Source organism: Salvelinus namaycush, chromosome 42, assembly GCF_016432855.1.
Source record: "Salvelinus namaycush isolate Seneca chromosome 42, SaNama_1.0, whole genome shotgun sequence".
Lineage (NCBI taxonomy): Eukaryota > Metazoa > Chordata > Actinopteri > Salmoniformes > Salmonidae > Salvelinus > Salvelinus namaycush.
The window spans coordinates 21,710,295-21,771,242 of record NC_052348.1 but is presented as its reverse complement, the minus strand read 5'-3'; the positions used below and the strand labels follow the sequence as shown (position 1 = coordinate 21,771,242).

Here is a 60,948-nt window from a genome sequence, read left to right as displayed (position 1 = left end):
CTGTATCTGTGAGGTCAGAGTGAGATGGGAGGGAGAACAGTAGCAGGGTTAGTAGTTTTCTGTATCTGTGAGGTCAGAGTGAGATGGGAGGGAGAACAGTAGCAGGGTTAGTAGTTTCCTGTATCTGTGAGGTCAGAGTGAGATGGGAGGGAGAACAGTAGCAGGGTTATTAGTTTCCTGTATCTGTGAGGTCAGAGTGAGATGGGAGGGAGAACAGTAGCAGGGTTAGTAGTTTCCAATGTCTGTGAGGTCAGAGCTTAGTACCACTCAATCTATCAACTACAACGAGGAGAGAATGGTCTCGTTCCAGGCCGACTATATTGAAAACAGGCTGCAGCCATTAACTAATGGCTGCTGGCCAAGTCATCGACCGCGTAATCGGGAATCAGTTTCCTATATTATATGATGTGGTTAACTGATACGTTGAACACCTATCCAGGCATTGTGAGATTATTCCTGCAATCTAAAGCCATAATCATTGCTCTTAATTCTATGTAAAAATAATAATAACTTGATTCATAGGCTGAAATGGCTTCTTGGTAGCTAGTTACAGTATGAGGTTTTTAATTTAACTAGGCAAGTCAGTTACGAACAAATTCTTATTTACGATGACAGCCTACACCGGCCAAACCCGGACAACACTGGCCAATTGTGCGCTGCCTGGTTGTGATACAGCTTGGATTTGAAGCAGGGTGTCTGTAGTGATGCCTCTAGCACTAATATACAATGATTCAGACCGCTGCGCCACTCGGGAGCCCTACCTATCTGGGCTAGCTAAAGCCAACTTCTTAAATTGTTGTTGGTAGTTTTACAGAGAGAAAAAACAAATATATACAGTGCCTTCGCAAAGTATTCAGACCCTTGACTTTTTCCTAATTTTGTTACGATACAGCCTTATTCTAAAATGGATTTAAAAAAAATCCTCATCAATCTACACACAATGCCCCATAATGACAAAGTGAAAACAGGCTTTTAGAAATGTTTGCAAATGTATTACAAGTAAAAAACTGAAATATCTTATTTATATAAGAATCCAGACCCCTTCTATGAGACTTGAAATTGAGCTCAGGTGCATCCTGTTTCCATTGATCATCCTTGAGATGTTTCTACAACGTGATTGGAGTCCACCTGTGGTAAATTTAATTGATTGGACATGATTTGGAAAGGCACACACCTGTCTATATAAGGCCCCTCAGTTGACAGTGCATGTCAGAGCAAAAACCAAGCCACGAGGTCAAAGGAATTGTCCGTAGAGCTCAGAGACAGGATTGTGTCGAGGCACAAATCTGGGGAAGGGTACCAAAAAATGTCTGGACCATTGAATGTCCCCAAGAACACAGTGGCCTCCATCATAGAAGTTTGGAACCACCAAGACTCTTCCTAGAGCTAGTTGCCTGGCCAAACTGAGCAATCGGGGAGAATGGCCTTGGTCAGGGAGGTGACCAAGAACCCGATGGTCACTCTGACAGAGCTCTAGAGTTCCTCGGTGGAGATGGGAGAACCTTCCAAAAGCACAACCATCTCTTCAGCACTCCACCAGTCAGACCAGATGGAAGCCACTCCTCAGTAAAAGGCACATGGTAGCCCGCTTGGAGTTTGCCAAAAGGCACCTAAAGGACTCTCAGACCATGCGAAAAAAGATTCTCTGGTATGATGAAACCAAGATTGAACTCTTTGGCTTGAATGCCAACCATCACGTCTGGAGGAAACCTGGCACCACCCCTACGGTGATGCATGGTGGTGGCAGCATCATGCTGTGGAGATATTTTTCAGCGGCAGGGACTGGGAGACTAGTCAGGGTTGAGGGAAAGATGAACGGAGCAAAGTACAGAGAGATCCTTGATGAAAACCCGCTCCTGAGTGCTCTGGACCTCAGACTGGGGAGAAGGTTCACCTTCCAACAGGAAAACAGGTTAGTAGTTTCCTGTATCTGTGAGGTCAGAGTGAGATGGGAGGGAGAACAGTAGCAGTGTTAGTACTTTCCAGTGTCTGTGAGGTCAGAGTGAGATGGGAGGGAGAACAGTAGCAGGGTTAGTAGTTTCCTGTGTCCCTCCCAGAGTGAACAGTAGCAGGGTTAGTAGTTTCCTGTGTCCCTCCCAGAGTGAGATGGGAGGGAGAGCAGTAGCAGGGTTAGTAGTTTCCTGTATCTGTGAGGTCAGAGTGAGATGGGAGGGAGAACAGTAAGAGGGTTAGTAGTTTCCTGTATCTGTGAGGTCAGAGTGAGATGGGAGGGAGAACAGTAGCAGGGTTAGTAGTTTCCTGTATCTGTGAGGTCAGAGTGAGATGGGAGGGAGAACAGTAGCAGGGTTAGTAGTTTCCTGTGTCTGTGAGGTCAGAGTGAGATGGGAGGGAGAACAGTAGCAGTGTTAGTAGTTTCCTGTATCTGTGAGGTCAGAGATGGGAGGGAGAACAGTAGCAGAGTTAGTAGTTTCCTGTATCTGTGAGGTCAGAGATGGGAGGGAGAACAGTAGCAGGGTTAGTAGTTTCCTGTGTCTGTGAGGTCAGAGTGAGATGGGAGGGAGAACAGTAGCAGGGTTAGTAGTTTCCTGTGTCTGTGAGGTCAGAGTGATATGGGAGGGAGAACAGTAGCAGGGTTAGTAGTTTACTGTGTCTGTGAGGTCAGAGTGAGATGGGAGGGAGAACAGTAGCAGGGTTAGTAGTTTCCTGTGTCTGTGAGGTCAGAGTGAGATGGGAGGGAGAACAGTAGCAGGGTTAGTAGTTTCCTGTATCTGTGAGGTCAGAGATGGGAGGGAGAACAGTAGCAGAGTTAGTAGTTTCCTGTATCTGTGAGGTCAGAGATGGGAGGGAGAACAGTAGCAGGGTTAGTAGTTTCCTGTGTCTGTGAGGTCAGAGTGAGATGGGAGGGAGAACAGTAGCAGGGTTAGTAGTTTCCTGTGTCCCTCCCAGAGTGAGATGGGAGGGAGAACAGTAGCAGGGTTAGTAGTTTCCTGTGTCTGTGAGGTCAGAGTGAGATGGGAGGGAGAACAGCAGCAGGGTTAGTAGTTTCCTGTATCTGTGAGGTCAGAGTGAGATGGGAGGGAGAACAGTAGCAGGGTTAGTAGTTTCCTGTATCTGTGAGGTCAGAGTGAGATGGGAGGGAGAACAGTAGCAGGGTTAGTAGTTTCCTGTGTCTGTGAGGTCAGAGTGAGATGGGAGGGAGAACAGCAGCAGGGTAAGTAGTTTCCTGTATCTGTGAGGTCAGAGTGAGATGGGAGGGAGAACAGTAGCAGGGTTAGTAGTTTCCTGTGTCTGTGAGGTCAGAGTGAGATGGGATTGAGAACAGCAGCAGGGTTAGTAGTTTCCTGTATCTGTGAGGTCAGAGTGAGATGGGAGGGAGAACAGTAGCAGGGTTAGTAGTTTCCTGTGTCTGTGAGGTCAGAGTGAGATGGGAGGGAGAACAGTAGCAGGGTTAGTAGTTTCCTGTGTCTGTGAGGTCAGAGTGAGATGGGAGGGAGAACAGTAGCAGGGTTAGTAGTTTCCTGTGTCTGTGAGGTCAGAGTGAGATGGGAGGGAGAACAGTAGCAGGGTTAGTAGTTTCCTGTGTCTGTGAGGTCAGAGTGAGATGGGAGGGAGAACAGTAGCAGGGTTAGTAGTTTCCTGTATCTGTGAGGTCAGAGAGAGATGGGAGGGAGAACAGTAGCAGGGTTAGTAGTTTCCTGTGTCTGTGAGGTCAGAGTGAGATGGGAGGGAGAACAGTAGCAGGGTTAGTAGTTTCCTGTGTCTGTGAGGTCAGAGTGAGATGGGAGGGAGAACAGTAGCAGGGTTAGTAGTTTCCTGTGTCTGTGAGGTCAGAGTGAGATGGGAGGGAGAACAGTAGCAGGGTTAGTAGTTTTCTGTATCTGTGAGGTCAGAGTGAGATGGGAGGGAGAACAGTACCAGGGTTAGTAGTTTCCTGTATCTGTGAGGTCAGAACTCAATCTATCAACTACAATGAGGAGAGAGCTGTTTCGTTCCAGGCCAACTATATTGCAGATGGGCGTCATATTGTCTATCCACAGGTTAACTGTCATAACATCTACTGTCTATCCACAGGTTAACTGTCATAACATCTACTGTCTATCCACAGGTAACTGTCATAACATCTACTGTCTATCGACAGGCTAACTGTCATAACCTGTCGATAGACAGTAGATGTTATGACAGTTAGCCCGTAGATAGACAGTAGATGTTAACTGTCATAACATATACTGTCTATCCACAGGTTAACTGTCATAACATCTACTGTCTATCCACAGGTTAACTGTCATAACATCTACTGTCTATCCACAGGTTAACTGTTATAACATCTACTGTCTATCCACAGGTTAACTGTCATAACATCTACTGTCTATCCACAGGTTAACTGTCATAACATCTACTGTCTATCCACAGGTTAACTGTCATAACATCTACTGTCTATCCACAGGTTAACTGTCATAACATCTACTGTCTACCCACAGGTTAACTGTTATAACATCCACTGTCTACCCACAGGTTAACTGTCATAACAACTACTGTCTACCCACAGGTTAACTGTCATAACAACTACTGTCTACCCACAGGTTAACTGTCATATCATCTACTGTCTATCCACAGGTTAACTGTCATAACATCTACTGTCTATCCACAGGTTAACTGTCATATCATCTACTGTCTATCCACAGGTTAACTGTCATAACATCTACTGTCTATCCACAGGTTAACTGTCATAACATCTACTGTCTATCCACAGGTTAACTGTCATAACATCTACTGTCTATCCACAGTCTACCTGTCATAACATCTACTGTCTATCCACAGGTTAACTGTCATAACATCTACTGTCTATCCACAGGCTACCTGTCATAACATCTACTGTCTATCGACAGGCTAACTGTCATAACATCTACTGTCTATGCACAGGCTACCTGTCATTACATCTACTGTCTATCCACAGGTTAACTGTCATAGCATCTACTGTCTATCCACAGGCTACCTGTCATAACATATACTGTCTATCCACAGGTTAACTGTCATAACATCTACTGTCTATCCACAGGTTAACTGTTATAACATCTACTGTCTATCCACAGGTTAACTGTCATAACATCTACTGTCTATCCACAGGTTAACTGTCATAACATCTACTGTCTATCCACAGGTTAACTGTCATAACATCTACTGTCTATCCACAGGTTAACTGTCATAACATCTACTGTCTATCCACAGGTTAACTGTCATAACATCTACTGTCTACCCACAGGTTAACTGTTATAACATCCACTGTCTACCCACAGGTTAACTGTCATAACATCTACTGTCTATCCACAGGTTAACTGTCATAACATCTACTGTCTATCCACAGGTTAACTGTCATAACATCTACTGTCTATCCACAGGTTAACTGTCATAACAACTACTGTCTATCCACAGGTTAACTGTTATAACATCTACTGTCTATCCACAGGTTAACTGTCATAACAACTATTGTTTATCCACAGGTTAACTGTCATAACATCTACTGTCTAAAAATATCAGAAAAAGATACCTGTTAGAGGGAAACAGCTAGTCAACCCCTGCACCATGTGGTCAGTCAGTTGTCCATGACAACCATGACAACTGACTTACCGCACAAGGTCTGCATGACTTTGTTCACGTATCATCTTGGTGCTTCAGTGTGGGAACATGGTTTGTGGTTATGTCTGCTTGTCAAGTCATTTCCCTAACCTGGTATAAGTAGATCTTATCAGACAGTCTGCAAAACACAAGTCCTGAAGCTGAATAATACAAAACAACCTCTGTCGTGCTCCAGTCTGGTAAGTTCAACCATCAGATCATTATAAGATATTTTTATAATGAATATAATGATTGCCAGTATGTTTGCATTTACTATCAGCTCCTATATGGTGCTATTGCAATTAGTCCCATTTTGTTATTTGTTAAAAGTGAATAATATTAAAGCTATGTTGTATCATGTTGGGTATTGTTATGCTGAATGGTATGGACTCCTATATGTTGTTTTACTACAGGTGTTGTTAAAGTCATGAGGAGAGACAACATCCTAACCTTTGCTGTGCTGTGTGTCTTCCATGCTTGGACTCTGGGTGTGGACTCCAAGATGGTAAGATGATCTCTCAATCTGTAACATAGAACTAGAAGATTACTTCTGGAAGTGTTTTAGCACATAGGCCTTTTCAGCATTGCTCACAATCCAGCATCAACTTCTGTTTGTTCTATAGAACTATAGGATTTTGAGATGAGAACCTTGTTATGAAAGGGTATTACAAGCATATGGTCGTGCTATAGTTCATCTGTGAACAAGATCGCTGCAGTTAAACGTTTTCATAAACCATTCCTCTTGTTTTTGGGCTGTTTTTTCCCTCCGTATTCTCTGAAGGTTCATCTCTGTCAGCCTGGTCTCAATTCCCCCATACCCTTAGACATGGTCCCTTACTGTGTTGACGACATGTATACTTAGACATGTACAACGGCTGCACTGAACAAATGTACAACAAGGTGCAGAAGGAATATCTGGAACATGAAATTAGCAATGTAGCGATCTTCAAGCAAGCCTGGTTGAAGGCAGAAGGATGTGCAAAAAATGTGAAGCAACGATTCCAAATGGACAAGTCCAAGTCCAATTCTAAAGACAGACTTACACATGATCATATCAAGGCTATCTGTGCTTACTCAGGAGGTGAAACTAAGATATACCCAGTGTTCAACCAAGCAGTCCGGACCAACAGAGCAGAGTATACAACCTCCTTCCAGTTCCACTCCCTGCATTTCCTGCTGACTGACGCCATTCGCCTCCTGAAACTAAACCAAAAGACCTGTCACACCACGTATCGAAGAACCAACATGGAGTTTGACGGTAAAGTTAACACAACTATTAGATTTGGCTACTTTGCCTCGAGCTCTCTTGACAAGAGAATTAGTCAATCATTTGGAGAGAAGTCCTGCTTTGAGATAAAGACATGTGCAGGAGCTTATCTCAAGTCCTACCCAGTGTTGGGAGAACAGGAGAAGGAGGTGTTGATTCCACCTTTTGAGATGTTCAAAATTACCAAAAAGGAAAAAGGCCAGAATGTTCTTAACTGTAAATCGCTCTTCAAACTGGAGAGTGTAGGGTTCCAGTACAATCTGAATTGTAAAGCTGTATAGGAAAATACAGCAGTCGAACTGTATGTTAGTCAATGAAGCTCTCTCTCATTCAGAGAGTGAAACGAAACAGGCTGGGTTGCTTGTGCTTGGTTGTTCCCTGTGGATTCCCCCATCACTGTAGACCTGTGTTATATACTGTATGTTCACATTGTTCTTCTTCTGCCAGGTCCTTTGCTCCATAATGTAAGACAGGGAGACACAGGGAGAAATCTAATATAGAAATCCTGCTACCAACAACTTCATCACAGTTTATATACACACCTGGGTTCAAATACTATTTGGAATATTTTCAAATACTTTAGCTGCATTTAATTTAGCTTGCCTGTTGCAATGGAAGCAATATAACAGTCCCCAAAGTGCAAACTCTGCCCATCTAGCACTCCAGGCAGGTTAAATAAAACGCTCAAAGTATTTGAAAGATTTCAAATAGTATTTGAACCCAGGGCTGGTCATATATAGCATTTACTGTAACTATATTTACTGTAGCATTAACTGTAACTATATTTACTGTAACTATTTACTGTAACTATATTTACTGTAACTATATTTACTGTAACTATATTTACTGTAAGATTTACTGTAACTATATTTACTGTAACTATATGTACTGTAACTATATGTACTGTAACTATATGTACTGTAACATTTACTGTAACTATATTTACTGTAGCATTAACTGTAACTATATGTACTGTAGCATTAACTGTGACTATATTTACTGTAGCATTTACTGTGACTATATTTACTGTGACTATATTTACTGTAAGATTTACTGTAACTATATGTACTGTAACTATATGTACTGTAGCATTTACTGTAACTATATGTACTGTAGCATTTACTGTGACTATATTTACTGTAGCATTTACTGTAACTATATGTACTGTAGCATTTACTGTGACTATATGTACTGTAGCATTTACTGTAACTGTGCCTACATGGAAAAATGTATTATCTAATGTGGTGTAATTTAGAGTTAATTGTGTTTTTATCATACATTTTCAGCACTTGCCCTGTAGCATCATTGAGCATGATTAAAGCAGTTCAATGGGATTCAAAGACCACCGTCGACAAATGATTACACTGTGCATTCTCCACAACTACCAGAAGGGGGCAGCATTTCATGCATAAAACAGACCAACTTTTTTTAGCTAACTCTCTCAGTGGTCACCTCACCTGGTCCTGGAGAGCTACAGATGCAGGCTATTGTTCCAGCCCAGCAATAAAAACACTACATTCAGCATATCATCAACTTATCATCAAAGGTCTTAATACCACAGTCTTCTTTAAAAGTATATACCAGCTAAGATTGAATGGGCCACCAACAGTAATGTAAACCGTAGAGCAAATGCATCCTATGAGATTTTAGGATTTAAATAGTGAATAAGCCTGAAATTGTTCAAGTAGTGTGAAGGGGATCATGGTCTCATATGAATGAGTTAGAGAGAAGATACCCCAGTTAAACATGACTTTTTGTAATTGATCATAGTTGAGTGTCTAGAAGCAATGTAAGTTAAAACATAAGATTAATTTGTGTCAGCACTCAAAAACTAGATTTCAAAGTTATTTCATGCTGTTTTATTCATTTAGAGGCAACGAGCTAAAACAAACATTGAGTACTGACAACAGTAGAAGCTCAGCTACAATACAGTATCAAACTAGTCCTACTCAGTGTAGAGTTATAGAGTAAACATGATGTCAAGTGGCATGTAAATGTCAGTCTTCCATCTTCCTTGGGCAACTCTCAATTTCCACAAAAGGGCAGAGGAATAAGACCAACAGATTCAAAACTAACTATTAAAAACAGCCAATGGGAGACCGGCACGAGAGTTTGTATTGTATGAGTGAGACCTGTACTGAAGGGGCATTTTATCTATGCAAATAGCAGATATAGGATAAATGACTGTCCGGAGGGAGGGAGGTGCACCAAACTGAAGGCAACTTGGTAACATCACAGCCACAAGCACCAGAGAGCTGTAACCTGATGATAACTAGGATCATCTTTGAGTATACTCTAGATTGCAGTGAAGATGGTGACGTTTGTAGTGTGGGCTGTCTTCTCATTGACCTTCAGTATGGTCAATGGAATGGTATGTTTGTGTGTGTGTGCACGTGTCACATACCCTAACTGAATGTTAAACCTTTTAAATCCTAAAAAGGTGAAATAGCTAAATCCTTTTTCTCCTCTCCAAGGTGAGGCCTGACACCGTTCTGGACATGGCACTTTCATCTGTCGATGATGCATAAAAGGGCTGTGTTCCAGCTATGTTGACCAAGGTGAAAGTGTACCTGAAAGACAAGATTACAGCCAATACGACGACTTCGGGACTCGTTGGACACACCATTATGATGCTCCTGACAACAAAAAAGCTGATGGGGAATTTACAGTTAAACATATTGTTGCAATCAAGTTGTACTCTGGTATTTTTTACAAAACACTCAATGATGCAGTTCGTGTGGGAAAAGATAAATACAAAGCAAAAACATTTGAGTTCTATGCATGGCAATTTCTGCTGTCTGAGCCATACGTATTCTGAAAGAAAAAAATTATCCCAATGAATATTTGAAAACCGTATATCGTGGAACCAAACGTGTTTACAAGGGTTAATTAAATCAAGAAATTAGATTTGGCAAATTTCTCTCAACCTCTACTTCTCAGACTCTTGCTGCAGAATTTGGAACTGAAAATTGTTTTGAAATTGAAACATGCTATGGTGCCTCTGTGGAAAAATATACGATCGCGGGGTCACTTGAGGCAGAGGTTTTGATTCCCCCTTATGAGAAATTTAAAATTGAGGAAGTGAAAGATAGAAACACAGTCAAAGACCTGTGGTGCAAAGTTGTTTTCAAACTGAAAAGTGCAACATATTTAAGTGATGTGAACTGTGCTTTAGTGGAAATACAGATCAAGCCCCTGTTAGGAATCAGATAATGATTCTACTACTTTGCCGTATGTGGAGAAACAGATGAGCAATATCCGTACCTATTTGCATTGAGATTTAAATTATTAATATGACATTTTGCATTTACTGAAATCTGTCATCTAGATGGTTCCTCTGTCTACAACTTCTATCAATACCAACACTGTAAAATGTTTTAACCCACTGCCTTAAAATTGTAAGTTATGTCAACACGAGAAATGTAGTTAACATAACCTCATATTAGTATACAAGTTCATTCAACTCTAAATTGTACATCCAGGGTAAACTTATATTGTGTGAATACAGCAAACTATTGAGTCATGTGCGTGGTCCATATCTTTTTGAGAGATACATTCATCTTGGTTCATTTTCCGTCAAGATGTTTTAATCAAACAAGTCGACTTCTGCTTTCTTAAACTTTTTTTTAACAAATATATTTTGTTATACAAATATATTTTCAATATCTGTTAGTTATATTTTAATCAGTTAGTGGGTCACTGTTATTGTTACATTCTGACATCAGGACACAGATATTAAGATGTAAGTCAATAGACTTGTACTTCCCTGTGTAACGGACTCCATAGGGGATGCTTGCAGCTACTGCCAACATTAATAAAGAAAAACATTCTGCATTATTACATTTGCATGTCTTTGTTAAACTTCCACTGAAGCCTCCTCCACTTTTGAGAGACTTAGGCCATGACACACGATTAACTAATGAATGAGTCAATTAATTAGTTGTTCAGTAAAGAGATACTGGAAACTACCAGTTGGCATTGAAGGAACTTTTACTGTTTTTACTGCATTGTGTAGAAAAAATATATATATTTTTCAAACATTCAAAATAATGTAAAAACTTTCAGAATTTTGTAAACAAATATGTAAAAATTGCAACATAAGGCAACATGGCATATAATAATAATAATCATAATAATGTCCTAGAAATACTTTCAGCTGTCACATGACCTTTCACCATCGGCCAAATAAGGACTGTCTTGCTCCACAGTGCGCAGGCTACGTTACATCTTAAATCAGATTAACTGCTCAAATCAGATGTCTGGAACACTGGCTAGAGTTATTGACCGAGAGAGATAGAAATAGAGAGAGAGATTGACAGACAAAGAGAGAATCAGGGAGACAGACAGAGAGACAGACAGACAGACAGACAGGCAGACAGGCAGACAGAGAGACAGACAGGCAGACAGAGAGAGAGACAGACAGACAGGCAGGCAGGCAGGCAGGCAGACAGACAGGCAGGCAGAGAGACAGACAGGCAGACAGAGAGACAGACAGGCAGGCAGACAGAGAGACAGACAGGCAGACAGACAGACAGACAGGCAGGCAGACAGAGAGACAGACAGGCAGACAGAGAGACAGACAGACAGGCAGGCAGACAGAGAGACAGACAGGCAGACAGAGAGACAGACAGACAGGCAGAGAGACAGAGAGACAGACAGACAGGCAGGCAGACAGAGAGACAGACAGGCAGACAGAGAGCGATGGTGAATCCCAAATCACCCCCTTGCCCCTACCAACTCGCTCGGTGAGCCCTCTGTTGTCACGTGTTGCTGACGAAACTCAGAGGGTGACTTCTAGAGAATGGTGAGGGGAACAATAAACCCTTCAACTTTGGGATACTCTCATGACTTGAATGATGCAATTCATGTTCCAATTTGTTTTCCAGTGTTCCCATAGGAACACATCACTGGAAGATCCCCACCTTTCTTTCTTTTGTTTCTACAAATATGTACGAGGCTCCGTAATGTAATGCCCACATTGGGAGAAGCCTAATGCGAAACAACTGCTACAGTACCAACAACTTCACCATAGGTTGCATACAGACCTGGGTTCAAGTATCTTAGCTGTGCTTGATTGAGCATGTTTGCTGCAATGGAATAAAAAGAAAAGTCCCAAAAGTGCAAATCCTGCACACCTGGCACACCGGGCAGATTAAAGAAAACACTCAAAGTATTTGAAATATTTCAAATAGTATTTGAACCCAAGCCTGGTCATATATAGCATTTACTGTAACTATATGTACTGTAGCATTAAACTGTAACTATATTTACTGTAGTATTTACTGTAACTATATGTACTGTAGCATTTACTGTAACTATATGTACTGTAGCATTACCTGTAACTATATTTACTGTAACTATATTTACTGTAGCATTAAACTGTAACTATATTTACTGTAACTATATTTACTGTAGCATTAAACTGTAACTATATTTACTGTAACTATATTTACTGTAGCATTAAACTGTAACTATATTTACTGTAACTATATGTACTGTAGCATTTACTGTAACTATATTTACTGTAACTATATTTACTGTAGCATTAACTGTAACTATATGTACTGTAGCATTAACTGTAACTATATTTACTGTAACTATATGTACTGTAGCATTTACTGTAACTATATGTACTGTAGCATTAACTGTAACTATATTTACTGTAACTATGTTGTATACCATCTATGATTGAATGGGCCACCAATAACAATGCAAACAATGGAACAAATGCATGCTACGAGATTTTCACATAAAACTAGCACTTCAAATCAAACTGTATTGGTCGTGTACACAGATTTGCATATGTTATCGCAGGTGCGGTGAAATGCTTGTGTTTCTAGCTCCAAACGTGCAGTAATAATACCTAGAAAACAATATGCACATCATCCAAAGTAAAAATAAAGAAATGGTGAAATATCAGAACGACCACTTGATTTCTATGCTATACCTGTGGTGCTAAAGGAATGACATCCCATGACATTGATATGAGGCTCTAAATAAGTCTCAGATTACATAACAACAAGCACATTTGTAGAAACATGTACTACATTTATGGGGGTTATAATAAAGTAAGACAATTACATAAAGGTATTCAAAACGAGTCATATTATTCACAATTAAGGGGTATATTTCAGTATGTGATATTACTGGACACCTTGCAGACAGTGGCTTTAACTAGTGGTATGAGGTATTTTAGTGCTGGGCTGGAACAATAGCCTAAAACCTCAAGGTATAATTCAAATGATCTCATGGTATAATTTACATTATCTCATGGCAGAATTGACATGATCTCAAGGCAGAAATTGTTAGAGGCACTATTGAACACATGACAGTATTATGTAATGTTGTGGTTGAGGTTAATTCAAAGGGACAGAAAAAAGACCAGTATAGACAGAGCAAGGTATATTTACGTGTTATGGGATATTCAGCAACTGAGTGGTTAGCTGTAGCTATTGTCAGATCGATTGTTACAAAGGCCAAGCAGACAGAAAACCTTGTAATGGTGCAGGAACGTGTAGCAGACAAGGCTCTGACATTTAAAACAACACTGAATGATATAATAGCTAGTAGTGAGAGAGGAGACACCTCACTCAAACCCACATTAGGGACATTCATTAAGAATTTTTATTTTTACATTTGTTGAAGCCACTGTCTCAATATGACGTATTGTATTTGGCATTTAAGAAGGGAGGGTGGATGAGGGTGGTATTGACTTGGGAGGAGGGGGATGTTCAGTAAGAAGGACAGTAGACATGTCCAGACTTCAGAAAATGTATAACAACTCAACAGCATGTTACTAATTTACAGTGCATTGTGGGAATGGCTCCATTTCATCTGTAGCCTAATAAACTGCATGCTTTCCCCAGTTGGAGTGGGAGGACCACACAACATGTCATCGCATCGATATGATGGTTATTATATCAATATTTGTCTATAAAGGTGGTGTTTCCACCGCCATTTCTCACATAATTCATTTTACCAACACAAAACCATCCCACCTTGTCTAGCGTATTTTGTTTTGTCGACATTTGGAAAGTTGACCCAAAAATGTGCTGTTTCCATCAGGCCTGTCGTGACATGTTTTACTCGCGTAAAAAGGTTGGATGGAAACCTGGTTACAGAGAAGCAGAGAGAGAGAGACAGAGAGAGACATAGAGACACAGAGAGAGAGAGACAGATAGAGACAGAGAGACACATAGAGAGACAGAGAGAGCGACACAGAGACACATAGAGATACAGAGAGAGAGAGAGTCAGAGAGAAACACAGAGAGAGAGACACGGGAAGAGACAGAGAGAGAGAGACAGAGACACAGAAAGAAAGAAAGCATCAGAGAGAGCAGTCTATAAGCGGTACCTGGCAAACCACTTCCTTCAATTAAGTCAATTCTGGACATCGCTTCACAAAACGCACTCTCCCGATTGGCCGACCGGCGTGTCACTCATCACCAGCTTATTCTCATAGCAGGTGGGACCCTGCCCCTGCTGTCTTTGATTGACTCCCCTTCCATTTCTGTCCTCTAATGGGGTGTGCTGGGCTGCTCTCCAGCACAGCCTCTTCAGGAACACAGTGGCTCCTAAAGCTCCAACCAGCACCCCCAGCAGGACACAGGAGATGTACACCCATACCGGTGGTCTCCACAGCCCCGGGTCCACCTTGCCTTCGACACTGAGGTCCTCCATGGTGAGCTGGTAGGAGGCTGTGAGGCAGGGTTCGCTACCCCAGGAATAATCACCCTGGGCTGAGCAGCGGCAGGAGTAGAGGCCCAGGCTGGATCCAGAGACGGTGACTTCCAGGTGGGAGTGGTGCTGCAGGGTGTGGCGGCCCTGGGGGTGCTCCCAGACGCAGGGGAGAGGGGAGAGATGGGGGTGGTCACAGGGGAGGAGGACCACCAGGCCCTTCTTCACACGCAGCTCTTTCACCAAAGGGGAACAACGACCTGAGATGGGAAGGGGGTGGGAGGGAGGACAGAGAGAGGCAGAAGCAGAGATAGAAAGAGGAGTTGGAGGGAGAGGAGGAGTGAGAAGGAAGGATGGAGAGTAAAAGAGAGAGAAAGGGAGAGATAGGAAGTATGGGAGATGGGCAAGAGGAGGGAGTTACAAGATGAGAGAAAGAGCGAGAGCGAGAGATCGTCCTAATTCTGTTTGGAAATGTAGTAGATTTGGTGGATGTGTTTAATAGTGGAATAGATGTGGTATGAGGGCTGTATGCATGTTTAATAGTGGAACATGTGATAAGGGCTTTATACGTTTTTAAGAGTGGAATAGATGTGATATAATAACCTTATGCATGTTTAATAGTGGAATAGATGTTATATAAGGGCCTAAAACATGTTTAATAGTGGACTAGATGTTATATAAGGGCCTAAAACATGTTTAATAGTGACTAGATGTGATATAAGGGCTTAAAACATGTTTAATAGTGGAATAGATGTTATATAAGGGCTTAAAACATGTTTAATCGTGGAATAGATGTTATATAAGGGCCTAAAACATGTTTAATAGTGGAATAGATGTTATATAAGGGCCTAAAACATGTTTAATAGTGGACTAGATGTGATATAAGAACCTTATGCATGGTTAAAAGTGGAATAGATGTTATATAAGGGCCTTAAACATGTTTAATAGTGGACTAGATGTGATATAAGAACCTTATGCATGGGTAATAGTGGAATAGATGTTATATAAGGGCCTAAAACATGTTTAATAGTGGACTAGATGTGATATAAGAACCTTATGCATGGGTAATAGTGGAATAGATGTTATATAAGGGCCTAAAACATGTTTAATAGTGGACTAGATGTTATATAAGGGCCTAAAACATGTTTAATAGTGGACTAGATGTTATATAAGGGCCTAAAACATGTTTAATAGTGGACTAGATGTGATATAAGGGCCTAAAACATGTTTAATAGTGGACTAGATGTGATATAAGAACCTTATGCATGGGTAATAGTTGAATAGATGTTATATAAGGGCCTAAAACATGTTTAATAGTGAGATAGATGTTATATAAGAGCCTAAAACATGTTTAATAGTGGAATAGATGTTATATAAGGGCCTAAAACATGTTTAATAGTGGAATAGATGTTATATAAAGGCCTAAAACATGTTTAATAGTGGACTAGATGTGATATAAGAACCTTATGCATGGGTAATAGTGGAATAGATGTTATATAAGGGCCTAAAACATGTTTAGTAGTGGAATAGATGTTATATAAGGGCCTAAAACATGTTTAATAGTGGAATAGATATTATATAAGAACCTTATGCATGGGTAATAGTGGAATAGATGTTATATAAGGGCCTAAAAAATGTTTAATAGTGGAATAGATGTTATATAAGGGCCTAAAACATGTTTAATAGTGGAATAGATATTATATAAGGGCCTAAAACATGTTTAATAGTGGACTAGATGTGATATAAGAACCTTATGCATGGGTAATAGTGGAATATAATTGATATAATTATATAATATAAATATGATATACATTTTTTAAAACCTTTATTTAACTAGACAAGTCAGTTTAAGAACAAATTCTTATTGGCAATAACGGCCTACCCCGGCCAAACCCTACACCAGACGATGCTGGGCCAAATGTGCGTCGCCCTATGGGACTCTCAATCACGGGCGGTTGTGATACAGCCTGGAATCAAACAAGGGTCTGTAGGACGCCTCTAGCACTACAATTAAAATCCACCTGTTTAATAGTGGAATAGTGTTCATACTCACCCTCTCCAGTGCCACACACATTCAAAGGGTCCCCTGACTTCCTCTGCACTGGAGAGCTGAGGACAGAGAAAGAAGAAAGAGAGATGGTGAGATGTGATGGTGACAGTGAAACAACTAGTTTGAAAGGAAGGAAGATAAAGCAATGTTTTGGACAGCAGGAGAGAGAGCGAGAGAGCGAGAGAGCGAGAGCGAGAGAGAGAGAGAGAGAGAGAGAGAGAGAGAGAGAGAGAGAGAGAGAGAGAGAGCAAGAGAGAGAGAGCAAGAGAGAGAGAGAGAGAGAGAAAGAGACAGAGAGAGAGAGAGAGAAAGAGAAAGAGAGAGAGAAAGAGAGAGAGATACAACCTATATTTATGTTGATTTATTTTCCTTTTTGCACATCATTACAACACTGTATATTTAGACATAATATGACACATAAAATGTCTTTATTCTTTTGGAGTGTACTGTTAAATGTAAACTTTTTATTGTTTATTTCACTTTTGTTTATTATCTATTTGACTTCCTTTGGCAATGTAAACATATGTTTCCCATGCCAATAAAGCCCCTTAAATTGAAATTGAATTGACAGAGACAGAGAGTGGGAGACAGAGACAGAAATAGAGACAGAGAGATAGGCCTACCAAGGAGGGCCTTAACATATGTTTCCCATGCCAATAAAGCCCTTGAATTGAATTCAGAGAAAGAGAGAGAGAAAGAGAGAGAATCAAACCACCACAAAGAGAATGCTATGTAGACTCACTCCGCAACACAGGCTCTCTTGTTGACGTTCCACACACAACCCAGTCCTGCTGCCCGGGCACACACCTGACAGCTGGAGTACACCCTGCACCCCTCTACTGGCACACGGGACAGAGAGGAGGGTGAGCCTACCACCACATGGCCCTGGGAGGGAGAAAAGGGTTAAAGATGTCTGTGTGTCTGTCTGAGTGTGTCTGTATGTGTGTGTGTGTGTGTGTGTGTGTGTGTGTGTGTGTGTGTGTGTGTGTGTGTGTGTGTGTGTGTGTGTGTGTGTGTGTGTGTGATACCTGGTGTATGAGGATGTTGTTGACGGGCTCTACTGAGGTTGTCAGAGGGATCTCCTGCAGCAGAGTAGCAGTACGACCAACGATAGACACACTGTGCAACTCTCCCTTATCTGTGTGAAAACACACATCGATTCACACCACAGAACATAATCAACCACAAAATGAGAATATTTTCTGAAATGTTCAGCATAGTCAATTAACTGCCTGGTCTATTGATTACTTCATGTTTCTCTCTCTCACCTGTTCCCAGATGTAGTAGGGCAGCATCACTGTTGGAGATGTTGGTGGCTGTGATCCTGGTGTATATGGTTCCCCTCCTCACCAGAAGGGGCGCTGCGTTCACAGTGTCCGTCAACAGAGGGTGTTCCTTGACAAACTGCAGCACGCGGTCGGGCATGTCGAAGGAGGAGTTATAACCCTGGGCTCTCAGGACATCGTTGATACACTGAGGGGGAACAGAGAACACTTCAGCATGTTATGACGATGATGGACATACTAGGACACTATATGATAATAACCCTTAAATGGAAAATGACTACGTGGATTTGTCCAATAACAAAGAAACACTCATTTTCAAAAGAAGCACTAACTTTCGCTATCCGTTGCAAAACGTTTTAAAAATGTTTTCCATTGCATGCCCTAATAAATACAACCCAGGTGAGTCTGGTGAATACCTGTCCAGGTCGGGGGTCGGGTACAGACTCAGAGCTCCCACTGTTCACACAGTTCCTCTTCATATCTCTGAAGCCTCCCGTCGCAAACACCTTGGTGATGTCAGCCAGGCTGTACACACACACTGCTGACACGCGCTCTCCTTTCCTAAACACACACACACATTACCATGTTCATTACAGTAATGCCGTCTGTATGAGTCATTGTAACATAATATTCATATTTAGTGATTCTCCTCTCTCTTCCCCTCGCAATCTGTCCTCTCTCTCATTCTCTCTCCACCCCATTCCCCATCTCTAGTCCTCCTCTACCTCCCTCTCTCCCCATCTCTACTCCTCCTCTACCTCCCTCTCTCTCCATCTCTACTCCTCCTCTACCTCCCTCTCTCCCCATCTCTACTCCTCCTCTACCTCCCTCTCTCCCCATCTCTACTCCTCCTCTACCTCCCTCTCTACTCCTCCTCTACCTCCCTCTCTCCCATCTCTACTCTTCCTCTACCTCCCTCTCTCCCCATCTCTACTCCTCCTCTACCTCCCTCTCTCCCCATCTCTACTCCTCCTCTACCTCCCTCTACCTCCCTCTCTCCACTTCCTCTACCTCCCTCTCTCTCCCCATCTCTACTCCTCCTCTACCTCCCTCTCTCCCCATCTCTACTCCTCCTCTACCTCCCTCTCTCCCCATCTCTACTCCTCCTCTCTCTCCCTCTCTCTCTCCCCATCTCTACTCCTCCTCTACCTCCCTCTCTCCCCATCTCTACTCCTCCTCTACCTCCCTCTCTCCCCATCTCTACTCCTCCTCTACCTCTCTCTACTCCTCCTCTCTACTCCTCCTCTACCTCCCTCTCTCCCCATCTCTACTCCTTCTCTACCTCCCTCTCTCCCCATCTCTACTCCTCTACCTCCCTCTCTCTCTCCCCATCTCTACCTCTCCTCTACCTCCCTCTCTCTCCCCATCTCTACTCCTCCTCTACCTCCCTCTCTGCCCATCTCTACTCTTCCTCTACCTCCCTCTCTCCCCATCTCTACTCCTCCTCTACCTCCCTCCCCATCTCTACTCCTCCTCCACCTCCCTCTCTCCCCATCTCTACTCCTCCTCTACCTCCCTCTCTACTCCTTCTCTACCTCCCTCTCTCCCCATCTCTACTCCTCCTCTACCTCCCTCTCTCCCCATCTCTACTCCTCCTCTACCTCCCTCTCTACTCCTTCTCTACCTCCCTCTCTCCCCATCTCTACTCCTCCTCTACCTCCCTCTCTCTCTCTCCATCTCTACTCCTTCTCTACCTCCCTCTCTCCCCATCTCTACTCCCTCTCTCCCCATCTCTACTCCTCCTCTACCTCCCTCTCTCTCTCCCCATCTCTACTCCTCCTCTACCTCCCTCTCTCTCTCCCCATCTCTACTCCTCCTCTACCTCCCTCTCTCCCCATCTCTACTCCTCCTCTACCTCCCTCTCTACTCTTCCTCTACCTCCCTCTCTCCCCATCTCTACTCCTCCTCTACCTCCCTCTCTCCCCATCTCTACTCCTCCTCCCTCTCTCCCCATCTCTACTCCTCCTCTACCTCCCTCTCTACTCCTTCTCTACCTCCCTCTCTCCCCATCTCTACTCCTCCTCTACCTCCCTCTCTCCCCATCTCTACCTCCCTCTCTCCCCATCTCTACTCCTCCTCTACCTCCCTCTCTCTACTCCTCCTCTACCTCCCTCTCTCTCTCCCCATCTCTACTCCTCCTCTACCTCCCTCTCTCTCTCCCCATCTCTACTCCTCCTCTACCTCCCTCTCTCCCCATCTCTACTCCTCCTCCACCTCCCTCTCTCCCCATCTCTACTCCTCCTCTACCTCCCTCTCTACTCCTTCTCTACCTCCCTCTCTCCCCATCTCTACTCCTCCTCTACCTCCCTCTCTCCCCATCTCTACTCCTCCTCTACCTCCCTCTCTCTCTCCCCATCTCTACTCCTCCTCTACCTCCCTCTCTCCCCATCTCTACTCCTCCTCCACCTCCCTCTCTCCCCATCTCTACTCCTCCTCTACCTCCCTCTCTACTCCTTCTCTACCTCCCTCTCTCCCCATCTCTACTCCTCCTCTACCTCCCTCTATCCCCATCTCTACTCCTCCTCTACCTCCCTCTCTACTCTTCCTCTACCTCCCTCTCTCCCCATCTCTACCTCCCTCTCTCCCCATCTCTACTCCTCCTCCACCTCCCTCTCTCCCCATCTCTACTCCTCCTCTACCTTCCTCTCTCCCCATCTCTATCCCCCCCTCTCTCTTCCCCTCTCCACCCCCTTACCCCTGGGAGGTGAAGAGGGTGTAGAAGTGTGTGCTGCTGGGGTCTCCCAGGCGGTGTTCCAGGGGGTAGGTGTGGGTCAAGACGGTGTAGCGCTGGCCACTGTCCCGGTCCTGACACACCAGCTGAGCCTTCAGGAAACTGGTCCAGCGCTTCTGCAGGGTCTTAGAGCCCCCCACGTCTCCCTGGCAGACAGGGAAAGGGATGGGGGGAGAGGGGAATGAGAAGGATGGAGAGAGAGCACGAGAAAAAGCACACATGAGCAAAATAGAGGGAGAGAGAGAGAAAGAGAGGAAAGACAGACAGAGAGAGAGAGAGAGATGTATCTCACCTTGCAGACTCTGGCCACCCGTGTGACCCTGACCTTGGTATAAAGGTCGTACTCTCTGGCATTCTCCGTGAAGAAGAAGTAGATTTTATCATCGTCTCCAGGACTCTCCCTGACCAGGGCCGAACTCACAAACTCTGGATCTGGACTCGTAAGAGAATTACATATTAATGACATATTATATGTAGTGCTTCCCAACTCCAGTCCTCAACACCCCCGACGGTTCACATTTTCGTTGTAGCACCAGACAAACTTGTACATTTTCCCATTAGTGATGTTTCCACCAAACTGTCTTTTTGCGGATAAAAATCAATGTGTGATGACGTAGACACACAAAACATTATTTTTTGCTTAAGTTTTGATGTACCGAATAAAAATGTAAAGTTCAATGTGTTTCCATTTTCAACTGTACCGATAGTTATATCCCAAAAACTGTTGGGTTAAATAGCAAATGTAGATATTCTGGTCTTGGCACGAGCGCTCCAGCCAACAGCTCACAGATACAGTGTGGGAAGGCTAGTCTACATGATGACATTACTATGGATAAGAGCAAGAATATTTTTACTTGTCAAACTGCAGTCATCATGTCACCAGAATAAGACCCTCGATATTTATTGGAAAAGAGCATCAAAATCACCTTGAACTTTCAGTTATTTCATCTGTAGCCTAATAACCTGCATGATTTCCCGAGTCATAGTGGGAGGACCACACAACATGTCATCGCATGACTCCAAGTTTACTTCCATATGATAGTTGTTACATCAATACTAGCACATAAAGGCGTTTCCATCGCCACGTCTCACATAATTCATTCTACCGCCACAAAAAGATCCCACCATGTCGAACGGACAAGTTATCTGTTGGCATTTATAAAACTGTACCAAAACATCCTGTTTCCATCAGAGCTGTGGTGATTTTTATTTCATACGGTATGACTTTACTGGCATAAAACATGTGGATGGTTATAGATATAGACCCTCATCAAAGAGAACTCATTAGGTAAGTAACACTACACTGCTAAAACGCATCCTGAGTTATACTCTTCATTGGACACATTCTGTTGTTGTTTCGGTGTTACAGAAGTTTGGACAGTAGAAGTATTTTATCATCTTTCCCATCATGCATTGGGAGTATATGTGATTGACAGATGGGTCTCACCATTGAGCCAGTTGATGGACGGAGGCACGCGCACCTGTTGACCTGTTGCCCTGGTGATGTCAAACTCTGTGCCCCAGAAGTTAGAAGGGGAGGCGGTGTACAGCACTCCATCTACAGTACACATATAGACAGGATGTGATAGAGTGAGTGTGTGTGTGTGTGTGTGTGTGTGTGTGTGTGTGTGTGTGTGTGTGTGTGTGTGTGTGTGTGTGTGAGTGTGAGCATGTGTGTGTGTGTGTGTGTGTGTGTCTAACCTGCAGTAACAGCAGTGTGAGGTTGTCTGGGATCATAAGGACATTTCCCCTTCCCATTCTCCATCTTCACTTTGTCACCTTCTTCCTTTACTAGGGCAAACGTCACTGGGTCCTGAACACACACACAGTCTATATTTAGTATGTGAACCAGTGGAGACTGCTGAGGGTATTTTAAATGTAATATATATTTTTATTTATTTAACCAGGCAAGTCAGTTAAGAACAAATTCTTATTTACAATGACGGCCTCCCGGGGAACAGTGGGTGCCTTGTTCATGGGCAGAACAACAGATTTTTACCTTGTCAGCTCTGGGATTTCGGCTACTGGCCCAACGTTCTAACCACTAGGCTACCTGCCGCCCCAGTAGGATGGCTCATAATAATGGCTGGAACGGCGCGAATGGAACGGCATCAAACACATGGAAACCATATGTTTGATGTATTTGATATGGTTCCACTGAATCCGCTCCAGCCATTACCACGAGCCTGGTCTCCCCAATTAAGGTCCCACCTCCTGTGACGTGAACATCACGTGTGTAAGCCTATCAACTAAATACATGAATTGAATGAATAACATGCATTTGACCACAACAGTTAAAGAGCATCTAGCAGTTGTATCAAAATAATAATAATAATATAGGAGTAGAGTATAATAATAATAATAATAATATAGGAGTAGAGTATAATAATAATAATAATAATATAGGAGTAGAGTATAATAATAATAATAATAATAATATAGGAGTAGAGTATAATAATAATATAGGAGCAGAGTATAATAATAATAATAATAATATAGGAGTAGAGTATAATAATAATAATAATATAGGAGTAGAGTATAATAATAATATAGGAGCAGAGTATAATAATAATAATAATATAGGAGTAGAGTATAATAAAAATAATAATATAGGAGTAGAGTATAATAATAATATAGGAGTAGAGTATAATAATAATAATAATAATATAGGAGTAGAGTATAATAATAATAATAATATAGGAGTAGAGTATAATAATAATAATAATAATAATATAGGAGCAGAGTATAATAATAATAATAATATAGGAGTAGAGTATAATAATAATAATAATATAGGAGTAGAGTATAATAATAATATAAGAGTAGAGTATAATAATAATATAGGATTAGAGTATAATAATAATAATAATATAGGAGTAGAGTATAATAATAATATAGGAGTAGAGTATAATAATAATAATAATATAGGAGTAGAGTATAATAATAATATAGGAGCAGAGTATAATAATAATAATAATATAGGAGTAGAGTATAATAATAATATAGGAGCAGAGTATAATAATAATAAGAATATAGGAGCAGAGTATAATAATAATAATATAGGAGCAGAGTATAATAATAATAATAATAATAATATAGGAGTAGAGTATAATAATAATATAGGAGCAGAATATAATAATAATAATAATATAGGAGCAGAGTATAATAATAATAATATAGGAGCAGAGTATAATAATAATAATAATAAAGGAGTAGAGTATAATAATAATATAGGAGTAGAGTATAATAATAATAATAATATAGGAGTAGAGTATAATAATAATAATAATATAGGAGTAGAGTATAATAATAATAATAATATAGGAGTAGAGTATAATAATAATATAGGAGCAGAGTATAATAATAATAATAATAATAATATAGGAGTAGAGTATAATAATAATAATAATATAGGAGTAGAGTATAATATTAATATAGGAGTAGAGTATAATAATAATAATAATAATATAGGAGTAGAGTATAATAATAATAATAATAATATAGGAGTAGAGTATAATAATAATAATACTATTGGAGTAGAGTATAATAATAATAATAATAATATAGGAGCAGAGTATAATAATAATAATAATATAGGAGCAGAGTATAATAATAATAATAATATAGGAGTAGAGTATAATAATAATATAGGAGTAGAGTATAATAATAATAATAATATAGGAGTAGAGTATAATAATAATAATAATAATATAGGAGTAGAGTATAATAATAATAATACTATTGGAGTAGAGTATAATAATAATATAGGAGTAGAGTATAATAATAATAATATAGGAGTAGAGTATAATAATAACAATATTAATAATAATAATAGTATAGGTGTAGAGTATAATAATAATAATATAGGAGTAGAGTATAATAATAATATAGGAGTAGAGTATAATAATAATAATAATATAGGAGTAGAGTATAATAATAATATAGGAGTAGAGTATAATAATAATAATAATATAGGAGTAGAGTATAATAATAATAATATAGGAGTAGAGTATAATAATAATATAGGAGCAGAGTATAATAATAATAATAATATAGGAGTAGAGTATAATAATAATAATAATAATAATAATAATAATATAGGAGTAGAGTATAATAATAATAATATAGGATTAGAGTATAATAATAATAATAATATAGGAGTAGAGTATAATAATAATAATAATATAGGAGTAGAGTATAATATTAATATAGGAGTAGAGTATAATAATAATAATAATATAGGAGTAGAGTATAATAATAATAATAATATAGGAGTAGAGTATAATAATAATAATAATATAGGAGCAGAGTATAATAATAATAATAATATAGAAGTAGAGTATAATAATAATATAGGAGTAGAGTATAATAATAATAATAATATAGGAGTAGAGTATAATAATAATATAGGAGTAGAGTATAATAATAATAATACTATTGGAGTAGAGTATAATAATAATAATAATATAGGAGTAGAGTATAATAATAATAATATAGGAGTAGAGTATAATAATAACAATATTAATAATAATAATAGTATAGGTGTAGAGTATAATATTAATAATAGAGGTGTAGAGTATAATAATAATAATATTGTAGGTGTATAGTATAATAATAATAATATTGTAAGTGTAGAGTATAATAATAATATTGTAGGTGTAGAGTATAATAATAATAATATTGTAGGTGTAGAGTATAATAATAATAATATTGTAAGTGTAGAGTATAATAATAATAATATTTTAGGTGTAGAGTATAATAATAATAATAATAATATAGGTGTAGACTATAATAATAATATTTTAGGTGTAGACTATAATAATAATACTAAATGATATAGGTGTAGACTATAATAATAATATTTTAGGTGTAGACTATAATAATAATACTAAATGATATAGGTGTAGAGTATGAGAAGAGACAGAGGAGAGAGAACGTGACTGACTATGAAAGCACAGCGGGGTTCGTAGGCGTAGGAGCCACAGACGTAGATCCTTCCATCCTTCAGAACCTCCAGCAGACAGATGTAGTTATAACATTCATCCTGTAGAGGGAGACAAAGAGACATGTCTCAAACAGCATCTTATTCTCCCCTATAGGCCCTGGTCAAAAGTGGTGCACTGAATAGGGACTAGGGTGCCATTTGAGATTAGCAGAGGGGGAAAACGTAAGCCTGTTTGTATCTCGTAAATACATCTTTACGATCTATATGGAAACAGTTCAAGTGCCCTGGGATAAGGAATATTTGGGGCATTTTCAAGTCCCTGATTGCCTTTTAGTTTAAGCTAGGCTGAAGCACATTTGGCAACTCCTTCCTAGCACAGGGCCATAACAGAGCAGGATAAAGTTGCCTCTAGACACAGATCTCAGGTCAGTTTACATTCTTCACCATAATGGCTAAGGTTAGGATTTGGGGTAGATAGCATGATCCTAGATCAGGAGAACCTAGCTCTAAACAGATCAATCAAATATGGTTATAATCAGTAGTATAATGCATGGTTTCTCAACTCAGGTGCAAGGAACCCAATGTATACAGGCCAAGGTTGGTTTTCATATTACTCCCATTGAAAAAAACGGTAGCGATAACAAGAACTCTAACTCCCTGACTATTTAACGTAAGTCATGGTTCTGTTTAGAGGTCGACCGATTAATCGGAATGGCCGATTAATTAGGGCCGATTTCAAGTTTTCATAACAATCGAAAATTGATAATTTTGGACGCCGATTTTGCCGATATATTATTCCCAAAAAATGTACACCTTTATTTAACTAGGCAAGTCAGTTAAGAACACATTCTCATTTACAATGATGGCCTAGGAACAGTGGGTTAACTGCCTTGTTCAGGGGCAGAACGACAGATTTTTACCTTGTTAGCTCAGGGATTCTATCATGCAACCTTACGGTTAACTAGTCCAACGCTCTAACCACCTGCCTCACGAGGAGCCCGCCTGTTACGCGAATGCAGTAAGAAGCCAAGGTAAGTTGCTAGCTAGCATTAAACTTAACTTATAAAAAACAATCAATCAATCAATCATAATCACTAGTTATAACTACACATGGTTGATGATATTACTAGTTTATCGAGCATGTCCTGCGTTGCATATAATCGATGCAGTGCGCATTTGCGAAAAAGGACTGTCGTTGCTCCAACGTGTACCTAACCATAAACATCAATGCCTTTCTTAAAATCAATACACAGAAGTATATATTTTTAAACCTGCATATTTAGCTAAAAGAAATCCAGGTTAGCAGGCAATATTAACCAGGTGAAATTGTTTCACTTCTCTTGTGTTCATTGCACGCAGAGTCAGGGTATATGCAACAGTTTGGGCTGCCTGGCTCATTGCGAACTAATTTGCCAGAATTTTACGTAATTATGACATAACATTGAAGATTGTGCAATGTAACAGGAATATTTAGACTGATGGATGCCACCCGTTAGATAAAATACGGAACGGTTCCGTATTTCACTGAAAGAATAAATGTTTTGTTTGAGATGATAGTTTCCGGATTCGACCATATTAATGACCTAAGGCTCGTATTTCTGTGTGTTATTATGTTATAACTAAGTCTATGATTTGATAGAGCAGTCTGACTGAGCGATGGTGGGCACCAGCAGGCTCGTAAGCATTCATTCAAACAGCACTTTTGTGCGTTTTGCCAGCAGCTCTGCTGTTTATGAATTCAAGCCTATCAACTCCCGAGATTAGGCTGGTGTAACCGATGTGAAATGGCTAGCTAGTTAGCGGGGTGCGCGCTAATAGCGTTTCAAACGTCACTCGCTCTGAGACTTGGAGTAGTTGTTCCCCTTGCTCTGCATGGGTAACGCTGCTTCGAGGGTGGCTGTTGTTGATGTGTTCCTGGTTCGAGCCCAGGTAGCGGCGAGGAGAGGGATGGAAGCTATACTGTTACACTGGCAATACTAAAGTGCCTATAAGAACATCCAATAGACAAAGGTATATGAAATACAAATCGTATAGAGAGAAATAGTCCTATAATTCCTATAATAACTACAACCTAAAACTTCTTACCTGGGAATATTGAAGACTCATGTTAAAAGGAACCACCAGCTTTCATATGTTCTCATGTTCTGAGCAAGGAACTTAAACGTTAGCTTTCTTACATGGCACATATTGCACTTTTAATTTCTTCTCCAACACTTTGTTTTTGCATTATTTAAACCAAATTGAACATGTTTAATTATTTATTTGAGGCAAAATTGATTTTATTGATGTATTATATTAAGTTAAAATAAGTGTTCATTCAGTATTGTTGTAATTGTCATTATTACAAATAAATAAACAAAAATCGTCTGATTAATCGGTATCGGCTTTTTTTTGGTCCTCCAATAATCGGTATCGGCGTTGAAAAATCATAATCGGTCGACCTCTAGTTCTGTTTATCAGTCTTTGAAGATGACCAGATACAAAGTGAAAAGTCATCTGAAAACCAAACATAGAGGATGTGAGGTGTTGTTGACAGGAAGCTGAAGAGTCAGTAAAGCAGTCGTTATGGTAACGGTATCATACATCATGACATAGATGAGTATGACTAAAGGCAAAGGTGATGGTGTTACATTTTGGCTGTGAAGCATAGCATCTCACCAACACCTTTAACCACATACATACACTACAGAGCAGCGGAGGCTGGTGGGAGGAGCTATAGGAGGACAGGCTCATTGTAATGGCTGGAATGGAAATAATGGAACGGTATCAAACAAATCAAACATATGAAAACCACATGTTTGACTCCATTCTATTAATTCCATTCCAGCCATTACAATGAGCCTGTCCTCCTATAGCTCCTCCCACCAGCCTCCACTGCCACAGAGACACCTCTTACCACACACACACACTTTTCTTGCCACTTCAAACACAGATCAAGAGCACCCCACGTTGCTCACCTCTCTCTTGCCTTTACCCATACAGGACTTCCTCTCCTCTTCTGTTGCCTCCCACTTAATCTGCAGAGACGGAGACGGAAGAGAGAGAACACACAAACACATTCAGTTACATCACACAGTTCAACATCGGGTTAAGCCCAGTACTGGACTAAAAAGCAGTGTCAGTGGAGAATCTCTATTGAGAAAGTTGTCCAGGACTAGTTTTAATCTATGTCTGCCATAGTGTGTTTGTCCCAGGTAAGACGTAGGTTTTTCTATGGTTTTGTGTTCATTAATACTCCCATCATGAAAACACAAACAAATACACACTCGTTTCACTGCCAGTTGGCTAAGATCAAGAGTGGAAATATGCACAGATAAGCGTGCACACACAGACAGTCAAGTGAAGAAGTCTCCCCCCTCCCATCTCTCTGTCCCTCCCTCCCATCTCCCTGTCCCTCCCTCCCCCTCTTATCTCCCTGTCCCTCCTTCCCTCCGTCCCATCTCCCTGTCCCTCCCTCTCTTATCTCCCTGTCCCTCCCTCCCTCCACTCTCTTATCTCCCTGTCCCTCCCTCCCCCCTTTTATCTCCCTCCCCCTCCTTCCCTCCGTCCCATCTCCCTGTCCCTCCCTCTCTTATCTCCCTGTCGCTCCCTCCCTCCACTCTCTTATCTCCCTGTCCCTCCCTCCGCCTTATCTCCCTGTCCCTCCCTCCACTCTCTTATCTCCCTGTCCCTCCTTCCCTCTGTCCCATCTCCCTGTCCCTCCACCTCTTATCTCCCTGTCCCTCCTTCCCTCCGTCCCATCTCCCTGTCCCTCCCCCTCTTATCTCCCTGTCCCTCCCTCCCTCCACTCTCTTATCTCTCTGTCCCTCCCTCCGCCTTCTTATCTCCCTGTCCCTCCCTCCACTCCCTTATCTCCCTGTCCCTCCTTCCCATCTCCCTGTCCCTCCACTCTCTTATCTCCCTGTCCCTCCTTCCCATCTCCCTGTCCCTCCACTCTCTTATTTCTCTGTCCCTCCCTCCGCCTTCTTATCTCCCTGTCCCTCCCTCCACTCTCTTATCTCCCTGTCCCTCCTTCCCATCTCCCTGTCCCTCCCCCTCTTATATCCCTGTCCCTCCCTCCCTCCACTCTCTTATCTCCCTGTCCCTCCCTCCTCCCTATTATCTCCCTGTCCCTCCCTCCCTCCCTCCGCCCTCTTATCTCTCTGTCCCTCCCTCCGCCTTCTTATCTCCCTGTCCCTCCCTCCACTCTCTTATCTCCCTGTCCCTCCTTCCCATCTCCCTGTCCCTCCACTCTCTTATCTCCCTGTCCCTCCTTCCCATCTCCCTGTCCCTCCACTCTCTTATTTCTCTGTCCCTCCCTCCGCCTTCTTATCTCCCTGTCCCTCCCTCTCTCCCCACTATCTCTGTCTCTCCCTCCCTTTCTCTCTCACTGATGGGTGTTTCCAGGTGAGGTTGGAGGTGTGCAGGGCCAGGATGGAGCCTCTGGCTCCCAGGTAGAGTGTCTCAGAGCTGGGGTCTTGCAGGAGGACGCTGGCGTTGGACACCCCCAGAACTGCACCTACCCCTGAGGAGAACAGGGCATAACATTAGGGATGTGCCCCAAATATTTCTGTCACGGCCGTCGAAAGAACTGGACCAAAGCACAGCGTTGTGAGCGTACATATTCCTTTTTATTAGGACGACGCCGACAAAAACAATACAAAAACGACCGTGAAGCTTAAGGCTATAGTTCCAAAAACAAAAGACAACTTCCCACCCTGAAAGGAGGGAAAAGGGCTACCTAAGTATGGTTCCCAATCAGAGACAACGATAGACAGCTGTCCCTGATTGAGAACCATACACGGCCAAAACATAGAAATACAAAATCATAGAAAACAAAAATAGAATTCCCACCCCAAATCACACCCTGACCAAACCAAATAGAGACATAAAAAGGCTCTCTAAGGTCAGGGCGTGACAATTTCCTACAGTGCACTACTTTGGACCAGGGCTCCGTAAAATATACTCCCCTCCTCCACCCCATTTATTTGCCCTAGATCTTTGAGTGAATGTGTGAAGGATGAGACTGACTTACAGGGACTTTTACCGAACCATTTCTAAGCATCAGTAATTGTGTCACTTCCTCTACTGAGAAATATTCTTGTAGTCGGTCGGCCGCTACCCACAGCTGGGGTGCAATAATTAGTCCAAACAACAAAAAATGGTTTCTATTGGACAAATTCAGTTAGGTCCCTCCCCATTTCATTCCGTTTAAGAAATGTTTTGCAACAGAATCAGCGTAATAAATAAACCCCTACTGACCAGTCACTCAATGCTGATTTAGGTAGACAATTTTGGGGCTAAACTCTCCTTTGTGTTTGCTATTTAGTCCGTGACATAGGCTTAACATGTGTCCGGTAAACTGCTCCTTGTTGCAATTGGGTGTTAACACACACACACACACAGACCACTAAGAGTGGGGCATCTCAAACCTCCACATTCTCCGTACTAAAATCTAAGACCTATAGCCTAGGCCCATCTATCCATGAAAGCAGGCAAAATTAGGATAACACTGTAACCCCAGTCTATACTCACTCTGCTATATTCCGGGTACTTAGTGAAAACAGCAGTGAAATGACACACGTGTCTTCAGTCATTTTAAAAGTGTTGTTTAATGGGCGTTTCTCCACCATGCCTCCATCCTTCCCATCTGGTTAAATGTCGGATTAAGTCATTAACCATCTCCATTCCCAGATGAATAAATTAGCCTGCCAAAACCACACTGGGTGCTGATAATATACTTCTTACAAATGTACTTGTTTGCTAGGCAACATCATTTGCATTGCTATGACTAATTAGATTGTAGCCTACCTAACGTTACCGTACCCATTAGGAATTGCGATACATTTTAAAATTGCAATACATTTTGTATGTAGAGAGAGAGAGACCGTTTGTCCAACTGTACTGTACTCACCTCCGTGAACATTGGGAATTGGTGTTTGACAACGAGATGAACCAGTTGTGAGATACAAGATCACGGCCATAAAACAGGTGGTCCGCATGTTGAGAAGTGACATCAGGAAGAATGTCAGTTGAAGACACAAGTACTCTTCAGCGCGTGTCAGTTACGCGTCATTAAAAGTGCGCTCGGGGCGTTCTGTCAATACAGGATGGACAGGGGGGAACGAAACGCTTACAGAAACCAAGAAAACAAAAAAGTACGGTTCAAGTGCATCAAAATACGCCGTATTTTTTATTCTCACCTACCTATTCGGTGTCCGATTTGGTGCTATTTCTAACACGGTATAATAGGCTACTTAGCCTACAGGTCAGGTACAGTACAGTATGTAATAGAACTATTACAATGTGTTAAACCAGGAAGCTTCAAATCTCACTAAACCAAACATGAATACACACCGACAACCACAGAGGAGCCTGAAATATACAGTAGTCGGCCTGTTAACGTTCACATATTCCCATGTAAACAGCGTTGAACTGAACAGTAGTCTCATTTATTGAGGGGCACAATACAATTTCAAAAAAATAAACAATCAATGCACAAAACAAATAGTGGAGGGAGAGTTACTGGATACACACCCATGATTGTTTTATTGAATCACATCAGTAAAACAAAGTCAATTAGGAAAAGGATGTGAGACTGAGCGGAAGTCATTGGTTTCTGTTGGGGAGGAGGAGGCTAACACTGTTTGTAATATTTACATCGACCACTGGCAGACTTCTGGAAGATCTCTGTTACTCTTTTCTCCCTCTCCCATGTTCATTACACTGGTGTGCAAAATTGATATTCATATCAGGTTATACAAAAGTTATTACATCATAAGAAAAAACAATGATTCTGTATGTGAAAACAAGTTCAATAAATAAAGTAAGTTTACAATAACATTGTGAAATGAGTGAATGTGTGGATTGGTCTCAATATATCCTTATGGGCACTGATCAGAAGTAGTGCACCTTAAAGGGCAATAGGGTGCCATTTCAGACGCAGCAGAGTATCCTAAATGAACCCCATGTTTTCATAGATGACCTCTGGTGACTGGCGTCCAGCAGTGGGCCTCCTGGTGGCCAAGGTCCTGGTAATGGTCAACGATGATGATGAGGAGGAAGAGGGGGATGATGAAGATGAGGATGAAGAGCCTGGCTTGCAGACCTGGCTGTAAAGGTGGGCGAACGGGTCAGTGTTGGGGCCCTTGGCTGGGGTCCCCACACAAGGCTCACTATAGATGGGTTGCTCTTTGCCAGGTTCCTGTCCCCGGTCATACACCTCGGAGTAGACCGGCTCTGGCTTGTCGCCGTGGTGACAAGAGCAGGAAGAGGAAGTGGGCGGTGGTGGTGGTGGTGTAGATCTCGGGGGTGTGAGTGAGAGGATGTCTGCTGGGTCGGCGTACACTGGTTCCGTTCGGTTGCCATGGTGATTGTGGGGGTATAGAGGGATAGAGGGGGTGAGGGTGGAGGCCGTTGGGGGCGTCAGATAGGAGTTGAGGCCTGGGGCTTTGGGTTTAATACTGTCTGCTGGCTCAGAGTACGGACACTCCTCAGAGCCAATCAAATTAGGCGGCTGTGAGTACACACACTGCTCTGCGCCAATAGCGTTTGAAAATACTGGCTTAAAGCTGTAGCTGCCCTCCAAAATGGCTGCGCTATCTGGTAGTTTGGGCAGTGGTGAACGAGCACGAGGCATATTAGGGCTACGGTTAGCAGCCACAGTGTGGCCCTCACATTCGTCCCCGGCGACGGCCTTCTGTTCCCGTATGGCGTTCTCGATGAGGCTGAAGATGTCGTCAGCTTGGCATGTGTCAAAGGTAAAGGTTCCGGGTCCAGAGTCACAACGCCGGCCCGCCTCGATGGAGAATGTCAACTGTGGGAGAACCAAGAGGACACAATGATTTGAGAAAATTCCCACAGGTGTTCACTGGAAAATTGCATAATTTAATGTGGGCACCATACGTATTATAACCTGCAACCTTCTTGAATGGACACTTATGACCCTACAATGATCCTTAGACACATCCTTTTTTGGACCCACACTGCCCTAAAAAGCTAAACACAGTAACTTTGATCTGTTGTAAATGCCAGGTAAATTATCTGATTAGTGTGGTATTTTGTTTCCTGACACAAGAACAAGCCAGTTGATCAAAACATATCATTAAGTACCAGAAATTGCTGTCTGTTTAGAGAGAAAAATACTTTGAAGTCAGAATTCGCAGTCCAAAAAATTATGTAGTTACTACTGTTTTGCCTTTGTAGCGCAGCATAGTACCGTACTGTGATGGCCTTGAAATTAGACACTAGAGAGTAGCATTAGATTAAAACTAATAACAGATTAGGAATCTAATTCTATGGTTCAATGAGATTCTAAATTCCATGGTTCTACTGACCTTGTCTCTGCCATAGCGTCGTATCAGCCGATAGGGCCAGTCCTGCAAACTCTTCCTGGTCTCTGCCTCCTTAAGGACCAGCCCCTCCTGGGCCACTTGCAGCCAATAGTACTCCCCCTGGAGGCCGCAGCGCATCGCTACATCCGTCTGCTTCACACCCACCCTGAACTCACTAACTGAGGGGAGAGAGGAGGGAGAGTGGAGGTCATGACCGAAGCACTATGGAGGGTGTTCATTTCTATTTCTTGCTTTCTATTTTGTGTTTATCTATCCTTTATTCGTAGTAATATCTTTGAAAAGAAGAACCTGTTCCAAGACAGCAGTAATCATATGCCCATTAGACATAACCTTTTACGAGGGCAGCCCGACACCGGTACACTTATGACAACATCCAGCTCAAAGTGCAGGGCGCGAAATTCAAAATCTATTTTTTTTAAATATTTAACTTTCACACATTAACAAGTCCAAGACACCAGATGAAAGGTGCACATCTTGTGAATCAAGCCAACATGTCCGATTTTTAAAATGTTTTACAGGGAAGACAAAATATGTAAATCTATTAGCTAACCACGTTAGCAAAAGACACAACTTTTCTAACTCCATCAGTTTCTTACTCCATCAGGTGCTATCACAAATTCGACCAAATAAAGATATAAATAGCCACTAACCAAGAAACAAATTCATCAGATGACAGTCTGATAACATATTTATTGTATAGCATATGTTTTGTTCGAAAAATTTGCATATTTCATGTATAAACCATAGTTTACATTTCAGCTACAATCCGAAATTGCACCGAAAGCAGCCATAATATTTACAGACACCAACGTCAAATAGCTAATTACTCATCATAAAACATTTCTGAAAAATACATAGTCTGCAGCAATTGAAAGACAGGCATCTTGTGATTCCAAACAATATTTCCGATTTATTAAATGTTTTACAGCGAAAACAAAATGTATCGCTATATTAGCGTAGCTACAATAGACAGACACAATTGGGCGCCCACGGCCAGTTCACATGCACGACAGATATATGAAATAACATCATAAAATGGGTCTTACTTTTGCTGATCTTTCATCAGAATGTTGAAGAAGGTGTCCTCTGTCCAGATGAGTCGTTGTTTCGATTCAGAATGGCAAATTTCCCTCTTCAATTAGCATTGGCACTAGCCGAGTGGCATAAATTTCTCCAACGTAAACACAGTCAGAGGACGGAACACGGCAAAACTCCCGAATAAAGTTTCAATAATCTGATTAAACTATATTGAAAAAAAATACATTACGATGATATGGTCACATGTATCAAAAAAAATTTGAGCCGGAGACGTTAGCCGTTCGTTACCAAGGCAAAACAGAAGTCAATCCCACTTCCTTCAGAGTACCGGAAGTGGACGGTCACGTCAAAGAAATAGTTTTTTTTCCACCACAGAACAAGATGAGCACAAAAATTTCTTCTCTGACATCCTCTTTACACCAATAGGAAGGCGTATAGAGTGTCAGCAGACTCCTAAGTGTCAAGACCATGTATAGGCATCAAGTTGAAAAGAGCATCGATTTCTGACATTTCACTTCCTGGTCAGGAAAAGTGCTGCAGAAGGACTTCTTTTTCACTCAGAGAAATAATTCCAACTCTTTTAGAAACTAGAAAGTGTTTTCTATCCAAAAAGAATAATAATATTCATATTGTACGAGCAAGATTTGAGTAGGAGGCCGTTTGAAATGGGCACGATTTCACTGGCTACTCAACACTTTGCCTTGCAGCCATAAGAAGATAAACAGACAGAAGAATGGTTGTTCGTTATAGTTTGTAATGGCCACTAGGATATCTGATGTGCTTCTCACCTTCCTCCCTGGAGACGTAGATCTGGTTGTCCTCCATCTGAATCTGAGGCTGCTGACCAGTGGAGCCTCCCTGGGAGAGAAGACATGTATTTAGATTAGACAGTGAGAACTGTCCTCACAGATACCTACACTCTTAGAAAAAAAAGGTGCTATCTACCCCTTTTGGCTTCCATGTAGAACCCTTTCTACAGAGGTTTATACAGGGAACAAAAAAGGGTTCTCCTATGGGGTCAGCAGAAGAACCCTTTTACAACCTATTTTCCAAGAGTGTACACATCCTCTGTATAATAACTGTTTGGTGATGAAGAGTTTAATGATAGAGAGACCAGTGAATAATGGCGTTTGCTGTTAGCCTTGTACCAATTCCGAAACAAATTCCTATCAGCGTTGTTGAATGCTAATAAAGTATGATTCTACTTCTATCTGTAACTGTCAAACTGTTGAATTGAGACTGATCCATAACAGTCACAAGACAACAACAGAAGCTGCTATTCTCACCTGGAAGGCGAGGTCACACATCCTCTCCACCCACTCCACGCAGTTGTCCTTATCCGCTGCGAAGACGTACCTCCTGCCGTCTGTCTCCACACAGAAGGCGGCCATGTTGTCTTTGGGGCAGGCCTCAGCTTGTGGGGGCAGCCTCAGGACCCTGATCACCTACATTTACATTTTACTCCATTAGCAGACACTCTTATCCAGAGACTGTAACAAATGTGACTTGGTGCGTCTCTGCTTGGCACTCAGCATTAAAGAGATAGATTGGGGCTAAGGCTTGTGCAAGCTCTAACAGCTCATAGGAACAGGGGCCTATCTCCTGTTTCTGTAGCATGAGCCAGTTTGATGTACAAGTACGCCCTCTAGACAGGATGCTAGTCTCTCGCAGGGCCTTATGCTTATCCATACCCAGAGCCAATTATAGTGCATTCAACTAAGTTAGGTAAGACAACCACATACTGTCTTACAGTCAGTGCCAGTAAAAAAAAAAATCCTCAATAATGCAGCTATAATCAAAGTCAGTGCTAGTAAGGAAGACAAGTACAGCAGTAAGGTTTACCTCTGACAGGCGGATCACCCTCTTCTCCTTAACTTTGTCCTGGTGCTTCCAGACCCCAGAGGGACCGGCCCGCTCTCCTCCCCCCACCTCCTGGCGCTCTAGCCTGGCTACACCGCAGCGGCTGGAGGGGTAGAGAGCCAGCCAATGCTGCTTCCACTTCTGGAGGGAGGGAAGAAAGGGGATGATGGCAGAGAGGGAAGCGAGGGAAGACAGAAATAATGGGGAGAAAAAGGCCAAGAGAAGGGGAGAAAAATGTGTGGTTGAGAAAGAGAATTTAAAAAAAGTGAGTATCTAGTTGTTTTCCCATTTCGCCCACAACACATTAGTCAAATGACAGACTCAGAATATCACCCCCCCCCCCCCCCCACCTTCTCCAGCACAGCTGCCTATTTTTAAATAAAGGTGCAGTGGTAGATGAGGTATGTGTGCTCAGGTACAGTAAGTGCCTTGGCCCCTCCCTCTGTTTTACGTGTGCCTAGCAGTGTATCAGCGCACATCCCAAATGGCACCCTATCCCCTACATAGTGCACTAGTTTTGTCCAGAGATGCTGTGAGTCCTGGTCATAAGTAGTGCACTGAAAAGGGAATAGGGTGCCATTTGGGACATATATTGATGGAATGTGCCCTGAGGAAACTGGGAGCAGTACTGTGTCTGGGCACGCACGTGAGGATCCGTTCTCCCCTCATACCTTTACACACGCACCATTACCAACTTAGCCTGTCTCTGCCAAAAAGACTTCAACATGTAGGCTACAGTAAATGTCCTCGTTTACTGCAATCATATACATTAAAATGTAAAGTGGAATGGTATAGGGATTAGATTTCTGTCATACACAGTACATAGAGTAAACAAGGGGGTGGCAGTTTACATGATAACAGCAATAGTTCATATCAAAACACTCGAAATAAACTAAATAAAAACTTACATCACAAGACTGTTATAAAGCTGCATTCAAAATCGAAATAAATACAATATGTTCCTATTGACTTTTATTGTCATTCCACAAAAACAAGATAGATAAGGTACCAGGATGTGTACAATTAAGTGAGCTAAATAAAGTTACGTGCTTACCTTTTCTACATTTCGGTGTTGAAGGTAAACTTGTCCTGCTTTCACATGAGTGTCCATTATGTTCAAAGAGTCTCTCGGCATTCAACTGAACTTTAACCAATAACTTGGATTTGACTGTGATATATGTTAGTTTACGGTATCCTAATCCTACACTTGTGATTTCAAGTACGGTCAAACTCTCCCTCTGACAAATGTAGGTGTGCTTTTCTTTCGTTACGTCAGCGGCTAAACCTACGGTGAAATTATGACTGCGTCCACACCTTTCTCACGGCCCCAGGCTACTACGTCTGGTCCAGGGCGTTAATGCACGTTCCTCTAACTACCTGAATCTACAAAGACCAACCCTTGTGATGTCATACAATGAACAATTGCCTACACAGAGAACCACACAGTGAATAAGACATGTATTGTGAAGAATGAAGGAAGTGAAACCGCCCATTCATGGTTGATTTTATTACGATATTTTGTATTGTTCATTGTTCTTTCATTTATGACCATTGTTTTTAGAACGGCTACGAAGACTCAGATTATTTTGGAATGCTGTGACATCGCCCTATTTATGATGTCGCTGCGTAACTAAGGAATCGATAAAAGTATAGTATGTTGACGCAAGCGTTCCAACGTTCTATGGAACATAGACTATTATTGGTTCTCCAACACACATTTAACCACTGTCTCATGTAGCCTGTTTTAGTTTCGCTAGCGTTGACCCCGATTTATCCTTGACGAATGACCATCTTAAATATCAGGGAACAAGAGCAATTTAATGCACTCTTTAAGGCAAATTCAGGTATGTCTAGTGCGGGTTTATCATTGCCATATTTGATCATTTTCATAACATAAACACTAGGCTATTCAACTAGTAAGAATAGGTAATCAATGAGATTGTCTCATAATGCTTACTAGAATTAATACTTTTCACTGATGCTCTTGGTTAGTTAAAGGTGAGGGTTCATCCATCTCTCTCCACTCTTCTCTCCTCCAGTCTCGGGGCCCTCAGGCCAGAGTGGGGCAGCAAAGCACCTATGGGGCTGACTACAAGCCCCCCAGTGATCGGCACCTCAGGCTGTTCAGGCTCCATGCAGAGCCATCTTGCACCACACACCAGAAGGTACAACTAACTCGCTCTGTCTCTCCCTCCCTCTCTCTCACACACACACCAACACTTTCCCACTTGTATACTAATGCCATACACTCTAAAAGGAAAAGGTTCCTGGAGTATCCTTTAGGGATTCTTTAAATTTAATCTGTGGGGGAACCCAAGTTCTTTGAAGATCCCTTTAAAAGGGTTCTTCAAATAACTCCTTTTAAAGTATCCTCAAAGAACCTTTTGGTGTACATTTTTGAACTACCACCCCCCCCCTATTTTTTAAATGTATTATTAATAATCAGCATAACAATAACACAATATTTTAATTGTCAGTGTTTATTATGATTTTAGTGGCAAAGCAGAGTTCACTGATCTCAGTATGAGGTAAACTCCCAGCAGAGCTCCAAGTCACATGGGTATATCCTCTGGTCTGTTGATGTTACATTACTGTGTTAAGGTTCTCCGTATCCACAGCCAGAAATATTTTGCAGTGCATGGTGATCGAACAGGTTTCCTGTTATATTCATCAGAGGTGTAGGAAAGGTGAAGTCTGTGAATCCAACAAATAATAATTATACAGATGATTAACAAAACATGGACACAACAGTATTCATACCTTGGTTTTTGTGGTGAATGTGAATGATAAAAACAGTTTTGATAATGGTTTTCATACACACACCTTGTCCATAATGTAGAGGCCTATGGGATGTTCATTGAAGAGGTAAGGCAGGAGGATGGTAAATGTGATCTGCATAACATACCAATACTAATTAACATACCTTTTTATGCCTCTTTCTCTGTATACCGGCAGTCACAGAAACAAAAGTGAGCAGTTGAGTCATCTGCACCCAATACAGCTATCCTTCAACATATTCGTACCTCTTTGTTGGTTTTATATCCATTCAATTGTCCATTTTCTGTTTTAGAAAGATTTGCACAAATCTGAAAAGATAGATGGTATCATCATAAAACAATATACATTTAGATGATACAAGGGACAAACCTTACTTAAATTGAGGAGATCTTTACATTTTTCAGTTAAGTGCCTGCACCTGCTGTCCTTTCAAATTCAAATCCACATTTTTCATTTGGGCAATTAGGTTCCTGCAAAAAAATAAAATAACTAAGGTGGTTGCTCGATGAACCCCACCTGCTATGGGGTTCTTTTAAGAACCTTTTGGGGGCAATTTTCAGTGCCAAGAACCCTACGGTTCTTCGAAGAACTTTGAGGATCATAGAAGAACCTTTGTTGAACTCTTAATTTTTAGAGTGTACACACTGTACACATTCACACTGCCCTGAGTTGGCCTGCCTGTCTGTCTATCTGTCTTCCTATCTGTGTGTCTGTCTGTCTTTCTGCCTGCCTGTCTGTCTGTCAGTTGGCGGATATGTGGGCTCAGTACTACAGACAGCGTTTCCAGACCTTTACCAACAGCCCACAGAGCCCCGCCTTTGCCTTCACTCAGGTGAGTCCCTCAGCCACAAGAACTAACTTACTTGTCTTACCTGTCCCTTGACTGGCATACCTTAGGGGCATTTCATGGTAGATGCATTGATATTATCTTATCTTAGTCAGTCTCAAACCTCTCTCTCTCCCCTCTCTCTCCCCTCCTCTCACCCTCTCTCTGTCTCTCTTCCCTCCCTCTCTGTATCTGTCCATCTCCCCTCTCTCTCTCCCTCTCTCTCTGTGTCTCTCTACAGAAGGGGAGAACAGTGAGGGCAGCTACGTTGGAAAGTGAGAATTTCAGTAAGATCCAAGTGGAAAGGACAGCTCCTCCAGAGAAGGGGCAGAGCCAGATACCACCACAGCGTTCGAGCTCCGACTCTGGGGAACGAAGGTCGGTCTCTCCCTCTCTCTCCTCAACCTCAGTCCATAACTCCGTCCCGTCCCGCCCTGCCAGGAAAGAGGCATGGACGCATGCAACAGGGGACCCGGCACTGGGGGTCACAACGACACCCAAGGACATGATGGAGCTGCCTCACATCGGCAGTGGAGAAGGTGAGAGAGGGAATACCCTGTTCATTTTGTATTGACAACATGTTTTTATTTGAGGCTTTGAATGGCCTTATAACTCCACATTTTATCCGCTTTTGTTTCCTTTAGTGCAAGATGATAGACCAGCACCAATAACATATGTGTGTGTACTACCTGTTCCTGTTGTCACAGGAAGTGATGGGGAGCTCCCGCTGCAGGTGGAGCGGTTTAGGGCGGAGCAGTTCCATCGGGACATGACCCACTCATCTAGGCTGGAAGGCCAGATCAACCAGCGCATAGCCACCAAGTCTAACCTCATGCACCTAGGTAGGTCCTGTAGAGACATAACAATATATTAAACACTGTTCTGTACCCATAGCCACCCAGTCTAACCTCATGCACCTAGGTAGGTCCTGTAGAGACATAACAATATATTAAACACTGTTCTATACCCATAGCCACCAAGTCTAACCTCATGCACCTAGGTAGGTCCTATAGAGACATAACAATATATTAAACACTGTTCTATACCCATAGCCACCCAGTCTAACCTCATGCACCTAGGTAGGTCCTGTAGAGACATAACAATATATTAAACACTGTTCTATACCCATAGCCACCCAGTCTAACCTCATGCACCTAGGTAGGTCCTATAGAGACATAACAATATATTAAACACTGTTCTATACCCATAGCCACCAAGTCTAACCTCATGCACCTAGGTAGGTCCTGTAGAGACATAACAATATATTAAACACTGTTCTATACCCATAGCCACCCAGTCTAACCTCATGCACCTAGGTAGGTCCTATAGAGACATAACAATATATTAAACACTGTTCTATACCCATAGCCACCAAGTCTAACCTCATGCACCTAGGTAGGTCCTATAGAGACATAACAATATATTAAACACTGTTCTATACCCATAGCCACCCAGTCTAACCTCATGCACCTAGGTAGGTCCTATAGAGACATAACAATATATTAAACACTGTTCTATACCCATAGCCACCAAGTCTAACCTCATGCACCTAGGTAGGTCCTATAGAGACATAACAATATATTAAACACTGTTCTATACCCATAGCCACCAAGTCTAACCTCATGCACCTTGGTAGGCTTTCTACCACCAGCCTTATGTCCCAAATAGAACACTAATGTGTGTATATATATATATATATATATATATATATATATATATATATATATATATATACATATATATATATAGTGCACTACTTTTGACCAGAACCCTATAGGCACTATATAGGGAATAGGGCTTTGGTCAAAAGTAGTGCACTATATTGCGAATAGGGTGCCATTTGGGATGTACAACCTTCATGCACCTAGGTAGGTCCCATAGCCACCCAGTAGGGGGAAACATAGTACTCAACACCATCCACCCTGATCCTAGATCAGCACTCCCTACTCTGAGACGCTTTAATACGGGCCGAGCTACCACCATCCACCCTGATCCTAGATCAGCACTCCCTACTCTGAGACGCTTTAATACGGGCCGAGCTACCACCATCCACCCTGATCCTAGATCAGCACTCCCTACTCTGAGACGCTTTAATACGGGCCGAGCTACCACCATCCACCCTGATCCTAGATCAGCACTGCCTACCCTGAGACGCTTTAATACGGGCCGAGCTACCACCATCCACCCTGATCCTAGATCAGCACTCCCTACTCTGAGACGCTTTAATACGGGCCGAGCTACCACCATCCACCCTGATCCTAGATAAGCACTCCCTACTCTGAGACGCTTTAATACGGGCCGAGCTACCACCATCCACCCTGATCCTAGATCAGCACTCCCTACTCTGAGACGCTTTAATACGGGCCGAGCTACCACCATCCACCCTGATCCTAGATCAGCACTCCCTACTCTGAGACGCTTTAATACGGGCCGAGCTACCACCATCCACCCTGATCCTAGATCAGCACTCCCTACTCTGAGACGCTTTAATACGGGCCTAGCTACCACCATCCACCCTGATCCTAGATCAGCACTCCCTACTCTGAGACGCTTTAATACGGGCCGAGCTACCACCATCCACCCTGATCCTAGATCAGCACTGCCTACTCTGAGACGCTTTAATACGGGCCGAGCCACCTACTTTGTTGAGAGCCTGCTGACCAAACCTCATTGGCAATAACATGTTAAACTTGTGAAGTAGGTGCAGTATGAAGCTGTGTATGGGATTATTCATGATAACTCTCATCCACGTGTGTGTGTGTAGGGCTGCCATTTGACGGTGTGACCACCTACAGCCAGAGTTACACACACTGGGACAACCCCTCCACACTGAAAGGCCCGCAGTGCATCCTGCCTGAAGCCACACTCAACTGGTACAGTAGATCACATCCACATACCGACACGGATTGAAAGGAGGGATCTGTTCATACTTACTTACCTAAGGCCATGGTGCACAGGCCATGGACGACTCCTCTCCTTCGCACTCTGTTCTGGACAGTCTCCTCCAGCTCGTTCCACCCCATGCCAGTTTTCTTTGCATCTGTCTCAAGCTCCTGCAATCTGTTCACTGCGATAGATAATAACTGCAGACTACTACAGAGCAGATTACATAGTGATTCACACATACAGTGATTCATAGCAATCCCCTTCACCCAGCAACCCATTAACAGTCAAGTGGTGCTGCAGAGGTTATGTCCATCATATAGTCTGGCGTCTGTAATAGCCAGAGGTAAAAGTGATGTCACAATAAGCCCAGTTGGGAGTACTGTGAATTTTAGCAGCTCCACCACTACTGCTTATACCTGTCCTCCAGACCTTCAGATCTGTAAACATAGCTAGGTTATCTACCCTCTAAAAAAGGGGAAGGACCGAATTATGACAGACTTTAATATGCTTCACCATCCTATCCTCTCCATCCATCCAGGAGGCCCTGGGTGTCAGAGTACCAGGACCGGTACCAGGGCCCTGATCGCTACGTCCCTGGGCAGAGGAAGCCCCCTAGCGGCCTGAAGGAGCCCTGCACCGCCGAGTACCAGCCTGGTGCCCACACCGCAGACCAGACACGAGGACACATCCGCTCAGAGTATCAGAGGCACTTCACCAAGGTTATATCCCAAACGGAACCATATTCTCTACTTTTGACCAGGGCCTTATGGTGTACTTTGAAAATAATTTTGGGACAAAGACCCAGTTTCAAGGCTCCCTATTAGAGTAAACATAAGGCTGCATTTACACACCACACCACTACACACTCTATAGAGGGTGTGACTTTCACCTCGTGGTGCACAGAGGGCTCTGCACAGAGATTGAGATTTACATGCCATAGGTTGTACATTTACATAGGCCCTCGCTATCCGAAATCCAAGGGACGTCCCTACCCCATTAACGTTTACATTTCAAATCGGATTGGTCACATACACATATTTAGCAGATGTTATCGCGGGTGTAGCAAAATGCTTGCGTTCCTAGCTCCAACAGCGCAGTAGTATCTATTAATTCACAACAATACACACAAATCTAAAGTAAAATAATGGAATTAAGAAATATTAGGGTGAGCAATGTTGGAGTGGCATTGACTAAAATACATTATATGCATATGAAATGAATAAAACAGTATGTAAACATTATTAAAGTGACCAGCGATTCCATATCTATGTATATAGAGCAGCAGCCTCTAAGGTGCAGGGTTGAGTAACCGGGGTGTAGCCGGCTAGTGATGGCTATTTAACAGTCTGATGGCCTTGAGATAGAAGTTGTTTTTCAGTCTCTCGGTCCCAGCTTTGATGCACCTGTACTGACCTCGCCTTAGCGGGGTGAACAGGCTGTGGCTCAGGTGGTTGATGGCCTTCCTGTGACATTGGAGGGCAGGCAGTGCCCCCGGTGATGCATTGGGCAGACCACCCCCCCTCTGGAGAGCCCTGCGGTTGTGGGCGATGCAGTTGCCATACCAGACGGTGATACAGCCCGACAGGATGCTCTCAACTGTACATCTGCAAAAGTTTGTGATGGTCTTAGGGGCCAAGCCGAATTTCTTCAGCCTCCTGAGTTTGAAGAGGCACTGTTGCGCATTCACCACCGTGTGGTTGGACCATTTCAGATGTTCAGTGAAATTCAAGCTTTTCAGCTTCTCCACTACGTTCCCATCGATGTGAATAGGGGTTTGGTGTAGTGCAAGTGCCAGTCTTTTTGTACCATCATGCAACCTCACTGTCATACCATGTTTGGCTTCACAATGACAGCAATGGTGTTGACAAGAGGACAAACAGATCTGGGATCAGGTTACTTGCAGTATAAACCCAGCCCAACAATTAACTGATAACTTCAATAATTTACAGAGAGTTGAGCAAAAGACAATACAATTCATTATGTTGTTCCTGTGGTTTTGCTGCAGAACCACCCTGGCCTGTCCAGACCCAAGACCAGCCCTGCGTACAGACAGAACCGAGACGACTGACCTGAACCATCTTCAGGATTAGACCTGCAGGGTCTCTATTCCATGTTCAACCTGACAAAGGTTAATACAGAAAAAAATGTGGATTTTGACAATTCAGAGGTACGTGTTTGTGTTGGCATTTTTATCAAAACCCACAGCATGGTCTTTTGAGTGGACTTTTAGCTAAGGTAATGACAGGTTACTGGACATGTAATAACAGAATCAAACCTGTATATAAAACAATGAACAAGACACCAAAGTCCCAGAGGGTACCTGATCTTTATTCCATCATACTTTGTCCTCATTTGTTAATGCAAGTCGCACACTGTGACAGGATTTCAACTCAAGTTTTTACATATCAACCAAACGGAAAAATGAAATTGTTGCCACGGAAATCCCTCGCAGGTTTCAAGTTGCCTGCAGTCAGCTCTGCCACTGAAACCAGATTCCATCCAGTCCTTCTGTACACTGCAGTCTGTCCATCTTTCGCCAAGCCTACTTCGCCCCTACACACTACCTACCCTAAAACCAGCCTCCGAGGAAAAGAAAAACATCCAGAAAAGAGAAAAAAAAGAAACCGCAACAATGATCAGGGGAGAGACAAATCTCCAGCCACGATCACCACGACGACAGACTCACACGGCTGCACTTGAGATCGAGGAGAAAGAACAAAAATAAACACCAAACTTTCTATGCAGATCTGACCTCCAGTTCTGCCGTCTGTCCAATAAGAACATCTTATACTGATGGCCCCTCCCATTCTGTCCAATAGGATTATTTTATACTGATATGGCCCCTGCCCACCCTTCTCCCATCACTGCCCCTTGCCTAGTTAACCACATAGGAACAAAACGGAAATAAAAGGCTGCGTTCCCCTACTCAGACGGTGCTGACACATTTCAGATCTTACAACTCCTGGATAGGTATTTTATTTATCAGCTAACCACGTCATAGCAATCTGGTGCCCGACGGCACAGTAGATGACTTGGCACGTAACCATAGGTTGATGCATGCAACGTCTGAGCAGGGGAATGCGACCAAAAGCTTATTGAAGAGTATACCCCAGCCCACCCTCCAACCCCACCCCATGTACCCCACACAGCCCAAAAGCAGGCGAGTGCAAGGGTGTCTGCTGGGAAGCCAGCAGTCACAAAGAGTCTTTATGAGGGTTCCCCCTACTGGCGGGAGGACCCTAGTATTTCATTCCCGGAACAAACTCCTTCGCCTCTGGGTTCAAGCTGCTCTTGCGCTGTAAAAAGAGAGGAGAGATTTAGTATAGGAGCATACAAAAAGGACCCAGACCTGTATGAATAGGTCAAAATAACAGGGCCTCAACATTAAAAAGGAACAAGTAAAGATGACTGGTCGGATTGTAACACACCACAGGATAGTTTCTCCAGCTGATGGTCGGTTCCCTGACAGATTAAGCCTAGTTCTAGACTAAAAACCCATTTTAATGGAGAACTTCCTTTCTGCATGGTCTTTAGTCTAGGACTAGGCGTAATCTTTTTCTGGGAAACCGGGCCCAAGAGTAGGAGCGGTATCGTGTCTGTGCTCAAACAACTGGAGAAGAGAGACCGTCCCTAAGAGTAGAAGAGGTATGGTGTCTGATCAAACAACTGGAGAAGAGAGACCGTCCTAAGAGTAGAAGAGGTATGGTGTCTGTTCAAACAACTGGAGAAGATGGGCTACCTAAGGTATCTAGGTACTGAATGTGGATAACACTCCACAGCAAACACTTCTCAGGCTTTTAACTCTCAGGTGAACTCTAAGGAACAAAATATGAATCCTTGTCCTGGACTGAATAAAGAATCTCCGGTGAACATGCTTTTTAGTCCAGGATTCAACTTTGTCTGGGAAACTGGCCCTATAAATATAGTGATGTTTTGGTCGACGACGCTCAGACATGCTGCTCGTGTAGAGAGTAAACAGATTGTGACACACTGACGGACAAACATTCTGACAGGACTTACTGCGAGTTCATCTGCGTTGCCGTTGGAGACAGATAGCCCGTTGAGCTGTTGCTGAATCTGCCCCACCCCCGGGGCGAGGTCTCTGGCGGGGATGAACCAATCCTGATCCTCCTCTTCCAGCATTTCCTGGAAACAGCGTTCTAAGAACTCCTGTTCCAGAAGCTCCTCCTCCACCTGGAATGACCACACAATAGGGGAAGAATAGGTCTGGATTACAATCAGCAGTAGATGATCATTTCTTAACATGTCTTTCCTCATGTCCTCTATCCTTGCCTCCTTCTCAAAGAGCACTGAGGGCAGCCCAGGTTCGAGGTGAGTGTACAAAACATTAAGAACACCTTTCTAATATTGAGGTGTCCCCCCCTTTTGCCCTCAGAACAGCATTCATTTGTCAGGGCAGGGACTCTACAAGGTGTCCAAAGCGTTCCATAGGGATGCAGGACCATGTGGACCACAACGCTCCAACGTTATATGGGTTCTATTTAATTGTTTACCATTTGAGCAAGAGACCAGCTGTTTTCTTTGCTTTAAAGCATGACTGTCACAAATCCATTTTCCCTCTCTGGCACTGCTGAGTGACAACTTGCAAAGCCTACGCAGATTGGCCTATGCTGTTGGTTATACCAGGGATGAAAATACACAATGTATCAACTTTGCTCACTCTGCGGGCTGCTCCAATGTATCAAATGTAACAGAAGACTGATAAGGGTCTGCATCCCTGATCGCCTGCTAAATAATATTTTAAAAATGGATGGAGAAAAAATAGATGTGCAGGAAGAGCGGACGAAGAGAAGCAGGTGAGTGACGGCTGGAAGGGGATGTGGAACATGCGGCTGGCTGATCAGAGCTGACAAGTGATATGAACATTATTGGACACGTCGCATATAAGGACAGGCGAATACAATAAACTATTTTTTATTTATATATATATATATATATATATATATATATATATAGAAAAATTCAGCAAAAAGAAAAACGTTCTCTCACTGTCAACTGCGTTTATTTTCAGCAAACTTAACATGTGTAAATAACAGACAAAAACAGAACAAGTTCCATAGACATGTGACTAACAGAAATGAAATAATGTGTCCCTGAACAAAGGGGGGTCAAAATCAAAAGTAACAGTCACTATCTGGTGTGGCCACCAGCTGCATTAGGTACTGCAGTGAATCTCCTCCTCATGGACTGCACCAGATTTGCCAGTTCTTGCTGTGAGATGTTACCCCACTCTTCCACCAAGGCACCTGCAAGTTCCTGGACATTTCTGGGGGGAATGGCCCTAGCCCTCATCCTCCGATCCAACAGGTCCCAGACGTGCTAAATGGGACTGAGATCCGGGCTCTTCGCTGGCCAAGGCAGAACACTGACATTCCTGTCTTGCAGGAAATCATGCACTGAAAATAACAGTATGGCTGGTGGCATTGTCATGCTGGAGGGTCATGTCAGAATGAGCCTGCAGGAAGGGTACCACATGAGGGAGGAGGATGTCTTCCCTGTAACGCACAGCGTTGAGATTGCCTGCAATGACAACAAGCTCAGTCCGATGATGCTGTGACACACCGCCCCAGACCATGATGGACCCTCCACCTCCAAATCGATCCCGCTCTAGAGTACAGGCCTCGGTGTAACGCTCATTCCTTCGACGATAAACGCAAATCCGACCGTCACCCCTGGTGAGACAAAACCACGACTTGTCAGTGAAGAGCACGTTCTGCTAGTCCTGTCTGGTCCAGCGATGGTGGGTTTGTAGCCATAGGCGACGTTGTTGCCGGTGAGGTCTAGTGAGGACCTGCCTTACAACAGGCCTACAAGCCCTCAGTCCAGCCTGTTGCTGACAGTCTGAGCACTGATGGGGGGATTGTGCGTTCCTGGTGTAACTAGGGCAGTTGTTGCTATCCTGTACCTGTCCCGCAGGTGTGACGTTCGGATGTACCAATCCTGTGCAGGTGTTGTTGCACGGGGTCTGCCACTGCGAGGACAATCAGCTGTCCGTCCTGTCTCCATGTCCGTCCTGTCTCCAACATTCCTCACCTTTTAGTGTGTGTGTGGTCTGTACATCTGTGTGGGTGTCCCTCTGTCTATCACCGTGTCTGTATGTCTGTGTGTGCACCTGTGTGCATACGTACATGTGTATGTACATAAAGAGTGGTCCTAAATCACCGACCTGTCTGTTGTAATCCTCCTCGTTCTCCATCCACATGTAGTCAGCGAAGGGGTTGTTGTTGTTGCCCACCTCTCCCTCCTTGTACCCGTTGGCCACGTTCTCTTTCCCGGGGGCACTGCTGCCGCCTGGTGTTTTAGCCATCTCAGGACTGTTCATCTCTGCAGGCTCTGTAGGGTTAACGGGTTTCACACATGCATAAATGGCAACCCACTTTAAAATGAGGCAAATGGCTTTCAAATTCACAGTAAAGCTCAGTTTGGGTAAACTGAATAAATGACGTGTTTAATAAACATGAAGGTCAAAACGTACCTATAACATAAGAGTAGAAAGTTAAACTGTTATCTACCCACACATGAAAAAGTATATATTGCCAAAACGCAAATAACAAAATGCATACTTCATTATTTTACTTACTACTTAGCTAGTAGTATCACAGATGAAAGTGTTAGGTTGGTTATCATAATATTTGCTAGTGTCATACTAGTTAAAGTAGACCAAGAGTAGCGAGTCAGTGGCTGCGCTTACAGCTGACGTGGATACAATTACTAACTAGCCAGTTCCTACCGTTATAACCGCAGAACTCAACAATACCTAGCTAACGCGTTACCTGTATCGTCAGCATTGAAGGGTGCACATGTCACAAGAAAAAAAGTGATGACAAACCCCACATGGAGCGAGGCCTACCTGCGTGTCACAGCTGCAACAAGCCAGCCAGACAATTAGCTAACTGGAGTAAAGTTAGTTACAGTTAACATTACCGTTCATCGCAGCACAAATCCTATTTTGAGTATTGGCAGTTTGCTAGTGAGCTAGTTACAGTAGCTAGCTTACTAGTTGGTAAACAACGTTAGGTAACGTTAGTTTGCTAGTTGGTAGACAACGTTAGCTAACTACGTAGCTGTTAGCTAGTGTGATAGCTAGCGAACTCAGAACACCAGAACGGACTAGCTAACTAGATAGCCAACTTAAGCAGCCTGAAAATAATTTGTGATAAAAAAGGGTTGTAGTTTCGACTAAATTTACTGTAGCCATCAAGTCACTGATTAAACGAGTTATCTAAGTTAGCATTCAAAAGATAACTAACACATCGTGTAATCACCCTACGAAAAAGGCTTTGGTATACTACTAGCGAGCAAGAAAGCTACTTGGCTAGCAAGCTTGCTAACTAACTTGAAATACATAAAAACACGCATATTGGATCACACATGGACAAACATGGCTGGCAAGCTGTTTTTGTTGTACAGAGTGAATGTTACGTCATCTGTAACTCCCAAAGCCTTCTTACTACCTTGGATTGTCTTTATGGCTAGCTATAAAACTGTTAGCAGGTAGCTAGCTGGTAGTGGTAGAAACAAGCTAAACCAAACTCAGCTCGAAGGCTAACTGCGTGACATGCACACACGATTCAGGTCAAATTGTATCTGGAATGCACAGCAGCCAGTAGCGCAACAAAAACGTAGCTACCTGGCATCGTTGGATAAATATTTAAAGACCACCCGATATATCTTCAATGTTTGACAGGGCAATTCGTCGACTTTACAGCTAATTTGCTATCAAGCTAGCCAACTCACTACATTCCATCAAGACGCTCACGGGGGACTTCCGTTTCGTCGTTGAGTTCCCCCAGCCCGCTATATCTCGTCATATACCTACCTCAGCGCATCAATTGAGAGGTTGATGTCATGGGCATGCGATTATTTTTATTTTTTTCCCTTTTTCCTTTAACATTTACTTAACTAGGCAAATCAGTTAAGAACACATTTTTATTTACAATGACGGCCTACCAAAAGGCCCCTGCGTGGACTGGGATTAAATAATAATAATAATAATAATACATACAATATTAATATAGGTCAAAACACACATCACAACGAGACAACGCAACACTACACAAAGAGAGACCTAAGACAACATAGCAAGGCAGCAACACATGACACACAACATGGTAGCAACACAACATAACAACAAAATGGTAGCACAAAACATGGTACAAACATTATTGGGCACAGTCAACAGCACAAAGGTCAATACATCACACAAAGCAGCCACAACTGTCAGTAAGAGTGTCCATGATTGAGTCTTTGAATGAAGATATTGAGATTAAACTGTCCAGTTTGAGTGTTTGTTGCAGCTCGTTTCAGTCGCTAGCTGCAGCGAACTGAAAAGAGGAGCAACCCAGGGATGTGTGTGCTTTGGGGACCTTTAACAGAATGTGACTGGCAGAACTTGTATGTGGAAGATGAGGGATACAGTAGTTATCTCAGATAGAGAGGAGTGAGGCAAAAGAGGGCTTTATAGATAAGCATCAACCAGTGGGTCTTGTGACGGGTATACGGAGGAGTATAGAGTGCCGTGATGTGTCCTATAGATCTCCAACGACGAAGAGGATGCGCACTTGCTAATTTTACTTTTCTATTGAACATACTTTCAGTATTAAATATTATAATTTAATTGCATTTTAGGGTACCTGAGGATTAAGTAGAAACGTAGTTTGACTTGTTTTAACAAAGTTTAGCGGTAGCTTTTTGGATTCCTTTGCATGTTGAATGAGTGGATTACTCAAATCGATGACGCCAACTAAACAGACTTTTTTGAATATAAAGAAGGATTTTATCTAACAAAATGGAAGATTTTCAAAAAGTAATTGATTATTTAATCGCTATTTGTGATTTTATGAAGCCTGTGCTGGTTGAAAAATATGTTGATGTGGGGCGCCATCCTCGAACAATCGCATGGTATGCTTTCGCTGTAAAGCCTATTGTAAATCGGACAATGCAGTTAGATTAAGAATAATTGAATCTTTTAACCGATATAAGATACTTGTATGTTCATAAATGTTTACGAATCCACATGACCTTTGTTTTGGAAGTGTTCAGAACAAGGTTAAGGGTAGAGAAAGCTTGTTGGACACTAAGAAAGCCTTGTTGTAGAGCATTTAACACAAAATCCGGGGAGGGGGCAGCTGAGTATAAGACTGTATCATCTGCATATAAATGGATGAGAGAGCTTCCTACTGCCTGTGTTATGTTGTTGATGTAAATTGAGAAGAGCGTGGATTGAGCCTTGGGGTACTAGGATTGAGCCTTGGGGTACTCCCTTGGTGACAATCTGCTGTCTCAGCCACTGCCTTTCTGTCTTTATACACTGCACTCTTTGAGAGAGGTAGTTAGCAAACCAGGCCAAAGACCCCTCAGAGACACCAATACTCCTTAGCTGGCCCACAAGAATTGAATGGTCTACCATATCAAAAGCTTTGGCCAAGTCAATAAAAATAGCAGCACAATATTGCTTAGAATCAAGGGCAACGGTGACATCATTGAGGACCTTTAAGGTTGCAGTGACATATCCATAACCTGAGCGGAAACCAGATTGCATACCCAAGAGAATACTATAGACATCAAGAAAGCCAGTCAGTTGATTATTGACAAGTTTTTCCAACACTTTTGATAAATAGGGCAAAATAGAAATAGGCCTATAACGGTTAGGATCAGCTTGATCTCCCCCTTTAAATAATGGACGAACTGTGGCTGCATTCCAAGCAATGGGATCCTCCCCAGAAAGGAGAGACGGGTTAAAAAAGGTTGGAGATTATGTGGTTACTTCATACACATATGTATAATTTTCAGAAATCTAGGAAAACGTTACATTGACAAAGATTCACATCATGTGTATTTTCTTTTAAGGTCACAGGAATGTATTTTGCTTTTAACCCAGCCCCCTGACAAACACACAGACCTGGCTGTGACCCACACAATTTAGGCATTAATTGCCTTTTTCCCCGGGCATAATGGCAGGACATAGATTGGGATTTGAACCAATGACCCTCTGGTTGCTGTCCGTCTTCCAACCGATGGCTACCTGCCGCTGAGCATTTGCAACTACCTGCATTTGCCTACTGCCTCCCCTCTCTGTCCCTGGCTTTTCAAATGTCACCTCACCCTGTCTGTTGACAAGGCTATGGAAAATGCATGACACTGCAAAAACAGGTGCTGTTAGCGCAAACATCCAATGGTTCATTGCACTGGTTGGCAGCAAAGGTTTTCTTTGTCATCTGCCATTTACAAACTGTGCTGCCTGTTTGTCGGCGTAATTAGACTAATCTGGATTAGCCCAATACTTTAACAATTACAACATTTTAGTTGACACTCATAGCAACTAGGGTTAAGTGCCTTGCTCAAGGGCACATCAACAGATGTTTTACTTATTCAGCTTGGTGATTAAAACCAGCATCCTTTCAGTTATTGAACTAACGCTCTTAACCGCTGGGCTACCTTCTGCCCTATAGAAGGTTTTCCACGTCAAAAAGCACAAGAAGAGGATTTCGTAACCCTTTCCAGACTGATAGATGTCAATTACTTTGTTTCTCATCTGTTCCTGAATTTCTTTGGATCGCGGCATGATGTCTTGCTTTTTGAGATCTTTTGGCCTACTTCACTTTGTCAGACAGGTTCTATTTAAGTGATTTCTTGATTCAACAGCTCTGGCAGTAATCAGGCCTGGGTGTGGCTAGTGAAATTAAACTCAGCTTTCCAAAAAATGTGATTAACCACAGATTTAACAATGGGGGGGGGGGGGGGCAATTACTTTGTCAAATAGGGCCATGAAGGTTCGGATAGCTTTTTAGAAAGTAGAAAGTTAAACTGTTATCTACCCACACATGAAAAAGTATATATTGCCAAAACGCAAATAACAAAATGCATACTTCATTATTTTACTTACTACTTAGCTAGTAGTATCACAGATGAAAGTGTTAGGTTGGTTATCATAATATTTGCTAGTGTCATACTAGTTAAAGTAGACCAAGAGTAGCGAGTCAGTGGCTGCGCTTACAGCTGACGTGGATACAATTACTAACTAGCCAGTTCCTACCGTTATAACCGCAGAACTCAACAATACCTAGCTAACGCTTTACCTGTATCGTCAGCATTGAAGGGTGCACATGTCACAAGAAAAAAAGTGATGACAAACCCCACATGGAGCGAGGCCTACCTGCGTGTCACAGCTGCAACAAGCCAGCCAGACAATTAGCTAACTGGAGTAACGTTAGTTACAGTTAACATTACCGTTCATCGCAGCACAAATCCTATTTTGAGTATTGGCAGTTTTCTGCCCTATAGAAGGTTTTCCACGTCAAAAAGCACAAGAAGAGGATTTCGACACCCACGCTCTCGTCGTTCTGAAATACAGTGCTGTGAAAAAGTATTTGCCCCCTTCCTGATTACTTATTTTTTTGCACATTTGTCACACTTAAATGTTTCAGATCATCAAACAAATGTAAATATTACACAAAGATAACCCAAGTAAACACAAAATGCAGTTTAAGTGATGATTTTATTTATTAAAGAAAAAAAGCTATCCGAACCTTCATGGCCCTATGTGAAAAAGTAATTGCCCCCTAAACCTAATAACTGGTTGTTCCACCCTCAACATCAACAACTGCAATCAAGCATTTGCGATAACTGGCAATGAGTCTTTCACATCGCTGTGGAGGAATTTTGGCCCACTCTAAGCAGAATTGTTTTCATTCAGCCACATTGGAGGGTTTTCGAGCATGAACCGCCTTTTTAAGGTCACGCCACAGCATCTCAATTGGATTCAAGACCGGACAGAGGTGGACTTGCTGGTGTGTTTTGGATCATTGTCCTGCTGCAGAACCCAAGTGCGCTTCAGCTTGAGGTCACGAGCTGATGGCCGGACATTCTCCTTCAGGATTTTTGGTAGAGAGCAGAATTCATGGTTCCATCAATCACAGCAAGTCGTCCAGGTCCTAAAGCAGCAAAGCAGCCCCAGAACATCACACTACCACCACCATATTTGACTGTTGGTATGAGGTTCTTTTTCTGAAATTCTGTGTTACTTTTACGCCAGATGTAACAGGACGCACACCTTCCAAAAAGTTCAACTTTTGTTTCGTCAGTCCACAGAATATTTTCCCAAAAGTTTTGGGGATCATCAAGATGTTTTTTACCAAAAGTGAGATGAGCCTTTATGTTATTTTTGGTCAGCAGTGGTTTTCGCCTTGGAACTCTGCCATGGATGCCATTTTTGCCCAATCACTTTTTTATGGTTGAGTAATGAACGCTGACCTTAACTGAGGTAAGTGAGGCCTGCAGTTCTTTAGATGTTGTTGTGGGTTCTTTTGTGACCTCTTGGATGAGTCGTCGCTGCGCCCTTAGGGTAATTTTGGTAGGCCGGCCACTCCTGGGAAGGTTCACCACTGTTCAAAATGTTCTCCATTTGGGATAATGGTTCTCACCGTGGTTTGCTGGAGTCCCAAAGCTTTAGAAATGGCTTTGTAACCCTTTCCAGACTGATAGATGTCAATTACTTTGTTTCTCATCTGTTCCTGAATTTCTTTGGATCGCGGCATGATGTCTTGCTTTTTGAGATCTTTTGGCCTACTTCACTTTGTCAGACAGGTTCTATTTAAGTGATTTCTTGATTCAACAGCTCTGGCAGTAATCAGGCCTGGGTGTGGCTAGTGAAATTAAACTCAGCTTTCCAAAAAATGTGATTAACCACAGTAAATTCATGATTTAACAAGGGGGGGGGGGCAATTACTTTGTCAAATAGGGCCATGAAGGTTCGGATAGCTTTTTCCCCTTAATAAATACAATTATTACTTAAAAACTGCATTTTGTGTTTACTTGGGTTATCTTTGTGTAATATAAAAATTTGCTTGATGATCTGAAACATGTAAGTATGACAAATGTGCAAAAAAATAAGAAATCAGGAAGGTGGCAAATACTTTTTCACAGCACTGTAGTTGCTGTAGTTATAAACAGATAAGATAAGCATTCCTGCAACATTGTTTTGTTGAAAGACAAATTAAGTGAATTGATTGCACCGAAATTGGCCATTTCAATTTATAGGATTCCTGTAATATTCAATAAACATAGTACCCTACATCAGATTTGGACCAAATGTCATGTTTTGTCTTTCATCATGTCTTGTCCCTGTGCTTCCCTCTGCTGGTCTTATTAGGTTCTTTCCCTCTTTCTCTCTCTCTCTCTCCTCCTCCCTCTCTCCCTCTCCCGCTCTCTCTCTCTATCGTTCCGTTCCTGCTCCCAGCTGTTTCTCATTCTCCTAACGACCTCATTTACTCTTTCACACCTGTCCCCTATTTTGCCCTCTGATTAGAGTCCCTATTTCTCCCTCTGTTTTCCGCTTCTGTCCTTGTCGGATTCTTGTTTGATGTTTGCTGCTCCTGTGTCCTTGTTCCGCCCTGTCGTGTTTTTGCCTTCTTCAGATGCTGCGTGTGAGCAGGTGTCTATGTCAGCTACGGCTTGTGCCTTCCTGAAGCGACCTGCAGTCTGTGGTCGCGTCTCCTGTCGTTCCTCTCTACTGACGAGAGGTTTTCAGTTTCCTGTTTTGGATTTTCCTTTGATATATCCAGGAGAATCATTGTTTGTTTGATACTGGATTAAAGACTCTGTTTCTATTACGTCGCTTTTGGGTCCTCATTCACCTGCATAACACCAAACCTCTTCTTAACAATGATTAAAATGTGAGGAATCCAAATTAACGGTAAAAAGCCACCCACGGAACCCCCAAAACCCCACATCAAGCCCACCCCAACGGCCAGTGTACCTGATTAATTTTCTATGTCTGACAAGTAGTACAAAGCTGTGGCTAGTAGTATTGTGTCTTCATACTATTTTATGCATCCTCTGTGAATTTGGTGATGGTTATTTCCACCTGTTCAGAGAAATCAGTCATTGAAGTTTCTAAGTTTATGTACCATCATACAACATAATATTACCATGTTCTGGTGCTGTTCCTACTATTAGTTGAAAAAGGTGTGAAGAACCCCCACTCAATGTTAATTCAAGGCTGAACCTTCAAATGATAATCATTTATAAATGCAGAGTGAATAGTTAAAATTAGAACAATGTATTTGCCCAAAGAAAACTAAAAAGTGCTTTGAGGGCTACTCATTCTTCATTTCATTCTTTCACTTTCTTTCTTCATTGCATCTTCTATTGTGGTGATGTTGCTACACCCCAAATCATATTGGTGACCAGTTGCAGTGGTTGGTTCCTTGATTGTGCAGAAGATGCTTGTTTTTGGTACACAACATGTGTCCTCTCTGTTTGGCCAAGAATAGGATCTTGCTGGATAACTTGGGAAGAATGAATTTCAACCTTACGTCCATGTTTAATATAATCCACAGCATCGGCAATTCCAATCCAATCATCATCATAGCAGCAAACTAGAAAATCAGATGTATGCTCATCTATGAGTTTCCCAAGGACCATGTCAAACTTAATGGCATAATCTGTGTCAGCAAACTCTCTTTGCACCTATGAGGCTTTTGAAGAGTGTAACAGAGTGATGGAAGCTGCTGGTTCCTGGCAGATTTATTGTGTTCTAGTTTGCTGCTCTGATGATGAGTACTGGATTGGAATGACTGACTGTGGATGATAAAAACATGGAGGTGAAGGTGAAAATATTGCATCCATTAAGGTCTTGTTTTTGGCCCAACAGAGAGGACACATGTCTGACACTTCCTTCCTTCCTTCCTTCCTTCCTTCCTTCCTTCCTTCCTTCCTTCCTTCCTTCCTTCCTTCCTTCCTTCCTTCCTTCCTCCCTCTCTCTCTCTCTCCTTCTCTCTCCCTCCCGCCCCTACAACCACACCCTCAGCCACCCCCACCAAGTCACTTATGTTGCTCCCGTCCGTAAACTCATGCTGCCCATCACCCCACATAATGGACCACACCTGATATGCAAATGTTTTCCGCTGGTTATGACAACACTAAGGGATGTTTAATACGGTTGAAGAGAATACGCCGTGCTGTGTAGAATGCGTTATGGATGGATAGGGCCCTGAGTTTCTCCAGGTCAGGTCAAAAGGTCAGGAAAAACTCCAGGACCTAGTTACCAAATATGGTGATTAGTGCATTATAGCTGGAACTGCCCACTGATTTCTAGGATAAATATATTGAAATATATATTGAAATATGATTATTGTATTGTCTCCTACAATTATATCAGGGAGGCGACTACGGATCTGTCTCTTTCCATCCTCCCGTTAGTCACATGCGATATCTCAGTCAGCACTGGCGTCATTTCTATGAAACTTGGCTAAAAGATGCATCTAGCCATAGAGATCCGTCATTTATTTAAACTTATAGGTCTAAATGGCTATAATTTAACAAGGATATATCCTGTCTCGTTTGAGCTTGAATTGTTGTGGGGGCACTGCTTCATTCGTGGGGGACAACATGTTTACCGTTACCTTGTTTGATATTATAATGAGTTGTTTTTTACATAAATATACAGACATATCCTTTATGTATCATCTTTAAAGAAGACAGACAGTCAGGGAGATCCTTAATAAGTATTTATTGCATCTCATCATGCCCAACAATATCGACATTGTAACTTTCAAGCACAATCACCATCTATCATTTCAAGAGAAAACACATGTCTGGAGCCAGTCGGTTTCTGCCTTAGTCAGCTGAATTGTCTGTCTCTCTTCCAATAAATATCACGCTAAAGTTGAAACAGAAAGACATTAGGTCTTTTTACAAACAAGTACATTATAGCCAGGATTCAATGCAAACCACGCTATAAAACGCTTGACATTGGTCATTTCAAATTGAGCCGATGTGCAGCGATTACCTTCAATGTCATCTCCGCGAACGCAGTACCATTGACTTCAAAAGCTGCATTGTCTATAAGTGCGATCGAATTGAATCCCGGCCTATATATCCACATTTTCTTGCTAAAAATGGAAGATTTGAGAAGTGCTTGGGCTGGTTTACACTCTGTGTGAGTATATAAACTACAGACCCAATATTGCCAAACAAAATCAACAGGGCGGGGAATTAAACCATCACTTTCTAGTCTACTGATTATGTTGGAAATAGATTCAAACATCATGCATTGGAAAACAATCACAAATGAATATGAAAAAACATAGAACATAAATATAATGACATATTGTACATTTTCTAAAGCACTAATGGTTGAAGAGATTGAACTTCATGTTTTAGAGACTTCGGATGCAGGGTAGTTTCCCAACCCTGTGGAGGTAGAGGAGGGGCTGCACAAACCCAGAGATTATAACAATGCACAAACAAATAGACATGCCTGTAAAAAAGTTAATGTAGTGAATGTAACTTTTAGTCTGTGCCATCAATGCCATTGGGAGTTGAGACACCACAGCATACACCAGGATAATCAAAATGATCTTAAAGGCCTTCATCTTAATGCTGTTTGTCCCCTCCCTGTCCCCATCCCCCGGCCCTGGACGTTTCAGAGCCCAGAGAACTGAGAGGCAGCAGAATGACATCAGAGAAAAATGGATCAGTGATTGGACAAATATAGAGTAGAAGAACACTGGTCTATAGTTAGAAAACAAATATAGACAGCAGGACCCAATAACCATCAGCCAGACAACACTACAACACCCCACCCTGTATCTCAGAGGTTTGTACTTCAGGAAGACCACAGGGTGGACCACCGCCAGGTAGCGCTCCACACAGATACAGGACAGGAACAGGGGACGGCCAGTGAAAACAAACCCATAGGAAAAAACAGCTACTTTTGCGATAAAATCAGACTGGGTGTAGAGTTCTGCCATGCTGACAGAATTAAAGAGGCAGAAGATGATCTCAGACAGGGTCAGGTTGAGAGCGAAGAACTCTGAGGCCATTGTCCCTCCAGCTCCAGTCAGTATTAGCCACAGAATGTAGATATTGGTGGGGAGACCCAGGACGATGTTGATTGAAAAGGAAGCAGTAAGAAAGGGGAATAAGTATTCCGCAAGGAAAGGCTTTACACCAGGATCAATGAGGGCGAGAGGAGGAGATGTGGACGTATCATTGACTTTAGTTAAGCTCATCTCAACGATGTATATAACTGTAATATGAGAAAGTTCTTGAGATCTGTAAAGGGAAGAGCTAAAGAGAGAGATAGAAAGAAAGAAAGAAAGAGAGAGGGAGGGAGAGATGGAGAGAGGGAGAGAGAGAGAGAGAGAAAGAGGGAAATAGAGAGAGAGGATTGTTATATAAACAACAGGTTCATGCAAAGTATTTCTCTCGCTATAATATCAGTCTTTATTCATATTATATATGCACATATAATCATTATGTTACCAGTCTAATAGGGTGTTTGGTATTACTCTGGTAAAGACACTTTTTTTACCCTGTTTGAAAAACATATGTGAAACGCTGAATCCTGTCAACTAGGTGTGCAGCCTAGTTAGAACCACAAGAAAGCACACCAAAAAATAGAGCAAAAGAAAGAGAGGATGAGGGTAAGGAGGGAAAGAGAGAGGGAGAGGGAGGGAGAGGGAGGGATAGAAAGGGAGAGAGATACAGAAACAGAGGAGGACATTTTTACAAGCAACAGGATCATGTAAACTATTTATCTCTCTGTAATTGCAGTCTTTACTCATCTTATATATGCACATATAATCATTCTGTACTCAAGGCAATAGGGTGTTGATGCAGTATTATTCTGGTAATGACAGATTATTTTTTACATTGGTTGAAAAATGTATA

General features: G+C 42.3%; 3 protein-coding genes and 1 pseudogene across 4 annotated transcripts; 1 reads left to right on the top strand and 3 right to left on the bottom strand.

Moving 5' to 3' along the window:
• Positions 1-6,001: 6,001 nt before the first annotated feature.
• Positions 6,002-10,054, top strand: LOC120035042 (annotated as a pseudogene).
• Positions 10,055-14,239: 4,185 nt separating this feature from the next.
• LOC120035041 (semaphorin-4F-like) lies at positions 14,240-31,339 on the bottom strand. Its single transcript, XM_038981806.1, has 14 exons — positions 31,336-31,339; positions 29,901-30,034; positions 28,488-28,547; positions 25,531-25,629; positions 22,287-22,398; positions 22,033-22,143; positions 20,878-21,017; positions 20,550-20,731; positions 18,271-18,415; positions 17,837-18,041; positions 17,597-17,706; positions 17,311-17,453; positions 16,572-16,627; positions 14,240-14,778 (listed from the first exon to the last, which is right to left on the bottom strand). The coding sequence occupies exons 1-14, from the start codon at positions 31,337-31,339 to the stop codon at positions 14,240-14,242; spliced, it is 2,040 nt and encodes a 679-aa protein (XP_038837734.1).
• Positions 31,340-31,975: 636 nt separating this feature from the next.
• Positions 31,976-34,016, bottom strand: LOC120035187 (docking protein 1-like). Its single transcript, XM_038982014.1, has 2 exons — positions 33,846-34,016; positions 31,976-33,325 (listed from the first exon to the last, which is right to left on the bottom strand). Exons 1-2 carry the CDS (start codon positions 33,978-33,980, stop codon positions 32,465-32,467), a joined length of 996 nt encoding a protein of 331 aa, XP_038837942.1. The 5' UTR covers positions 33,981-34,016; the 3' UTR covers positions 31,976-32,464.
• Positions 34,017-45,558: 11,542 nt separating this feature from the next.
• On the bottom strand, positions 45,559-51,055 carry paip2b (poly(A) binding protein interacting protein 2B). 2 transcript variants are annotated; one of them, XM_038981796.1, is made up of 4 exons: positions 50,903-51,055; positions 49,439-49,605; positions 47,272-47,445; positions 45,559-46,547 (listed from the first exon to the last, which is right to left on the bottom strand). In XM_038981796.1, the coding sequence occupies exons 1-4, from the start codon at positions 50,907-50,909 to the stop codon at positions 46,491-46,493; spliced, it is 405 nt and encodes a 134-aa protein (XP_038837724.1). In that variant the 5' UTR covers positions 50,910-51,055; the 3' UTR covers positions 45,559-46,490. The 2 variants fall into 2 exon arrangements, with proteins under 2 accessions (XP_038837724.1, XP_038837723.1); XM_038981795.1 differs by having other exon boundaries at positions 51,010-51,034.
• Positions 51,056-60,948: the final 9,893 nt, after the last annotated feature.

Coding starts and splice junctions, on each gene's coding strand:
- LOC120035187 (XM_038982014.1), bottom strand. CDS start 33,980: ATGCGCTGCGGCCTCCAGGGGGAGTACTATTGGCTGCAAGTGGCCCAG. Junction 33,326..33,845: donor GACGCTATGGCAGAGACAAG/GTCAGTAGAACC, acceptor GTTCTCCCACAG/TTGACATTCTCCATCGAGGC.
- LOC120035041 (XM_038981806.1), bottom strand. Junction 25,630..28,487: donor TGGGTAAAGGCAAGAGAGAG/GTGAGCAACGTG, acceptor CTCCCTCTACAG/GATGAATGTTATAACTACAT. Junction 18,042..18,270: donor CCGACCCCCGACCTGGACAG/GTATTCACCAGA, acceptor GTTCCCCCTCAG/TGTATCAACGATGTCCTGAG.
- paip2b (XM_038981795.1), bottom strand. Junction 47,446..49,438: donor AGGAGGATTACAACAGACAG/GTCGGTGATTTA, acceptor TGGTCATTCCAG/GTGGAGGAGGAGCTTCTGGA. Junction 46,548..47,271: donor GCAACGCAGATGAACTCGCA/GTAAGTCCTGTC, acceptor CTCTTTTTACAG/CGCAAGAGCAGCTTGAACCC.